Source organism: Fringilla coelebs (genome assembly GCF_963513975.1).
Source record: "Fringilla coelebs genome assembly, chromosome: 3".
Taxonomy (NCBI): domain Eukaryota; kingdom Metazoa; phylum Chordata; class Aves; order Passeriformes; family Fringillidae; genus Fringilla; species Fringilla coelebs.
In genome coordinates, this window is record NC_140030.1 from 15674855 (window position 1) to 15735802 (window position 60948).

A 60948-nucleotide genomic window follows, 5' to 3' on the forward strand; every position below is an offset into this window, starting at 1 on the left:
CAGGACAGTGTTCCAGGCAGTGTCATGGGGCACACAGAATATGTTTCCAGTTATCCAGTGGTTGCTTCCACCATCATAAGCATATGGTGCTTGCCTTGGTGGGTTTGTGGGAGTCTGATAGAGTCCATCTGCCAGGTGTCCCCATATTTGTATTTTAGCCATTGTCCTCCACACCAGAGGCTTTAACTGCTCGTCTTGGATAACTGAAGTGTATGTTTCACAACTGTGGATAGCCCTACAAGATTGTCCATGGTCAAGTCCATCCCTTGATCATCACCCCATCTACATGTTGCATTTCCTCCTTGATGGCCTCAGATGTCATGGGCTCACCAAGCAATAAATAATTCACTCTGGTGAATTATTCACTCTTGCCAATCCAGATCCACCTGAGCCACTTCAATCTTAGAAGCCTGATCCACCTGTTGGTTGTTCTGATGTTCCTTGGTGGCCCAAGTCTTGGGTACACGAGCACCCACGTGACATACCTTTACAACCAGGGTCTCCACCCAGGCTGCAGCATCTTGCCACAAGGCAGCAGCCCAGATGGGTTTACCTCTGCTCTGCTTCCACCACTGCAACCACCACCACAGGGCATTTGCCACCACCCATGAATCAGTACAAAGATAAAGCACTGGCTGTTTTTCTTGTTCAGCAGTGTCCAAAGTCAATGTTCACCTCTGCAAAGTAATTCAATTCACCTTCTCCTTCAGCAGTTTCTGTAATTTTTTGTAGGATACACCATACAGCCACTTTCCATCTTCAGTGCTTTCCTACAATACAGCAGGAATCAAACAGGGCATATTGTTTCTCATATACAATAGAGTCTCTTCAGCAAGTGTCATCTCCTCATCAGGTGGCATCCAGGAGTCTGCCCTCTTGCCAATTCCAGGAGTCTTGAAGGTAATCACAATGATGTTTCCTATTTAAGCACCCAGTGTGACCAGCAAGACCCACTGATTCCACACAGCATCAGCTATGTGACGTGTAGGAGACCCATCCTTTGCACATCCAGCCCAGGGAATCAGGATGCCAGGGGGAGCTGTGTTCAGTACCAATCACTTCCAAAGCAGCTGGAACCTCTTTGTAAGCTGCCAGTATCTCTTTTACAACTGCAACATAGTGGGCTTCAGATCCTCTGTACCCCTGACTCCAAAACCCTAGAGGCTGACCCAATTCTCCCCTGTGCTTTCTACCAGAGGTTCCAGGGAGGGCCATTTTCTTTGGCTGCTGTGTAGAGCACATTTTTTGTATCTTGTCCTGTCTGGACTGGCCCAAGGGCTGGGGCAGAGTTAATTTTCTGCATGAATTATCTCCTGTTTAATTTGTTCAAGGGCTTGCTGTTGTTCAGGGCCCCATTTGAAATCATTCTTCTTCTGGGTCACTTGACAGAGAAGGCTGACAATCAGACTGTAATTTGGAATGTGCATTCTCCAAAGCCCCACAATGCCTAAGAAAGCTTGTGTTTTTCTTACTAGTTGGTAGAAGTGTATCTGTTATTTTGTTAATCAAATCCATTGGGATCTGATGACATCCACCTTGCTATTTTATTCTTAAAAACTGGATCTGCTATACAGGCTCCTGGACCTTACTTTGTTTTATGGCAGCTTGCAGAGAGATCTGGACTATTTTCTTCCCTTTCTCAAAAACTTCTGCTGCTGTATTGCCCACAATGGTACCATCAATATATTGCAAGTGTTCTGGAACTGGATCAGTCCATGGCAAATGGTTCAAAGTTTTGCCATGTGGGTTGGGCACACTGACTCCATCTGGATCTGTGGGTGACTGTGCCCTTCTCATGTCATAAAAAACCCCCTCTGGTACAGCTAATTCCCTCAGGTACCAGATATGTCTCCCCACAGTAGCCCACCTGCCCAGGTGACAATATCTTTCCTGAAGGGATACTTTTCCTTCACACTTGATCGAGTTGCCTCCACAGGCTGAAGACTTGTGACATTTTTCCAATCACCTTGTCAATGCTCTCTTTCCCAGGAAATCATCCCAACTGCTTGACTTCCCTATCTCCTAATGCCAGGCTACCAGCCCCACTGGAACAGCCAGGTGATAATGTGCACACCTGGACAGCAGCTGAAACCTCTTCACATCCCTCAGGGACAGGGATTGAGTGGTTACCTCTTGTTCTGTCTCTTCCTCCATCCAGTGCTTCATCCTCCTTCACTAACTGAGGTGACTTTGGTGTCCATTTCTTCTTGTGTACAAGGAAACTGATAATGGTACAAGCTCATCCTCTGACTCAGCTGCATCATCCCTTGCTGGGGTCTGAGTGGTCACACTGCATGATGCCAGGGTCTGAGCAGCCACAAACAGCTGCTTAACCCTAAACAAGACCTGAACCACATTCCCAGTTCCTGGTCATTCACGGACCATGGTTTCAGCATCCCAATGATATTCAAAATTTCCAAAATGCCCATGCCTGGAGAAGAAGGGGAAGATTGTGTGTGCCTTCTACACAGGTTGGCTCTCCAAGGCAAAAGGTGTCACTATCAGCAGTTTCTAATAGCTGGTTCCCCAAGTACAGAGGTGATGACAGAGGGGCTGGGAGTATGAAAACCAGATCAGTTTCAAGGGCAGCAGTTCTGTGCTATCACATAATCCAGTGTTACAAAGTACAACAAAATGATAACCTTAGCCCAGCCCCCAGAGATGATACCATAACATAGGGGGAAAATACACAAGAAGTACATTGTTACATAACACAACAACTCATAGCAAGTAATTCAACACTGTGATCAACAACTAATAAACAGTCTGGTCAGATCTGTCATGGAGGAGAATCAGAAAGATAAAACTCATGTGCTGACACAAGAACAAGTTAATAATTGGACTATAGTAAAATATAACAACAACAACTGTAATTATTATTACAGGGAGATACCAAAAAGAGAGAGAGAGCAATAAAACCCAAGAGAAATAAGTGGTGCACAGCACAATTGCTCACCACCCACCGCCCAGGTCCTTCCCAACATCACTGCTCATCCCAGTTGTTATGCTGGGCATGACACTCTGTGGTATGGAATATCCTCCTGGCCAGTTCAGATCACCTTCCCTAGCCATGCTACTTCCCAGTTCCTGGGTACCTCCTCACTGGTGGGAATCTGAAAAGTCCTTGACGTGGGTGGGGTAAGCACTGCTCAGCAACAACTAGAACATCAGTATGTTACCACCATTATTCTATTCTACATCACAAACACAACACTGTGCCAGCTACTAGGAATAAAATTAACTCTATCCTAGCCAACACCAGGACACCACATTGCCTTATCTCATGGCCATTCTGATTAAGCTCAAAAGTGTATTAATAAAAGGAAGGCAATGAGGCAGCTGCAAACCTGCATAAAACACTGCAAGTATACTCACTGCACCATAAAAAAGTCTTTCATTCCTTTCTCCTCAGCAATGGGCACAGCTGTTAAGAGGCTATGAGCAGAATAAACAGACCAACAATAGATAGCAATACTGTACTTTTCTATTTCAAGCTCCCAGCAAGCCCTAGATCTTTCCTCAATGATTACCTCATAGTTTCATGGCTACCTTTTAGATAAAGATAAATGAAACTGCTCTGTCACTTCTTATTCATCCATTTCTCTCTATTCTGTCTTTCTGCAGCACCTCGTCTTCCTCCTTTTCCACTGAAGGGTATCTCCTGTGCTGCTCAAGAGACAGTGTCAGCACTGAGCAGCAGGAGATATTATGGCAGCTGCTTGTCAGGCTGCTCTTATCTCAGCCTCTTTCCTCTACTATTCCCCTTTTACCTGGCAACTGCATATTAGAAGCCTACTGGTTGAAATGGGCCTTAACCATCTAAAGCCCTGATGGCACCAAGCCTTTTTTTAATACCTACTTTCGTTGCAACATAAATTGAAACAAAAGGAAAAAAAAATTGGATTCAACCAACATCAGTCAGCTGGAGTAGACCAATGTCTGGAGAAATAACAGACTACATGTACAAACACATAGTACAGAAACTAATTAAATTGCCTGTTTCATAATGGCAACGTGCACTTTCTCTTACAATGACCAGTGAAGCATAACATCGTCAAGGGCCTTTTCTCATACAGTGCCTGCAGATATGTTCATGCCAAATCACCAAGGCTCACTCTGCCATTCTTACTCCAAGTGCTCCAAGAAACCTACAACAGCCACCTCGACATCCCTGTCAAATCCAATAACCTGTCAGCAAGGGCTTTCACACCTAAATTTAACAAAAGCCTCGACATTTGCTAAACCAGAGACAGCAAAAACCCATAAACTCAACATGCCACCTCACTACTCTGTGCACACACAGAGCACAGGCTGTGGCAAAGGGGCACCTGAGCAACTCTCTCTTTTCCAGCCAATTTAAAGTATTGCAGGGATGTGACACCCACGTGTTGGGCACATTTATTTTGTGTTCATGCTTTTCTTACCAGTGTCGATAGACAGTCCTTTGGTAACTCAGCCGGAGCCTCGGCGTGCATTGTGAAATCCCCAGAATCCGAGAAGGGCGTGAGGGGCCTTATCTTTAATATGTCACCTTTCTGTGATCTTTGCCCCCAGGAGCTCATACAAACAAGGGCTTCAACAGCTTCGATGTCGTTCTGCTCCAAGGTGCTGCAGGTGGACCTTTCGCTGTCATGGCGCTGCCGCTCTCGGATGGACTCATAGATGTCCACAATGTCAACCTGCGTGCAATTGGATTACGGCTGTTAGCACGAGTCAGAGTGCAAAACTGACACCACCCACACACTGGCTGCTCACAATGAAGGTCAACTGAAACAGATCCCATGCCCGTGGCAAGGCTTTTACCAACTGGCTCATCTCTCACTCTCCCCTGAGCAGCTCATCTCCACATTCCCTTTCTTAAAAAAAAAAGAAAAAAAAAAAAGGAAGACATGTGATTTTCCAGGAAAAGAACAGATAAGTGTGTGGCTCACATTTCCAAGCTTACTTTCCTGGATGACACTGCTCTGAACAAACACATCCCATGCTTGCATACAAGCATAAAAGAGGAAAATCCTGACTTTGAACCTTGTTTAGAGAAGGCTGTTTCCTGAACCCAAAAGACTATTCAGCACTAATCTCATTCTGGAAACATTTAGAAGATAAATTTCAGCTGCTGGTAAGATGCTTTAAGGTATGATCACTGACTTGGGAGTACTGCACATCACAAAAGATTTTTAATCTTATTTTTAACAGGGAAACCAGGATGGGGAAAAGATGGAAGGAAAACAGTTTTCAAAGTACAGTGGGAACTATTTGCATTGTACTTCAGAAGGGCCTGATGCTACATAGGGGCTAGGTATCTAAAATGTACTCTGAGTAAAATGAAGACAAATGTATCCATACTGATTAGTTTCCAATTGCAAACATCACAGAATATTTGTGTGTGCCTGTGTACACATGAAAAACACTTGACTTCTCTGCACAAGGACATCCAAGCTTCATGAAGCTCTCACAGTGCTTGCCAGTGGCTCCAAAAGCTACGCTAGGCTGATGGGTTAGTACTCACATCCCAGCTCAGTCTCAACTAGGCATCCAGGCTCCTCAGTCTTTAGACACACCAATGAAGCTGAAGGCTGAGATCCAGAAGTGTGGACCAAGCCTCTTGAGCCCACTGCAGTTACACAGAGTGTTTATGTACTGCAGGAAAAAGGTTTTAACTCTAAAGGCAACACCACACCAGGAGCATGGCCTCAAGCCCTAGAAGGAATTCTGCTCATCGGGTGACAGCACATACACTAAGTCAATGGGTTTTGTTAGTGAGTTAAGTAAGGTGGGATGCTCCTTATCCAACAGTGTCACCAAGATGTAAAGCTGTGTTTACACTCCAGGGATGCGCAGGCAAACATGCTAAGCATAATGGATCAAAAATATTGGTACTGCACTCACAGAGGATTTTCACCTAAAACCTCAGGTACAGGCATGGAGATGCCATGATTTGGGGGCTGGAAGGAGTAAAAGCAATTAACAAGTTGGAGAGAGACTTCTAAGAATTTCCACTGAAAAACAGTGAGAGGAAAACACGACGTGTGCCTGCAAGCCGGGACCTCAATCGCCAGTCACATGTGGCCACGCTAGGCGAGGCTCTGCACTGAGCAGACACTCTGCCAGTGCTCCTCCAAGCGCGCCTGCAAGCAGCCAAGCCCACAGGCTTATATTTTCCAACCCTACGTTTCAGGAGAGCAGCTTTCCCTAAAGAAACATAAAAAAACCCAAAAACGTGCCTCGCTTCCTCAAAAAAACACCCCGAAATCCAAAAAAAACCTCACAAAAAAAGCTCTTTCTGCAGACGAGCGCTGCAGCGCGGGCTCCCCGGCTGCTGCCAGGGAAATGGGCAACCGCGCCGGGCGCCTGTCCTCACATCACCCCGCCGGGAACGACGTGCGCGGGTGCGGGCAGGATGGGCACGGGCAGGGACGAGCGGGAGCGCGGGTGCGGGCAGGACGGGCACGGGCAGGGCGGGTCGCCTGCGGGAAGGATGGGGCAGGGGCAGGGAGCATGGTGGGCAGGCAGGGAGATGCGGGCAGTGCGGGTCGCTCCGGGGCAGGACCCATCCCGCGGGCAGTGCGGGCTGCAGGGGCAGCGAGCGGGCAGTGCCGTGGGGGCAGGCGGGTCCCACCGCGGGGCAGCGCCTCCCCCCGCCCGCAGGGGCCCCCACCCGCTCCCCGCCCCACGGCGGCTGCCCGCGGCCGGGCGGTGCCACCGAAAGGAGGATGGCGCGAAAGGAAGGAGGAGGAGGAGGAGAAGGGGGCGGAGGGCAGCTCCCACTCCGCCGCCGCCCCCGCACGGTCGCTGAGGGAGGGCCGCCCCCCTTCCCCGCAGGTGACCGGAGCAACACCCCCTCCTGAGGGCTCTGCCCTGTCACAGCCGCCCCGTACCCGCTGCCCAACCAAGCCGCTCGCCGCCGGGTGAGTAGCGGTCCCGGCCGAGGCGGGGACGGTCCCCGCGCTCTGCCCGCCACCGAGCACGTGCCCGGGCTGCACAGGCGCTGGCTATCCCCACCAACCCCGCTTCCCTCCGTCCCTCCGCGCGCCCCGTGCTCACCGCGGGCGCATCTCCCATGTCCGAGCAGGGCGAGCCGTGCATGGCGCGGCTCGGGCGGGCGGCGTTGGCAGCGGTGCTCCCGGGCAGCGGCAGCGGCGGGAGCAGCGGCGGGAGCGGCAGCGGCGCGCACACAGCGGCGGGAGCGGCACCCGGCAGCGCCGCCTCCTCCCGGCCCCGCCCGCCGGGAGCGGCGCGGCCGCGCGCTGGGGGAGCGCTCCGAGCGCAGCCTGCGCCAAACAGCGCGGGGGGGAGCGGTCCCAGCCAATCAGCGCCCCCCGCGGCCCGCGCCCGGCCAATGAGCGGCGGCGGGCGGCGTGATCGCGGCGTGCCGGCGGGAAGGGCGGCGCGTGGGCACGGCCGGCGGGAAGGCGGGGCGGGGGCGGGGCCGCCAGGGGCGGGGGAGCGCGCGCTGGAAACTGGGGGAAAGGTCGGGGGCGGGGGCGGCCGGGAATGCCCGCGGTGCGTGCGGCGCGGCACGAGCGCTCCCGCCAACCGCCGGCCGCCTGCGTGCGCGGGAGCACCGCGGCTTCCCGCCGCCAGCGTTCCCGTCTGGAAAAGCGCCCCTCTTCCCGCGGCTTCCCGCCACCCGCCGCCAGCGTTCCCGTCTGGGAAAAGCGCCCCTGTTCCCGCGGCTTCCCGCCCCCCGCCGCCAGCGTTCCCGCCTGGGAAAAGCGCCCCTGTTCCCGCGGCTTCCCGCCACCCGCCGCCGAGTCTCCCGTCGAGGTCCTTCCTGCCTGCCGCGTACGATAGGGAAGGGGTCAGGTGCCTGCCCGGCCATGGCACTCCTTTGCCGGATGAAGGATTAGGGATCACAAATAGCCCTAAACCCCCTCCCAAAATCCATGAAGGGTCAGTGTTATGGATGATTGGATCCGTTGGTGTTGGGAGGCCTCCCCTGGGCCAGCCCAGAATGTAGCTCTTAAAAGCCTTCAAGTCGGAACATATACTCTCTTTAAAAATGTGTGTTCTTCGGTTTTTCCTGTCCCCAGCCCTTGTTTTCATTTTCCAGTGGCAGCCGAAGTGTGTTGGCCCTGTGATTCCCAGCAGGATTTGTGGTTGTGCTGAGCAGCACCAAGTGCTGGCAGTGGTGGCACTGAGCACAGCTGGGGCAGCTCTGCATCTCACAACCTGCCATGGGACAGGAAAGACCTGTGTCCCCAGGGACAGGACAGACATGGCTCCTGCAGGCCTCCAATGGCAGCTGGCTTTGCCAGCACTATCCCAACCCACCCTGCCCGTTCCCTTATGCCTCCTTGATAAAGAATGAGGACAGCAAAAAGCATTTTGTCCTGCTGAATCGTCTCTATTTGTTCCTTCCCTGGTTTCTCAAGACATTATATCCTCAAGCGTCCACACAGAGAATCATCTTGAATCTCTGGGCACCTTCTGCTGTCAGCTTCATTTTGTCACTGGGGTTTATTTTTTCCGTTTCAACTCTTCCGAATCCTTGTCCTTCCCTGCTGTCCTTGCAGTTTCTAAAGCTTCACCACACTGTGCTCATCCCCGCTCTCCATTGCTGCACATTTCAGCTTTCCCAGCACTAGCCTGTCCCAGCCCATCAAACAACGAGTTACAGGGATCTCCCTGGCCGGCTCTGTGCAGTGCATAGGGTACCAGCAGGTTTCTCTCCATATTTGCATGAGACTTGCTGTGCTGGAGCCCTGGCCTCTGCTGTGGGGTGGTAAGGAAAATGCTGATAATTCAAACTGCACATCGAGTTCTAACATTAAAGAGTTTTGTTCACAGAAGGGAATCAGTTGTGTGACAGAGAATGGAAAAAGTTTGTGAAAATGCCGTCGGTGACTAAAAAGCACAGTTGAGGTGGCACAGTGGGGACACAGGGTTAGTGCCTCTCAATTGCATGGATCCTTTTCAAGAATAACCTCTAGAGAATTGTAAAACTAGGAAAATACTCTTCTATTTTGCATGTTTTCCAGTTCTGCTGTAGTTGGGAAGTGACTTGTGTTTTTCTTCTTGCTGCTTGTTGTAACACATGCAGCTCCTGCTCAAAGCACAGCCTTAGTCATTGACAGCAGAGACTTGTAATTGAGTCAGAGCATCTGAAGGCAGCACAGCAGCCTTGCCAGAGAAGAAGCAGTCACAGTGAAGTAGAGTGGAATCATTTCTCCTGACTCCCAACAGGGTGTTTCCCATGTCACACACCACAGACTCTGCCTACGTGTTCCGGGTTCCCCAGGAGTCCTGGCTACAGCTCGTGGATGCAAGACCAGTTAAAAGAAGTGATGTTATAGGTCTGTACTCCAACTTTTGCTTCAGGGAAAATGTGCTTGATTATGTTCTTCTTGCTGAGCTAAAAATGGCAACTAAAGTTTTTTAAATAAATCCGTGGAACTCTTACCAAAGTCACCTAGTTTGCCTTTCTCTGCTGCTGCCAGCTGAAGCAGTGTTAGATGAGGAAGGAACCTTCATGCTCACGTCGAATATCAGGAGTCTGAACCCCACAGAGCCTGAGCCCCCAGGCCTGGCAGCTTTAGAGCTTCTTCTTCTCTCCCAACTCCTACTTCTCCCTGCTTTCTTTCCCTTCCCAAGGCTGCATCAAGGTGAATAATAAAGCAGTTAACATTATCCTGCTTCTTTATACTTGTGCCTACACCCACTGATTTCCCCGTGGGTTTCAGCCAGCAGCACAGCTTCCTGAGCAACACACGAGCGGGTCCTTGGGATGATCCATGCTGGCTGCAGTTTCCCTCCTTGCAGGTAGTAACCTGGAGCAGAGCCCAGGTATCCTCAGTCCTCCATTCCAAAGAGCTCAGAGCAGCCTACCCACATCAGTGACTGCAGGGTGCCTGGCTGTGGCAAGGTGACTGTCCCTGCCTGGCTGTGCCACGGTGGTGTCCCTCCCAGCAGAGCCATCCTGCACCAGCCCCCTCCCTCCAGTGCTGCTGCTGTGGAATTCTCTGGATCGGGCTCTCCGAGGACCGTGTGGTTTTATAAAGGGCTGTTTAACTCAGATCCCTGGCAAACACTTCAGAGAAAAGCTTTCTTTGTTGGAGATACACGATGCCTTTGTTCCAAGGTAGGAAGGAGCAGATGTAAGGGCTGCAGTGGAGGGTTGAGAAAACTCTGCTCTGGTTATCTTATCCTTTTGGCTGGGATGACAAGAAGGAATCAAACATCCTGTGTGAATAGAATGGAAAATAATTAATACTGGAGACTGAAAACAACTAAAAGTCATGCAGGCGGCTCTCCCCCATTCCCTTTTTGTAGCTAATTATGCCATAAACCATTCAAAAGAGACTGAATGGAGAATATTGTGGGCTCAGACAGTTTTCCTAATATTTACCAGTAGTTAAAAATAGACCAAAGCAGTTGTCTGGGGTGCAGCTCTACAGTTACTGCATTTTGGCAGCAGCATCAGATCTGGCTGCATACAGCAGCAGGCTACTGTAGCAAACACACAGAGCCTAGCAAATGGCTAAATAAATATAGATATCTGGCTAAATAAATATAGATATCTATCTAAATAAATATAGATAATTACAATCAGAGCTCCCGTGCAAGGGCTGTGAGAAGATACATGGGAAGGGAAAGACTGCAATAGGATGCATGTGGTGAGAGGTGTAAGGGTGCATCTCTGTCCCCTCTCCCTCCTCTGCTGTGAAGGACAGAGCAGTCAGAGCTGCCACAGCCCCAGATCGTCCCAAACCACACTTGCTGGGCAGACAGCAGCAGGCAGAGGAGAAATGCCCCACCAGGGGGGAGCTCTGCCAGGTGGTGTCTGTCACCAGCTGATGGAAACGCGGCAGCAGCCCCTGGCCAAGGGCAGGAGCAGGACAAGAACCAGAGGGATTCACCCAGGGGAACAGCAGAGATACAGAAGGTATTTATAGTCAGAATTATATACAGGGTATCTCTGAGAAATAGCGGGGGGAAAGGGATATAAGAGATGCCTCTGAAGAATAGAGATGGGAAGAAGAAGAGAATAAAAGAAAGCAGGCAGATCAAGGAGTATTTCTTGGTGGAATAATTTCGGAATGTAAAAGTCATGATAAATCCCCGGGCTGTTACAGAGACCGCCGAGTGTGTGTGAGGGCTGTTCGGGAGCTGCCGCTTTGCCGTGGAGGGAGCGGGTCCCGCCGGGCTGGGGCTGCCGGGACAGGGACAGGGACAGGGACAGGGACACGCTCCCGGCGGAGCCAAGGGCAGCGCGGGGCAGCGCCTCAGAGCCAAGGGCAGTGCAGACGTGCTGTCCCCCCGCTCTGTCACGCTGCGTGTGGGCCAGCTGCCCGAGGGGACATCTGCTTTGTGCCGGGTATCGGATAGCGCAGCAAACCCCGCCGCCCGCCCGGCCGGCCGCCTACGTGTCCGCCAGCAGGACAGCCTGGGACGGCCTGGGACAGCCTGGGAGAGCAGCCTTCGCCCTAAGCCGGGACAAAACCACGGTCCTCACGTGCTGGCCCCAACTGGTTTGAGTCAAAAGTCAAATTCTTCCTCGCCTGCATCTTTCGTATTCGCTTTCAGGGGCAGATTGAGCTTCTGGTGCATGGGTAAGCGTCCAAGGAGCGGGGGGGGAGCGTCCAGCGCAGTGTAAGGAAACAGCCAGGTTACAACAAAAGGGAGGGCTTTAAGAGAAGAGTCACAAAAACTGTTTCCCACTCTATTTTGGACCCAGTGTGCTGATAGAGTAAACACATGCTGCCATTTTTTTTTCTTCACTCCCAAAAATATGTTTCTACACACCAAAAAAAAAAAAAAAAAAATTAACTGCATGAAAGACTTTGTGAGCCCTGGCAGTACGACAGGCAGAAATCACCTCTCAAACAGATTTGTTATGAGTATGTGAAACATAGTGTTTACCGAACTAAAAGAATCCAATCCACAAATGTTGATTACAGGTGTGGACGGTCCACAGGTCCACTGTAATAGAAATAAAAAAGTAAGTGACAGTGATAAGTGTGACATACTAGTGCACCATCTGCTTGCTTGAGTGTACCATCTGGGTTTTCTACTGCTGCTGCTATTTGTGCCCTGATCTTATTTTAGTGGCACCAGGAGATGGATTCAGAAACCAGCAAAAATTAAAATTACATGCAATTTATTTATTTAATTGTTGTTTTTGCTTAAGAGGATGTCTTCATTGTTTTCACTGTTCTCTTGACCTCAGCATTACTGTTAGCTAAGCCTGCACAGATTTCCTGACACACAGTATATTAAAGCATTAGCAGTGCTGATGGCTGTTCCCCTCTTTTGGTCATCTCAGGACTTGCTGGGGCAGGTATCAAGCCTATATGCAAACATGTGTTTCATCCTGAGTTGTCCTAACAGCCCTGCAGTGTTTTCAAGCAGCGCTCAGGTGCTGCAAGACATCCTGTGTGACCCGGACTGACTTCTGGACCCCTGGACATCGTTCCTAGGGGGGGATTGGTACCACAGGTGCAGCAGTGGCCTGGCATTGGCAATGGCTCCCCAGTACCAACATTGGCATCTCCCCTGGGGCATTGTCCACGGGCACCCAGCGTTGTGCAGCACCAAGTACGGAATGGTGCCAAGCCCAGGGAGGGCTCTGGGTGGTGGTAGGGATGTGGCTGCTAACCCATCAGCAGGTTTATTTACAAACTCCTCACCAACCACTCTGGCTACACCATCACCTTCTTCCAGCTTCCTTGGGCTGTGCTGTGCATCCTGCTCACTGACTCCTTCCTTTGCCTCCCCAGACACTCCCAGTGGGCAGAACAGCTGTGCTCCTACAGACACGTTGTCTCCAGCTGAGCCAGCCCTGATCCCTCATGAGTGACAGGGTTTCTGTTTCCCTCTCCAATGCCATGTTTGTCTCATTGGGTGTCACAGTGCCAAATGCTGGGGAGCCAGGGAAAAGCTGCAGCTGGCAGGACAGACACCAAATCCAGGGACAAGGACGCGTCCCTGGTAAATGACAGCCAAAGCAAAGGAGGGCATGAGCTGAGGAGATTGCTTGTAAGGGTAATTTCCCCCTTAGTGCTTGCACTCAAACTATGCTATCAATGATTTTATACCCTGAGCAACCTCCTGTATAAAATGCTGAAGTAACTATATATTGAGGGACACAGTTAAGTATAGAATTTTACTGCTGAAAAATACATTTTCCATTAATAGGTAAATAACTTTAAAAGCCACCTTCCAAGCTGTTTTGGGGGGAAATGTCAGTGGCAATTGAGTTGTTTAATAGCTTAAATCCCTGTTCTAATGTATGAAGGGAGGTATCTCACCCCAGCACTGGCCACATCCCATCCCTGCCCCAACTGAGGAACTGGAAAACTGCAATTGCTGTTGTTGTGATACTTCCTTGGCAGCACTGCTAGTCATACATGACTCAGTCAGCTCCATTCACTCTCTCAGCTGCAGAACAGACCCTGCCTGTTGTTTGGATCAAGTATCCAGCCAGCTTGATGCTTTTTCTCATAACTAGTGTTTGCCTGGACTTACTCACTGCAACTCCCCTTGTGCAGTGGGGACCCTAATAACTCCCTTCAAAAGCACTTTAAAGCACTTTCCCACTCAGTTTTACACTATTTACTTAAAAAGGACAAGGACTCCCAATTTTTTTCCCAGCATGGGTAAATCCTTACATCAGCCTTGGGTGTGCACTTCCCCATCACAACTACACTGCTTCAGGATGTTAAGAGGTGCAACAAGATGGTTGTTCCAATTCTGTGCTACAGCTCTTCTGATGCGTAGCTGTGCTATTTTCCCTTCCTGAGTGCAGGCAATACTGTTTGCACTCAGTTTCTTTCCCTTGGGCATCCTTCCACAGTGCCAGCAGAGCAGAGAATTGAACAGGCACCACGTCTTGCAGTGCTTTTCCAAGGGGTGGATGTTGTCCAGGGATGGCCACTTCTCTTCCCCATGGCTGCAGCTCACCTGAAGCAGTCCCAAATCACCACTTCATCTCTGATCTCTTGCTATTATTTCCTCCAGGAAAGTCAGCACGTACCTTCACAAGACAAAAGGCACAATCCCAAACACAGGAGGAGTTTCAGAACATCAGGAAATATTTCACTGTGAGGGTGACCCAGAAATGGGTTGCCCAGAAAGGCTGTGGAGTGTCTGTCCCTAGGGATATTGAAAAGCCCTCTGGACAGAGTGCTGGGCAGCTGACTGGGGTTGGCCCTGCTTGACCACAGGAGTAGGACCAGGTGCCCCCAGACATCCCTTTCAACCCCAGCCACGCACAGTGACCTGTGAAGAGCAGTCTGAGGCTGAACGTTCACAGTTCACAGTTCTGCTGGATGGGAAAGGCCCTGGACTGGGGAGAAACATTGCTTTTACCCCAAAACCTTCCCTACACACCCAGTAACTTCCAGCCTTACAGTCAAGCTGAGCCCTGGCCGCAGCTCCTTGTGCTCCACAAGCACCACCCCTCCTTTTCTCCGGAGCGACTGACCCAAGTAGGCTGAGCTGTGAATTCCCTGTGCCTGATGGTTCGGGCTTTCATTCAGTGCCTAACACAGATTTGCCTGGATGGCAGCTTATTTTTTGCCCCAGCTCAGGTCAAGTCCTCCTCCTCCCTTCATCAGGGCATGAAATCCCAGTGCTGCTGCAGCCAGCCGGGTCCCTGCTGGCCACATTTCCCCCTGCTATCCCTGCACTTTATGGCATTCACACGCTCTGTCACACTGGATTACATCTGCCCGAGTGCTGTCGTCAGGGAGCTCAACTATGGTTCATAAAAGCCTCAAAATGTACCTTTAGAGCAAAATAACATCAGGGTAATGGGTAGATGTAATGCAGCATGAAAAAAACCTTGAGGAGCAGAGAGAGGGGGTTTTCAAAGCAGAGTGATGGGGGGAAATTCCTTCAAGAAATTAAATATTGCACAATTTGATAATTTGATGGTGTTGAAGAGCATCATTAACCCCCTGCACTTAGGAGCTGAAAGATGGACCTGAAGGAAAAAAAAAAAGCATGAAGGAGAGTGATTTAGGATTAAAATCATCGTGATCATTTTTCTTTCTCTTGAGGTATCTTTCAAATTTTCTTTTCAGTCCTGGAGGACAGCTCAAAATTTTCCTTTGAAAAAAACAGTGGAAGTCAGGATGGGGTCTTGGGGGTGCTGCTGGCCATTAATGGGGCAGCATTGTGGTCTCTTGTCCTGCAGCATGTACAGAGGAGCAGGGACAAGCTGTGCCTCTACAGAGACCAGGTGGATTTGGGCCCTTCTCTCACCAAACCCTCACCCTTGCTGAGGCTGGGCAGCCCAAGGCATTGCAGCAGCCCAACAGGCAGAGCTCAGCTGGCCCCCAAGGCTAGGCTGGGGGTCACTCACAGGCAAATCTCTGGGCAGGACTGCCATGAGGTGCCAGCTCATTTGGGAACTGCCATGTAGCACAGCAGGGGGTGATTCAGGCAGCAGTGGATTTTTTTAGCTTGCCATCTCTGATTTTCTAACTGTCTCCTTTTGTCTCAGGCATTACCCTGACCTGAGGCTTTGCAGACAGCAAGTCTTGACCAGCCTCTTAGCCTGCAGCCTGGGCTCTTTTTTAAGCACGCAAAGCAGAGGCAAGTGGGAGGGCAGGGACTGGTTTAGGGCCCTTTAGGATATCCACAAGATGGGGGACCCAGCAGTGCTGCTCCCCAAAAGCCCTTGGTCAGCACTGGCTGACAGGCTCAAAGCATTTCAAGTGAGAAGCAGCTGTGGGAACACAACCTGCAAAGCTGACCACTGTGTGATCACTTTTCCTTTATTTACTTATTAATAGCTCACGTAATGATTTAGGAAAAAAAAATCAAGCAAGCCTTATCATGACAAGATTAGAAGCATCATTAAACCAAGCACTGGCAACAGCTCTTCCCTATGCCCCTGGCAGTGCTGCCTGGCAGAGCCAGTGCCAACCCCTGCACTCCTGTGCCCTTACCCCAGACACCTGTCACCCCCCGAGCAGGGCTCAGCATTGCTCCCTGTGGTCCCTGCAGACAGCAGCTGCTCCAGGCCTGTCCCTGCAGGCAGGACTGGGCTCTGTCTGGGCATGTTCCGATGGCTGGAGCAGGCAGGTTGGCTCAATCCAAACTCCTGGGCAGTGGCAGCAGGACAGTGCCCTGCTCAACCCAAACCAGCAAGCTCAGAAGTTGAAAGAGCAGATTCAACAAGTTGGCAGGGCCAGCACTGCCTGGCTGGGGCTCCATCCAGCTCTCCTCTCCTGCTGGACACTAAGGAATTTCCCAGGTGCTGAGCAACCCCAGGACTCCATTCGCTTTTCCCCATGTCACTCCACCCTCTCCAAATTTCAGTCCAATTCCCACTGTCTTTTTCAGCCTGCTGGCAGCAGCCGCTCCCACAGCAGCTCCACCGTCCCTCACTGCTATAATCCCTGAGCCCAGGGCTGTCTCTCCTGCAGCTATCAAATCCCCAAGACACCCAAACACTGCGTCCCCACTCACCAGAGCTGCTGCCCGGCTTTCCTCTGCCTGCTGCATGCTTCCCAAACTGCAGTGCTGGTGAGTGACCTGCAGGCCAGCTCCAAGCTCGGGATGCCACCTGGGGTGACCAGTTCTGCAGCAGGGACACACCAATTCAGTGCTGTTGACACTGGTCACCAGCTGCTATTGGCACATGCATCTGCAGCCTGCAGGGTGGCCGTGCTGGAGGCATGACAAAATAAATCCTGCTTGAGCCAGAGGGCACACCTCACCCAGAGCTGCATGCACAGGCACACGGATGGATGGGGCAGGGCAGCACTGCCCTGCAGGAATAGGAACCTGCAGGATGTGCCAAAAACACCACAACTCCCCCAACCACAGCAGCTACTGACACTAGCCAAGGGGGGGAAAAGCCAAATATTCCTTCTGCACCATTGTGAGCTATGCAAATGTTTCCAGTGGTATGGCAGGATAGTCCAAGGACAAGCAGCTAAACAAGTTCTGAGAACTCATATATTAGATCAATTCATCTAGTTGAGGTGTCATCTAAATATTGTCTAATATTAAATAATTCAATTGCAATAATGGCTCCAGTGATCTAAAATACAAACCAAATTGAGGAGCATCAAAGCTCCGTGCTCTTGCAAACCCTTGTTTGACAAAGTTCCATCAAGAAGCTGAAGACTGATGCAGAATTCAGCCTTCCCATACAAAAAGAGGTCAGATCTTAAAAGCCTAACTAAGTGTTTTCACTATTAGAGCCCCAAGTCATGCCCCAGGAAGAAGCACTGAGTTCCATGTAAGGCTCCCTGCCTTGGGAGCTCAGAGCTGCATCTTTGGAGGTTCACCTTCACTTCCTCTAAACTCACTTGAATAGAAAAGGGCTGAGGGGGGTCAGGAGGAGGGAGTGCTGGCACAGACATCCACACACTCCACGTGAAGGCTGAGGAAAATGGTGGTACCACATGGCCAGGGAAGAGGGGGAGCAGCTGTTTCTCAGCCAGCAGCAGATTCCATATCATGCTGAGGTTTGCTGTGGGATGGCCACACACCAACTGTGTGGTATGGGGGCAGAACCCTGCCCAGTCTTCCAGCAAGCACAGACTCAGGTGATGACACAGGGCACCCCCCCAGTCATGACACACTGCAGCATCTTCCTGCATCTGGGGCAAACCCTGTGAGCAGAGCCGGCACAAGAACTACAAATAATTAAGGAAATAAGTAGAAGTTTTCCTGGCCTTTTCCTAGCCCAGAAATCTTCTGCCACCCACGCTGCTCCCCACCCAGCCCCAGCATGTTGACACAAGCCCAGTGATTAGGACGATGCCAGCACAGGAGCTGCTCAAAGACAGCAACTGCTGCAGGGGCTGGGAGCCAGCTACAGCAAAAGCTTGTTGAGACATTTTCTGAGAGTGAAAAAGAGGAGGTGAACACCACTCCAGATACCATGGTGCTAGGATTATCCTGGAGTTGTTAGCGTGAATTTTATTTTCAGCTTGGGCGAGTCAATGCCCACAGCTTCACTAGTGGTCCTCCTGCACACCTGAACTTACCCATGGATGTTCTGCTCTCCTGCCAAAGGAAAAGGTCCTATGGAAGCAAATGCTGCAGCTTCCCCACACACTGAACTGAACGAGGTCAGCTGGAATAAAGCAGTGAATGAGAATGGAGCTGGCCATTTCTTATGTGGGAATAACAACAGCAAGGCTGGCACTGGGATTTTCTTTTGCAAGGAGAAACTAGGAAACAATCAGGGGTTTATAGATTCCATGTCAGAGGAAAATTGAAGGGATAAGAGCAGGTGAATTTGTTATATAGAAGACTCATCATTAGAAATGAACATATAAAATTTAATAGCTTGGTTTAAAATACATTTTCAATTAAAAAACAGCAGGCAAAACAAAAAAAAAATCAGTTTCATAAAACATACATGACATTGCTGCTACTGTTATAAGACCCGTGTCCCAGAATATCTTATAGTGGAAAACAATCGTCAGATTTAGTTCACATACTTCATTAAGCAGTAAAAAGAAATAACATTCATGTCAGTTTTACCTCTATGGAGATTCTAAATCTACTTCCCTGACCCTAGACCAAGTTTCCATAATAAAACTTCCACTTTCAATAAAAATGTGTAAATATATATATATATATGTATTCTATATATCAGGTTTTTTAAAAAAATTCCCTTGCCATAGTAGAAGGATTCCCGTGACTGCCGAGAGGAAGCCCGAGCAGGAGGCTGGTGCTGGCTGGGCACAGGTCCCGTGGCTGCTGTGCCAGAGGTGCATTCCTGTACAGGGGGGCAGCTGTTGGCCAAGTCTCTTCAGCATCGTGCTGCACATCAGCTTCTCCCCTTCGGCCTCGAGCCCACACAGCCACAGTCACAGATGCATCTCTTTGAGTTTGCTCGAGGGGGGCATGCAGTGCCCAGAGCATCACCAACCCTCTGCTGGGGCCCATCAACAAAAGAGGAGAAGGAAGGAGGGGGGAATAAAGGGGGGAATGGAATGAACCAGCTCAGGACTGATCGAAATACAAATTCCAAAATACTGTATTTTATATAAATCATTAAAAAAGAATGTGGGGAGGGACTTCAAGTCATCACCTGGACACACCACCAAGGGAGAATCAATTACACCTGTGACAGTCCAAGGATACCTTCGCTCAGCCTGGCTCTGAAGACCTTTGATGCCAAACCACTGCCTCTATGGGCAACCTGCTCCTCTCACTAGAGAAAACAGCCTCAACACCCAGCCTGAAATTCTGTGTTTTACAGCCACTACTCCCTGCACTTGCCATGGATAGGGAGGACATGTCCATGGGCTGGGAGGCTGCTCCCATCAATCATCCCATCTGGACATGACCCCTCACCAGCCAGACCATGCAGGCCTTCCTCCTCAGAAGCCATGAGCTTTGGCCAAAGGACCATGTGGTCGGTGCTCCAGTGGAGGCCTCGACGGTGCCAAGCAGAGCCAAAGGGGGGAGGTCTCCTATTCCTTGCAGGTCATGCTCCTGTTGACCAACTCAACGTGGCATTTGCCTTCCTCTTCCAAACAGCACCATGACAGAGCTAAACAATAGTAGGTTACAATTTGTTAACCATTAAGTAGAATCATTAATTATTAAGTAAAACCATAAGCTACTTTTCCAGACTATTTCTCCAGTCTTTCCAGGTTGACCTTCATGTCCTAGGTGAGGTATGTGCAGCTTTGTACTGTCTGAAAATGTGACAAACCTCTTTCAATACCCAGATCCCTAACTAAAGCTCTGACACCGGACCTGGCACTCACATTCATCTACTCACTATGTAACTGAGGTTTTTGCCTTAGTGCTGCCCTTTAAGTGCTCCTCTTTCACTTGCTATTAACCAAAGAGTGCCTTTCCTTCATAAGCACACACACACGATGAGTAAATAGCACAGGGCAGTACTCTTTGGAGATGTCTGGCACTCCCAGCTGGGGCTCAGGATGCCTGCTGTGCCCATTGGGTCTCTCCAGCTCAGCAGCACACCCACGGTATGTACAGACACCAAGAATGCATGACCTCCTTGGAGGCCCTGCTCCCTGCTAACACCTGGCCTGCTGAGCCATTTTGGCACCTTCCTCTCTCAAAAGCCTTGCCTGTGCACTTCCAGTTGTTGACATCCTAGGCCTTGCAAGCTGGCTCCTCTAGCCCATGGGTTCATCCAGCCTGAGCTGCTGGTGCAGGCAGCATCCACCTGAACCTTAAGTACACTGCTACAGAAAAAATCCTCCCTCCAGGAGAACTTCTTCCTGACCCCCAAACACGAGGCTACAAGAGAACTGCATCTGTCCAGCTTCTTCTGTGAACCAGCTCTCAAACTTGGTCCAGATCACCTCCCAGGACAGCAGTACCCAGCTGTTTCAGGACTTAGTGGCAGTTCATGACAGAAACTAGGACTTCCATCACCTGCCTGTGCATGAGGATTTAGGAGAGAGCTGGTATTTTCTTCCTTCTACATAGGAAGATCCATGTTTAACAAGCAGGTCTCTTGTGCCTTCTATGAATGTACAAATGTGTGCTCACCTTTGGTGCATGATAAGGGTTTGTCCATTGTTAAATATCTATGTTAAATATGATTTCTCTGTATATGGCATCCTTTTAGATGGGCTTCATTGCATATATTCACGGTATATACAGAACACCATATTTTATATATATTATATATTGCTTATATGTACACATTTACAAACCTTCAAAAATATATTGCACTTATATACAATATAGCTTCATCTGATGAGAGTTCACACAGTTACTAAGGCGAGTTCTTCATAAGCAAGGCAGTTTTACATTCCCCCCACATGACACAAGTGATTTCAACAGTCTGCCCTGGTCACAAGTAAACATTATAGACTTTTCTCCAACCTGCATGCAACTCCTACTAATATCAATCAGTAGTTTTGCAGCTCTCCCTAGCAGAAAACAGTCCAGTAAAATGGTATTAGCTGATAACAGGCTCAAACATGGTTACTAAAAAGATAAATAAGACATCACCAGTCTAAAAGGCCACCTTACAGGAGATTTCCCCTCCCATAGCTACTAGTGGTTTATACACTAGTAAAAATATATACATGCTCTCCACTTAATAGCCAATCTTTGCTTGCCCATTTCAAGTGCAAATAAGACCATGAGCAGGAACACACACAAATGTATTAAGCAAAACCACTGCTCTGCTCTCCAGAACAAGTCAAACACCTGGCTTTCTTCTGGAGGTGATTAGTGTTTTGCCCAACATACTGAATTATGGGAAAATGTTCACTTGAGACCTTTGTTTAAAATCCACAGTGATCTGTGATCTTAGATCTCAGTCAAAGTCAGCTTGTAAGATCCTCCAACCTCTTCAATCTGCAGCTGGAAGGTATCTTCATTAGAATAGTGTTTCACAATGTTATCATCCATGTTGACCAGAATTCTGGAAAAAAAAAACACATCAGGTAGTTTACAGTTCTAAATGCCAAAGGCACTCTCAAACCTAAAAAAGCCTGGACTATCCAAGGGTAACACAAGCTCCTGCTCATCTCTCTCTGACTCATTGCTTCCCACAGCAGATCCGGCTGTTCTGACCCAACCCTGCCATCAAGGCTGGCAGCCACACTTCTCAGGATCTGAATGGAAGGATTAAATCTGGCTCCTGGACCAGGGAGGGAGAGAGATCTTGGAACCAGCAGAATCCTTCTGAAGCTGCAGGCACCTGGGGTTCTGAATGGGTTTGCTTGTCAGTTATAAACTATCAGCACAAAACCCTACACAGCTTGCAGGGAGGAAACCACCCATGCTTGGCCACTTCTTTCTTTTGCCAGAAAGGTCAATACCTGTGTGTTTGTGTGCACACAAAGCTCTGCTTAGCAGTGGTTTAGAGATCACAGATTTTAAGCTTTTTGCAGCTGTTCTGGTGGGGTAATTCTGCTATGAAAGCACAACCCTGGAAGGGTGTAATTTTCTGGCTAGAAGGAGAAGGGGCTGAGACACCAAACTGACAACCACTTACAGACAACCCAAGAAAATTACTGAGAAATTAAAACAAAAGCAGACAATGTTCAGAAACTCAATTACTTATGCTACAAAATAAAAAGATTAAGTATGGCCTCCAGGAGAAACAGACACTTCACAACTAAGTTCTCTTCAATTTAGCCCACAAAAATACAACCAGGGTTCAGTAATTGTAGCCAAATGCAGATATAGTAAGCCCAGTCACCACTGGAACAATTTAACATGGGTTGAAGGAGGTTCTTCATCATTGGGAGTCTTTTAACAAACTGAACTCTTCTTCCTCTGACATGATCAACCCTGGTTCAAATAACAATTAGCTCAGAGAGGTTCAGTGACTTGTATTTACCCAGGAAGCCAGACTACATATTTCTATAGGGACTTCCTATAGTCTTCAGCTCTGTGGATGATGCTGAAATGTGTGTGTACTTGAGTACACACACACACACAACAGCAAATGGCATTCACATATCTGCAGTGCATGGAGGAATTATACAGCAGATCTGCCTGCAGGCTTGAAAAAGGTGTTCATTTCTTAGGCAGTTACTGCACAAGTACATACTCACCCTTTTTTACATTTTTTGAAGATTTTTCCTATTTTATCAAAAGGAACATCATACTTGTCAGATATCTAGAACAAAAGAAAGCAATGATTGGTGAAGCAAGGAGACTGCTGTCATTGTCTTTTGCTTCCTATTTTACAGAAAGGAACAACCACAACAAAAAGCCTGCAAATGAGGACAACTGCCTGCCCTATAAAGGCAACACTAAATCCCAAACTATAGTGTAAATCTACAGATCAGAACTCCTTCTCTGCATTTAGCTAACTTCTGTACAAAAAATTTAATCATGTTTGAATCTGAATACTTCTCATACAGTAGCCTCCTGCCCCTACTCTGAAAAGCCCACCCACTTAAAGCCCACTCTGCACCCTGACTCTCATTCTCTCTTGGCTCTGTGTTCTCTTAGCATACTGAAAACCATTTTTAAATTTGGTGTCAGAGGGATCAAGTGAAAACTAGTCATGACAGTGGCTGAAAAAAGAAAATAGCAACAGAGAGAGCACCTCTGCTGCTAAGGGCATGAGATGATCAAAAACATTCTCCTTCCCCAGCAGGGTGGCATCAGTGTAGAGCCACAGCCGCTGCCCATGGCGCTTCACCGCACAACCTCCAGAAAGTCGTGAGGTCAATAACTTAAGCCTGGTTACTCTGGCAAACTGCTCTATCACACCACCAGTAAGTACCAAACCAAGACACTGGTCTGACATGCAAATCTACAGGGAGTTTCTCCCAAGCTACAGCTGTGAGCACTTGCTTTAAGAAATCTGAATGTGTTCCTTGCTTTAAGAAATCTGAATGAAACAACAGAGGTGCAGCTTCACTTCACGACCATGGGGTAAGGGAGGTCTTCACATCCTTCAATCCCTCTCTCCATGAGGCCCCATCCTTCAGCTGGCAAAGCCTCACAGCCAGGATGAGATAAAGATTCTGGTTACAGAACTATCTCTACAACCAAAAGTTAATGGCCAGACCTGCCTGTACATCCCCAAAGCCCTCATTCCCTGAGCAGAGGCATTAGTAACAGAAAGAGACAAGTGCCAGTTCTGAGCTCATGCCAAATATTACACCATTCCTTGGACTTAAGCTCTGTACTTCCCTTGCTCTGCAGCAGCAGGGATAGTGGAAGGCTATTTTGGAAGTCAAGCAGCAGAGAGCAATTTCACACATGTGTGCACAGATATGTAAGTGTTCAGCAGCACACAGAAGCTGGGACTTGCAGTTCTGCATCACCAGCTTGTGAAAGGGCAGTGGAGGGCCCCAAACATGGTTTTGAAAGGCTGAAACAAACCCAAGCCACTGGATACATTCTGAAAATCACTCCATCTCCTAGAAAAAGTACCCTCTCGGGCAAGAAGAACATCCAATCATCAAGTTTGACAGACCTGGATCTTCAGGAAGGCTTCTTACACCCAGACCCCACAGATGTGGGGTAAGGTACTTAAAAAAAAAGCTTCCTGAATTCCCTTAACAATAAATTAAAGAATTATTTGCATTAATTTCCATATTATTGAAAGCAAATCTTCCTTATTCTTCTTATCCAGAAGGGCAGAAATGTGTGGAGGCAAGCTGTGACTGCAAGTCTGACTCCTGTGACTGGCCAGTGTGTCAGGACTGGGTAGCCAGGGCTTCTTCTCAAGGACTACAAAATAACCTCATTACTTACAGCTTCCATGAGGCCTTTCAGAGATGGTGTCTTCAACATCAGTGCATCAAAGACTTCCTCTGACTCTTTTCGGACATACAGCAACACTGGAAAGCAATTTGGAGAGGAATTAACTGTGCAATTGCTCCTCAGGAAAAATCTGTATCCCACAGTGGCTAAGCACAGGGGGACATGCACTGAGGACCTTGTGAAGAAATAGACATGCATATATTCAGTATACATTTAACACTGTAGCACAAACACACGCTGCTAGGTTAGCTCAAAACTTAACTTCTTGCACATAAAGCCACTATATGCTCAAGCATCTTTATTGTCAAAATACCTCTGTATTTTCTTTATTCTCTCTATTATTAGAAGAAAGGCCATATTTGAACCAAATAAAGGAGGAACACAAAGCACAAATCTTTGAGATTCTTGGGTTCCTCCATATCTTAGTCATTTGCCATAAGACTTTCCACAATCAAATGATTTGACAGATGCTATCACAGCAGGTGAAGCCATCCTGGCCAGCTCCTAATTTTTAAATAATTTATTTGTACAGTTCTGTGCTCTTCCTACGCTGTCTCATCTTTCTTCCTGCCCCTTGCTGTGTTTCAGTAACACTCTTACCACCAGAGCTGACATACAGTGCAGGCTTGGTCTCCTCTAGGAGGGGAATGAAAGAGCAGGAACCCCAATTAGGGGAGCATCCCTAGCGTTCTCAAGCTAGCACAGACTCATTGCACGTAACATCAGCCTCATTAAAAACTGCATTAAGGCTGAGGAATTAGCCAGGAGAGCAAGAAAGCTTGGACTTTAACAGCTTTGCTGTCTTTAATCCATCTTCTAATGACCAGGTATTGCAGCCTGGATTGTTTGCAAGGGTTCATCAGGCACAGCTCTGACACACCTGCAACATGGAACAATTACTGGCATTTCTAATGGAACAAGGTGAACTCAGGACAGCACAGCACCTTGATGCATTTCCCAATTTGCCTGTTAAAGGCAGCTTTAAAAAGGCAGGACTGTAGATTTGAAAAAGGAAGACAGGACACACAGTCTCAGTTACAGCACAGGTCAGATGAGAGTCAGCCAAAGGAGAGAGAACCTCATAGGGCTTGTTTTATGGCATACAGCAACATGAAAAAACAAAAAGTCTGATTCCCTTCTATAAAATTCATCCTTCCTTACTAGTTTATCCAGACTGCAGAAGTACAGCCCCATTATGGTCAGACTTGCTAGACTTAGCATTTGCTTCTTCATATGTTTAATACTTGAAGCTTTTTTGTGGTCCTTCCAAACACAACTATGATCAATCAGGAACACCACCTCCAATACCCCAAAGGGACCTCTCATCTCTTTCCACAACACCACAGCAACATGAAATTGCAAAGACTGAAACTCAGTTAAAAATCAGCTGAATATTCTCTTAGCTTGGCTTTAAGAGGTGAACATGCCATTTCCTGACACCATGAAAGATGCAACAGTTTAACACTCAGAACCAGTTCCTGGTGTTCACTGCTTGAAGTCCTGGAGGAGATTTCCTAAGTATTTTGTAGCAGATTACATGATGAATTCTCTGCCCCAGTCCATTAGGGATACTGGTAAGCTGCTCACCTCATCTTGGTGAGCAGCTCTCATCACCTCTTGCCTTAGAGGTTCAGAGCCCATTACTGTCTGAGTTAGCAGAAACACCCAGACATTCTCACAATATAAAATATTTGCAGAGCTGAACCATAGCTTGCTACAAGAACTGTCATTACTCAAAGCCAGAAAAATCAGTCTGAAGTATACATCAATATGAATTTAAAAAATTCTTTAATCTCAGATGCCTCTATCTTGATGTACAAATACTCCAAAAATTCAGTTTCTGAGAGAAGAAAATACCTCTTTTTGGCTCTTCTACTCTGGCCATCTTATTTGGAGTAGCAATAAAGTCCTCTTCACCAATATAAGCTCCTCTCTTCAGGTTGGAGCTGTCATTGACAGGACAAAAAGTTAGCAGTGGTACAATTACAGGGACTTATCCCTCTGTCTGAGGGCAAGGTGTCAGGAGGTTAAAGGGCAGGTCTTACCTTTCACCCTCTAGTTCTTCTGAAGCAACAGGAAGGACCTTTAAAAACAAAGGGGAGCTTTTGTGAATATTTCATACAGAACTAAAACTAATTTTCTCTTATAACCTTTCAATGCTAAATCAAATGACACTTTGGCTCCAAAAGCCAGTAGACATCTTCTTTACCTTTTTTCATAAAAAGTAATAAAGGATCTCAAATGAGAGACAGTAACAAAAAGAAGCTGACCAGCTTTCTTCCTGGACTGGTGTAGAATCTTCTGACAAAACTGAGCTCTAGGGCCTTTGTAGAAAAACATGCAGGAATATCAGCCTTATGGATACAAGTTTATTCTCAATCCTTTGCTAGGAATTCAGGCAATGCTCTTAAAAAGTAAGGTTTAGATTATGTTAGAGCATGGCAGAACTCCCAGCACAGCAAAGTTCCAGATTTTGAAACCTGGTTGCATGCTAATTTTTTCCCTTCCTGTTTCTTGTAAGGTGGAACTTTCCAGGAACACTGAGGCAGGGCGCTCTGGCAGTGGATCACACAGCTGACACACATGCCAGTTCCACAGGGTAGATTTTACCCTGCAGCAGGCATCTGGAGGAATCTGAGCTGTACAACAGCACACCAGGATCCCAAGGGATGCCACAAGAGAAAACTACCCGGCAGTTCATGCAATGGAAAAATTCTTTCAGGTTCACAGAAGCTGGACTTGATAGGAAAATTATTTGATGGTGAAACACCCCCAGTTAACTTCAGCCAATGTATCCTGGAGGGACATTTCTTGCCCGCATGAGACTCAGCCTGTATGTGATTACAGCACTGATGCATATGTACATACACACACAGCATCCCAGGCCTTTTGCAAAATCATCTCAGAGCCTCTTCATCCCCACAGCCATGAGCTTTACTCACGTGAGCCCCACGCTGCAGGTTTGCAAAGTGAACATCAGGGATGAACAGGACAGGCTGAGTGTCGAGGTCCATGAAGGGCTTGAAGATGGTGATGTCAGTACGTTTGTGTGAGGGAAGCATGGGCACTTTGACATCAGAAACTGCGGAAACAAAGATCAGGACAGAGGATACTGAAGGGCCCTAAATCATCTAAAAGGTACACACATTGCTGAACAAGGGTATTCTGCAGTCAGGTCAAAGCAAAAAGCTCCTGTGGTAAAGGAGTTTGAACTTTGGTTGTCTCCCTCTCAGCTGAGGGCCTGGGCCCTGAGGGTTTGTTTCACAGAGTAGTCAAAGCTTTCTCCGCCTTTCCAACTGAGCGACTCTACTTTGTTTAGGTATCAATGAAGATGGACAATAACGTGGCATCAGTCCAAGAGAGGAACTGAGGTCTTCCATGTACCAAGTCAGCCATCCAAACAGAAGGCAAAAATCAGTCCCTGCTCCACCTTCTCCCTCTCCAGTCCCTCAAAAGCTTGCTGGTGTTCCTATGCAGGGAGGATACAAAGAAGTCAAAGGGACAACTTGTGTGTTCCCAATTGGGAGTGTCTTAAAGAGACAGCAGCACAGTAGCACTATACTACAGAGCTAGTACAAACACTGGTTTGTGCAAGTTGCTATATTTAAAGTTACATTTTGATTCCACACTTCCAAGTTTCACATTCTAGTTCCTCACAATGTTCACCCTGGTCACCTCAGGATGCCAACCCCTAATCCATTCTCCCAGGATCACCAGGACCTGTCTCCCACAAAGCCCTTTGGCTCTCACAATGTACCATCTGATGTGACACAATCCACCAAGAGGACAGACTTCATACACAAGGAACCTCAGAGGAGAAAGTGAGGCAGAAGGTGCCTTAAACCACATTTCAGACACATTCATGTCAAACTATCACAGCTGAAGATTTTATTTTACCAAGTGGAAACATATCCATCTGAGGTCAAACCAACAGCAAACAAAATAAATGTTTTTCAAACAAAACCATTTCTCATGTCTTCGGTAGAAAATACACTATTTTCTCCTTGCAAAATGGATTTTTAAAAAAGATTTCTCAATTTCTGTAAAAATAACTATGCCCAAAAGCCACCAACTGTTTCAGCTGTTGAAGAGTTCATGTACACATGGCATTTGTGATCCTGGAGGTGAGTATAACAGCTTATGGCTTCAAGGAATCAAAAACTTCCCACATAAGAACTTAAAATCCAAAGATCATACTTTCTAGGAAAATATGGATCCCATCAGGCTAAGCCCAAGCCTGGAAAATTAACATTGGAAGGCAGCTTTTGTCAAATCGTAAGATCCTGGGAAATGTGTACTGAACCTGCCTTCCCTTTCCAGCCAGGATGCAAAGGGTTGCAGGCAGTAATCTTCTGGGAGCCGTTGGGGCTGCTGCGTTTCTGAAACGCTAACAGTGTGCTAAACCTGCCTCTTGTGACGTGCCTCGAAAGAAACCAAAAACCCAGCCCTTTCCACAACTTCCCTTGAGCAAATGGGTTCCCTTCAGCATTATCTTCTGAAGCTGCTCCAGCAGCCTGTACCTGCTGCGTCAGGAAAATCCTGCCCGGCGAGCTGAAGGCGCGCGCGGGCTGAACCAGTCGGGCTGTCCGCAGCACAGCAAGCGAGAGCACGCGCCTGCCCCGTGCCAGTGAACAGGGACACAGATCTTCCTCTAAGCAGCTCTGCTGCTGAATAACCAGCCATCCAAACACAGCATCTGTCATCTGCAGCAGCTAAAGGAAGATGCTCAGCAGGAAGAAACTCCTCATCCTTTAGGTACTATGACACGGAAGTCTCCACATACTTCACATATGCAGAAACTTTGAAATGACTTGCTAAGGACCACTTTGCTCTAGAAGAGTGAGCATAGGGCTGACAGGCTGGGGGCTCAGCCTCAAGGCTGCCACGGCCTTGCTGACGAGTTGCAAACATGTTTTTAATTTAAGTTCAAAGCTAAGTTTAGGATCAAGCTGAAAATATTTGGAACTGATCATTCTCACTGCCACCTGGACTGGGAGGGTCTCTAGCCCAAAAATCCCACCCTCACCTCACCACTTCAACTGCTACAACCCATCCTGACTGAATACACAGCAGGACCCTGTCTTGGACAGAAAAAACTATATAGAATGAAACCCTAAATGACCCAGTGTGTTGCAAAACACAATGAGTGTTCCATAAGAAATTGCTTAAAACAAACACTGATCCATAGAGGATAAAAATTAACTTGAGAGTTCTACTGCACAAGCTATTTGTAGCCAAAATGAAATCCAGTATTTAAAATACTGATAGAATAAGTTCTACTTACAGGCATTCAACTGAGTGCTGGGATCAGTGCACTTTCCTTTTCTTTTGCTTTGCTTTCGCTCTTCATCCCTGATCTTCCTCTCTGCTCCCTGTCAGAAAAAAGATTAAAGGAAAGCAATGGGTGAGTGAAGAAGAAGACAGGGAGGGAGAGAGAAAGAGAAGGTATTTTTAATTTTTTAGGTTTTTTTCAGCTGCAGAGGAGGAACACCAATTCTTCCAGATCTATGTTTGTGGAGGTCAGTTCCACAGTACCTGAGCTGCAGGTTTGCCAGAGTGTGTCAACTTTGAGATCTGCTTACTTTTAAGTCTATCATTTAATGAAATCCAACAACCTTATCCAAGATGCAAACACTTGCTGTTCTTTCAAGTCAGACTGAGATACAGTGACAAAAGATACCCACGTCTGTAACGATTGTATAAAGCATTAGATTAAAGTATAGTTGAAAGGTTTAAAACAATAAAGAATTGCAGGTTCCCCCAGTTTAGGAGATCCCTTGATTGTCATTTAAGTCACACCACATTTGGATCACCAAGTGCAAGATACCTCCTGCACATTTCACAAAGAGCCTGCAGCAGTTGCACCAGCCTCCACTGAGCTCAAGCTGCAGACATGCAGCTTTAAAGCAGGGATTATTTCTTCTCTTTTTATCAGGGCCAGACCATGGTGGAATCCACAGATTCCATAAATGGGTTCATGCCTGCACTGTTCCTGACCTTCCAAACCAAGCAGCAGAGGGGACAGTGTCATATTGCCATGTTTTCTGCAAGGTGCAAACAGATAGGATGGAGAAAGAAAAGGAAGAAAGCAGCACGGGAATAGTGTTCATTCCTCCAGCTCTGTCCAGACCTCACATGTGACTGTGGGTTAAGTAAGGGATGTCACATTGCCAGCTGCATGAAGTGATAAGCCTACAGGAGATCCCCAACACTCAGTCCTTGTGCTACCACCAGGTCACCAAAACCGGTATACACAAGTTCTTCCTGTCTCCCAATGCCCTCCTGCAAAGCAGGGCAAAAGGTAAGTTACCTGGCCACACCAAGCCATGATTTCTCATTCCCTCTCCCTCAAAGCTGCCAAAACACACCCACATCCTTGCATGGTACTGGAGGAAGACTTGATTAGCTACAGCAAATGAGGCGCCAAAACTCCTGTGGCCACTTGATTAGCTACAGCAAATGAGGTGTCAAAACTCCTGTGGCCATGGGGTGGGAATCTGTGCCTAATGGTGCATGGGAAAAGGGGAACAGCCCTCCTCATTTTCCAGTAAATCAATGCTCTATAGATCCCAGGCTGCCTATGCCTGCTGTAGCACTGGGCTTATCTGCACCAGCAATAAAAAGGAAAATTAGCCAAGATATTTGATACATTAACACATATCATCTTTTCTTCCATCCAATGAATGGGAAAAAAAGCAGCTTCAGGCAGCTGCAGTAAAAAAGAGGAAAAAAAATATACATGAAGACACAGGCATTGCCAGCTTTTCTTGACTCAATAAAGCTGATATAGCCCACTACAGTGAAGACATCCCACCTAAACCTCAGCACAGCTGGACCTGAACCCCTCTGTGTCCAGTGCAGTCACAACATCTCATCCTGACAGCAGGAAGACTAGATCAGATTCCACATCTGATTTTTACCTTTCATGTGGAAACAATAAAGTTGTGCTACTCAAACACTGCTACAGAAGAGCATCTGCTTCCTTGTGGAGAACATGCTGATTCATTAAGAGCACACATTTTGAGAAAACCTCTGCCCTCCCATTCCCTGCTTGAAAATCAACTTGATGCAGGCTACTGAGGCCCAGGTAAATACATCTCAAAACCCACATTAGAAAAAAAAAGTTATCAAGACATAACAGGCTTTTCTGCCCTGCCAGCAGAGCTCAGGGAGCAGTAGTTTCAAACTGAAAGAGAACAGTTTTATACTGGATATAAGGAGAAGGTTTTTTTTCTGATGAGGATGGCAAGGCACTGGAACAGGTTGGCCAGAGAAGCTGTGGATGCCCCATGCCTGGAAGTGTTCAGGGCCAGGCTGGATGGGGTTTTGAGTAAGCTGGCCTAATGGAATGTATCCATGACCATGGCAGAGATCTAGATTAGATGACCTTTAAAGGTGCTTTGCAACCCAAACTGTTCTGTGATCACAAAACTGAAAGAACAGCCCCGTGCTGCTGCCCATTCACATCAATGCTCCAGCAGCCTTGCACCCACTCTTTCCTTCCAACAGCATCTCACTCATTTGTTCCTACCATCCTATGAAAGCCTTCCCACAGCACTGCCCATGGCTACCAGAGTAACAGCAGATCCCCGAGGGCAACACAAGCTCTAGTCAATGAAACAGTGAAACCCTGTATTTAATTCTCCTCATGTGGATGCATAGCTGAGGTACCATTCAGAATAGAGGAGGTCTTCTTCCTCTGGGACAGGTCAGCCTCATCCGGGCTCAGCCCAAATATTGTTGGGCCAAGCCTGAAGGAAGCTTGTGCCATAACATTCTACAGGATGGCACCATTATACCCATACTGTCCTGGAACCACACAGGAGTAGATGAAAACCAAACATCCCAGGCACTGCAAGTACAGCCTTGACAAAGGAATAGAGGAGACATCTGTGTTGGTAGCCACAATTTCATAATTTTCTGCTGGTTTGCATTTTTTCCAACAGACCTCCACACTACAGACTTAGCCCTCCATGAAGAAAACATGGGTAACAAAATTTCTACTGGTTAGAGTGGTCACATGTGGACAAACACATTCAGGGATGTAACAGGGGTGGATATTATAGTAACAATGGTCCTATAAACATTCAAAAGCAGCTGGTTGATTACATACAGCTCAGTACAGGGCAGAAAACAGGTGCTCCTTCTGAAATGCCAATGCTCTTTCAGGAGCCTGAAGCACGCAGCCAGCATTAAGGTCCATGAGCACACGGGGTTTGTGTATGACATGATAGCATGCAGGCATGGATTCTCTGAGGGGATGTTTATTCCAAAAAGCAGCTTCCCCATGCCCAACAGAGCCAATGCCAGTCAGCTTAAGATGGCCAAGGCCCATCAGCAATGGTGGTAGTGCCTCTGGGCTTATGTATTTAAGAAAATGTTCTGCAGCAACAGTCAGGAGCTAAGTGAGAATATATGAAAGAAACAGCTGTGCAAATGCCAAGGTCAGTGCAGGAGGGGGAAGCCAGGCACTGGAGAGATTCTCCTGCAGTCCATGGTGAGGGAGCTGTGCCCCTGCAGCCCATAGAAGTCCATGGGGGAGCAGAGATCCACCCAAAGGAGGCAGTGATTCCGTGTGAAGTCTGTGCTGGAGCAGGGTTCTGGCAGGACCTGTGGCCCCATGGAGAAAGGAGCCCATCGTCAAGCAGGTTTGCAGGCAGAACCCGTGGCCCTGTGGGGCACCAACACAGGAGCAGCCTGCTCCTGAAGAACTGCACCCCATGGAAGGGACCCATGCTGAAGGTGTTTGTGAAGAACTGTAGTCTGTAGGAAGGGCTCATGTGGGAGAAGTTTGTGGAAACTGTCTCCCATGAGAGGCACCCCACGCTGAAGCCAGGGAAGAGTGAGGAGTCCTCCCCCTGAGGAGGAAGAAGCATCAGAGATGTGTGAAGAACTGACCACAGCCCCCATTCCCCTGCACTGCTGCAGGGGACAAGGGAGAGAATTAGAGAGTGAAGTTGAGCCTGAAAAGAAGGGAAGGGTGAAAGGAAGGTATTTTAGGATTCAGTTTTGTATTTTATTATCCTGCTCTGATTTTGATTTACATTTCTCCTTCCTTTTTTCACCTCCTCTTACAATTCAGGAACAATTTGCAAAGTATCTGGAGGAATAAATCAGGAGAGTAAGTCAAAGTCCCAAAGGGAAATAAAAAATGCCCTAGCATGACTATATTACTAGATTTTCTGAAATTTCTGCCATAGCTTGAAGGAAGCCATTGGAGTCTATATGCTGGCTACACACCTGCCTTTTTATTAACCTATTTGTCTTATTAGCAGTGGCACAAGCCTGTCAGTCATTTTAGCATTGTGTCAGTAATGGATTGGACAATTTAGAGTAAAAGATCCCCCCTACCCTGTATCAAGCCTGTTCTCTCTGTATTGTAGAGAAAAAAGATTGATAGCACACAGGACTCCCAGATTACTCTGGTGAAAAAACATTAGATGACACAGTTGCTTCAGTCTCATCTTGAAACAGGAAAAAGAAAACAGAAAAAGAAGGAAAAATAAAGGCCTGAAAAATCTCATGAGACCCAAGCCTCTCAGGCTTACTGGCAAGTCTTTAAGATGGCTCTGGAGAGCCTTTGCTAAGTCCCTGTAAATTCTCTGCAGAAAGTATCACAGCAGGAGCAGCTACAGGCAGCTCTCCCAGCTGTGAGGAATGCAGAGGGACCCATTTAAAAGCCTACTGATGGACAACAGAATGTGGCAGGGTGAGTTAATGGGATGCTACAGCAGGGGCACAGTGCAGAGGCACTGTATATTTTGGGAGGTAAGTGGAGATAAAGCAATGGTGCATGAGATGAATCTTTGTGTCACTGTCCTAGGGAACACCAGGCAAGACCACACAGTGTTCTGGCAAAGCCAGCACAGGACCAGAGAGGAGGGTTACAGACCTGCCTCAGCCCTGCAGCTGCACCGAGAGGCATTTGAGCTGTCACCTGAAAGAGTCTGCCCTATGAAGATGGAGTCTGGATGCAAAGAATAAGAGGCCCAAATCAAAATAGGAAGTCAACATGGTTCACAGCAATCAAAAGGACTGGGGAAGTCCAGGAAGCATTTATCCTGGCCTAGAACAATCTTGGTCACTCTGGAAATAGTAACATTACACATTACTTGCCCTGGACCTTCAAAGGACTGCTCAGGCAGGAACAGGTTATGAAAATTGGGAAACTGCCTTTCTTTGTAAACTCAGTTAAGCTTTTACAGCTACTTTCAGCTCAGCTTCTGCTGTTTCTTTCACAGCTTCTGTTGAATACTGGCTTTGGGATAGGCATAAATTCTGTGTGCTAAATTAGTTAGGCAGGGCAGTCAAACTACAGCACCCATCCAGCTTGTAAATGGGCTTTTTTATGCTGCTGTATCTCACAGTGGTACATCTTTTGTTCACAAGCTCTGCAAGTTATTGGTTTGGGGGTTTTTGTAACAAATGCAGTATTGAAAATGTGAAAAAATTTACAAGGATCCACACAACAGAACTTGGGCAAAAAGACAAGCCTGCACTTGCTCCAGTCAATGGCAATGATTTCTCCTGCTGAAGGCTCTTCCCAGTGTCAGTATGGCACTGACTGACCTTTCTCTAAAGTCAATGCTCAGCAACACAGCACTCCAGCATTTTGAGAGCAGCAAATTTAATTGAGGTCATCATAACATGTATGAGCCAAGTAGAAGGGGTTGAAATATTTTAAACACAGACAGGACTTTTCAGTGAGTCAAAATAGCACATGACACAATTAGGAAAAAAAAAAAAAAAAAAAAAAAAAGCTGCTAAGCTGTGGAGCAGCCTTTCCAAAACAGTCACTGGCACATTGATTCAACCTTACCTTGTCACAGAAGACTTTAATTTGGCAGTAGGCTCTGTGGACAGGTTTGTTACTCCTGTTATTGTAGCTGTAAGTGTCAATCTGAAGATTCAGGGGCAGGCCTTTAACTCCCTTCTGAGAGGAAAAATCTGTGCTGAGGCAGTTGACAGAAATGAAAACCTGCAGAAGAGGAAAGCAGCAGCTGTCAGTAGTGACACACAGACTCCTGGCTGACCACTGAGCAAGGGATACTTGGGGAATGCTGAGGCCCAAATGCTGGTCCTTGCCTCTACAAGCAGCACCTTCTTTCTTCTGAGACACCAGGTAAAATCCCCAAGAAGCAATATAACATTCTTAAGTCTTTACAAAAGCCACTGGAAGAGACAAAGCCACTTTGTCCAAAACAGATTTCAAGAGACCCTCCAAACTTTAGGAAGACTCCACCCATCTTTCCACCCAAGAACTCTCAAATGTCACCATCAAACTTTTAGCAAAAGGGATGTTCCTACAATCAATCCTCACTGCTCGGCGTTTATCAGCGTCTTGGTAAGAACACAACCATGTTCCAAAAAATTCACGTTACTCTGGCTAAGTTAAATCTTTCCATGAGTTTGACATGAGCAGAGTTTATGCTTGAAAATATTTGGTTGAGGTTTTTTTTCTAAAGGCTATTAAAAGCTTTTTAAAAAATATTAGGCAATATGTAATCTTTAAACACAGAAATAACACCATTATTCCAAAGAAGGTTTCTGGGCTTTACACTGAGCTGAACACTACCTTTGAATATTCCTTAGTAGGACCTTCAATACCTTGTTAACATTCAGCTGGAAAGGGTAAGAGAAACATTTCCATTATTCTTACGAAAAATTAATTACAGGGAAAATTAATTGCACGTTGGAACATATCTAATTTCATTTTCATAACTGCTTGAAAAAACAACAAAAAAACCCTCTCAAAAACACAAATCACACACAACCAGAGAACAAGTCCAATGCTGCTTAACAGAATAAAGAAATATCCTTAAGTGGATATGAGCAGATAGACCAGAGTACTTTGTATCTAGATAATGGGCTTGCAGTGTGCCAGGCTTTTCTGCAGACACAATGCCTATTACTGGCACATCTCAGAAGCTGTAAGGATTAATTACCAGGAATTTACAAGCCACCAAGACCTGCAACGGCTTCTCTCCTCTCTGCCTGAAGAATAAAGGCTGGGAATTCACTGCTTTAAAAAATAATCAAAGCCTTGGGAGCCAGAAGCACCTTCCCAGAGATTTTGCAGGAGGACCATGCCAGCCCCCGATGGCTCACTTAGGTGGTGCTTCCACCAGCGCCACTAGAGCAGCGAGCTGGTGCCACCTCCCGGAGCTGCAGAGGCTCACACAGGCTTGGGAAAGCTACAGGCTTTGGCTTTGCTAAGGGCTGCTTATCAACGTCCCCTTTCCACAGGCTCTGCAACGTCCTTTACCAGTTTTAACGATGATGGGAGATGGAAATGTAAGACCCTGACTCGGTGATAGTTTATAACCACTGATTTTTCCCTGTCATGTATAATACAGCTGTATAAAAAGCTGGGGCGGGGAGGAAAAATAGTGCAGGTGAGGGATTTCTCTTGCAATAACCTGTCTGAACATTGGGGATTCACATGCTGCTTCCTGCAGCCCCTGTGCCCTGAGAGGGCAGCGCAGTTGCTCAGCAAGCAGCCCCCCTATCCCTCCTGGGCACACACTATCCCAGAGATCCCAATTTCCATGTCCCCACCAAGGCCTGCTGTGCCAAGGGATACAGAATGAATGAAACACCACCCAACCCAGGCCAGCACAGCACGTCAGCAGAGCCCCAGCCCCTGACCCACACTGCTGCCTCTGTGGGGACTGAAGCCAGCAGCATGTGCAGGATGCCAGGGGAATTGGTGCTCAATGCCTGCTCACCCTCCAGCCTGTACCCCTGCATCCCAAACCCACGTTGTTCCAAGACAACTTTTTGTGAAAGTATTAAATATATCACAAATCACAGTCAGGAAAATTATTTTAAAAGAAGCTGTTTGCAGTCTTCCCCAGACTAACCCCAAGAATGGCTTTGCCCACTTTTATCCACCCTGCTTCCCCTTCTTGCTACCTTTGCCTTTAAAAGGATATTTTGCCTGCAGTGCTGCTACAGCCTGGGGGAAAGCTTCAAGGAGTTTGAAGAGCTGCTCTCACCAGCTTGGGAGTTTGGTAATCACATGCATGCACACCCTGAATAATTGCACTCCCTGAGCAGGGGTTTTGTTTTTTAAAAGACCCTCAACTCTGGTGTTTGCATATTTTTACATTTTAAATTTTAATTTTAAATTTACCTATAGTGAATATTCACTCAACCCATTTCTGTATGAAAAAATGACTACAATCTTTAAGAAAAACTTGCCCAAGCAGCCACATCAACAGGTCACCACTGTCTCAAAATTTCTGTGAAATTCCTCAAATGAGTTTCACACCACTGGACACCAAAAGATTCAGTGAGCAGCATCAGTCAGCAGTTCTCTAGCACATGGTGTAATTTCTCTTCAGAGACTTCAAGTTCATGTTTTCAGTTTTTATGGCTTACCAGCCACACAAAGCCCACTCGGCTGAAGGTAGAAGAGTTGGTCTCAACACAACAGACACATGTTATTACAGCAGAGCTACAGAGGTATCCCATGGGAATTTAGGACTGCCTGTCAGATGTCAAAGATTATCCTCCTACTTTAGAGTCTCCTCATTTGATTAGCTTTGGCTTTAAGCAGCTGACTTCATTTTCATGCCATTTAAATCTTCAGGACTCCAGGCAGGAGATGACAACTAAAACCTAATCACATCTCTGAAGCAACAGAGAGCTAGCCTGTCTTCTCCTGTTTGTATTAAACCATTTCAGCTCAAAAGGAGCATCTACTTCTACCTGCCCACCCTGTAACTCCTATTTTTGAGCAACTTCAGGTTGCCTCAAGCTTCACAAAACAAAATTTTAGCAAACAGCTTTTCCAGTTTGGGCTAAGACAGTTTCAGCCAGGTTCTTAGTGTACAGGAATATTTGACTTACATTAGAAATGAAATATAAGACCAAGTGACTGCATCAGCTATATCCCCACCCCAAAATTGCCAGAAGAAAGAAAAACGTAACCGCAGAAGTTGCTCTGCGTCTTCAGCCTGCTGAGCAAGATTCCTTTTCATGTCCAACCTATTTTTCTAAGGGCAGTTCCGCATTCTCAGCTATATTAAGATTTGTTGTTACTTTAAAAAAAAAAAACATTTTCATCTCACCTCCCAAGATTCAACATAGAGACAGTACTTAAAAATAGAGCACTGTCAAGCCTGGGCACTTACACACGAGTCAAGCCCTCAAAAGTTACGCAGATTTCCTTTAAAACTGAGATTTGTAAAGGGATTAGAAACCTGTTCTCGAGTTCTTTTGCTTGCTTGGCAGTTGAGCCTCTAGTCTATATTTGACTACATATATCTAGGCTATCACACAGCCAGGCTTTTCTCTCTAACCCAAGGCAGGCTTTATTCCCTTTTTTTTTCCCTTAATTTTTTCCATTTTTTTCTAACTCCTTTTAAAAAAAGCTGAGATACTTACTGAGGCAAATAGCTTCACAATGGTGGTATATCAGATAAAATCAAACAGCATGAAACCTGTGAGCTGCTACAAGCTGCTAACCTCCCACACCTGGCATTCACCCCAACACTCTAGAGCCTCCTATCCCCAGCACCATGCTGGGTTTCCTGCAGCCTTTGGGGCAGCCCAGCTGCACACAACAAAAGAGTGAAGGCAGAAGGATTAAAGCACCTCCTCTGGGATCATGCTGGAAGTTAGCGTGGGAAGAAGTCAGACCTCATGACTTCTCTGTCTGCTTTAACCATCCGACCCCTCATGCCCCTCCTCACCTAAGGTGGGAGGAACACACCGTGCCTACATTCAAATCCACAAGAAACAATCTTCCATTTTAATAATGCAGACAAAAAAATTAATCCGACAGCTCTGCTGTGTGCCCTCAAGGAAGGGCAGCAGAGACAGCCAAGTTCTTTCCACACAGCACCTTTTTTTAACAAGATCTGCCTTTCAAACAAACCAGGAAAAACAGACATAATTAAAGGGCAATCAAAGCGCTGCAGGAACCTCTCTGTCAGCGAGATGAAAGATGCCTTTTTTAAATGAAGGCTTGCATACCCAGATCTCTTCTCCTCAGTTTATCTTGGACGCCCTACTCTTCTGTCACACAAAAAGCACTAGCAATTCTGATGAGTCCAAAGGCTACATATGTAGCAGCTTTAGATGAAATGTCATCTTGCGCAGGCTCATCTGCCCAGCTGGAAAGCAGCAGTGTAGGTTCTCACCCATGGCAGCCGGGGCTGCCACAGGCAATGGGGAGCAACTTGTGTTAGCACACCATGAACTCTGACCAGTCAGAGCAAACACAGGCAGGCTCACACTATCCTGCAAAGTCCTGTACATCCTTCTGGATAAGGACCTACACATATAGGCTTGGGACTTTTACAGGCTGATCACCTTGCTCCACATTTATTTTGTTTCAAGAGAAGGCAGGTAAATGGTATTATCTCCTCCTATTTATGATCCTTTATATTTCTGTGTCCAAAGGATTAAGACATTACTCAACAATCCAAGTCCACTGGATATTTCTTTCTCTATTGAGAATTCAGATAAAAACCTTAGCTCTTACCTCACACTAGTACACAGAAGCCCCTCATTTTAACCACAGAACAGTTTGGGTTGGAAGGGACCTTAAAGATCATCAAGTCCAGCCCCTCATGTTATGGGCAGGGACACATTTCACCAGACCAGAAGGCTCAAAATCCCAACCAACCTGGCCTTAAGCACTTCCAGGAACGAGGCATCCACAGCTTCTCTGGGCAGCCTGTTACCGTGCACCCTTAGCACCCCTCACAGTGAAGAATTTCCTAATACCTAATTGGAATCTGTCAGTTTGAAGCCATTCACCCTTGCTCTGTATCACTGTAAGCCCCTGTAAAAAAGTGCCCCTCCAGCATTCTTTTAGGCCTCCTTTTGGTACTGGAAGATGTTCTAAGGTCTCTCCAGAGCCATCTCTTCTTCAGGCTGTACAACCCCAACTCTTCAGTCAGTCTTCACAGGCAACATTCCAGGCTACGTTATATTCAGTCTATGTTATATTCAACTTAAAACTGTCAGGATGTTTTTGATCTTGGATGACTGTGTTTGTACAGAATACAGAGTTTGGAGCCCACAACACAACAACCAGAGACAGGTTAAACTACAATGAGCTTCTTTCCAGGGAATGCAGCCGCTTTTCTTGGCCTTGGCTAAATAGTTTCAATGTTATGCTCAAAATACAGTAGGCAAAGGGATTCCAGTGGATCTAGAGATCATTTTCCTGACACAAAGACAGTGTATCCCCCTCCCATAAAGAACAGAAGCTCAAAGTTTGTAATTTCAATGCTGATAGCTGAAATCATATGGTTTCTCTAAAGGCTTGGACAAATATAAATGGCAAAGAGAAAAAAAACCCAGAGCATTTTCAAAAGATTTGTCCCCATGTTTCCTCTATGCTGCAAGCTGGTTGGATGGAAAACATCTCCTGTTCAAAAGCCTTATGAAGTACAGGAGCAGAGTTCCAAGCCCTTCTCAGAGACAGAGCTGTCAACCTGGATACTGCCTAGTGTCAATGTAGCTACGTGGCTTCCAAGACTGGCTCTGGGTGAGAGCCAAGCAGCTTGAGTGCAGGCAGGGCAAGCACAGGTCTGCCTGCACACATCCACGAAGGCATGTCCTAAGAAAGCAGCGCTGGGAAGACTCTTCTGTATTTAAAAGAAAAAAACCCCAAACCCACACTTTGGTAAGATCACCTGAGAGGTGGCTAATCTTACTGCTCTCACATTCGTTTCTTCACCTCCCACACGCACCACAGGTTTTGCATCACTAGGAGGTGAGCCAGGAAAGAGATAAAAAAATTGGGCAATTCATGCACCTGTGGGCTCCTGAGCCACCTCCTGCCTTTGGGATCGAATGCTCCAAAAAAGGCTTGTCTGGCAGATGGGTGATAGGGCTGCATCCGCTCCAGCTCCGCTCAGGCAGACCCAGCACCATCCTGCTTGCAGCCCAGGAGAGTGAGTTTGCATTCAAACCTACCAATCCCAGTTTGGGTGACTTACACAGAGGCCATCATGGGTCCCACACCATGTCAAGGAATGACAACCGGGAAATACGATCCACCTCCAGATAAAGAACATCCTCCTAGCAAGTTTACTCCACCAACAAAACAAAAAGGAATGGTAATGAAAGGAAAATGCATATTCCTGCTCATAAAGAGCAATGCTGATTGTTATTCCTACCTGTTCTGAGGCAAGGAAATATAGGAATGTCTCTGCTCACAACACCTGGGAAACATGGGGATAATGGTTCCCAGTCCTACTGATGCTTCCTCCCACCCCATGCTTTGATAAGATAAAGCTGTGGGCCAGGTTTTGTTAGGTTGGTTGGAAAGAAAGTAAAAAGAGCAGTTTGGCAAAAACAGTGACAACATGTTGAAAAAAACCCAAACAAGAAATAAACAACAAAAAAACCCCACCAAAAACCCCCCACATCAACAACACAAGTCTCCAAGAACAATGACAAAAGCTGAAACACAACAACAAAACACAAAAAAGAGAATTAAGTCTATAAAGGCACAAAAATGACTGAAAGGAAAGAGTTGCCATCAGACAAAAAAGTAATAGAGAAAAGGGAAAAGAAAACCAAAAAAACACCTCCTAGTTTCCTCTATAGAAAAGCTAATGTCAAGAGATTTTCCCTTCAGCTTTGGGAAAACACCTGTCAGCTCCTACTTGGAAGATCAGACAATGGCAGAGGCTTGGGACATGAAGTGCAGATAAAATACTGGGTTGAAAACTTGCTTCTAGTTGGCAATGCTTAAAATCAAGGGCAGCATATGCTTGTTTTCCAGAAAACCCAGGACAGGGTAGGGAGAGGTCAGCTTTAAGAGGCAAGTAAGCAATACTTGCTATGACTTTCCTATGTCACTGCTCCAAAGGCTGTGTGTACCTGCCTCAAAGTATTTGTGGTCTGCAGCCTTGGCTTCACACCAATCTCTTTCCTTTAAGTATGTTTGACTCATCACATTTCACAGTTTCATTTCCAACTAGTCAAACCTGTACCTCCTCAATGCTGCTGAAGGTGGCAACACCTTCTTTAATGAGGCATATGACTGCTGCTTCATTACAATGGCATCCATATAAATGGATGCAATATTCATCAATCAAAAAAGTTTAAATTCTTCCTATAGTGAACACCAAGGGAGGATTATGTTAGAATAAACTCTTAAAATAAATCAGTAGTGTACCACCCAGTCTCACTTCAAGTTGTAGCAAGAGATCCACCCTCTCCAAAAACTGAATTCCTCTAAACAAAATAATCTTGCCAACACATGGGAGGATCTGCCAAAAAGACCACCCTTATTGCCTAATTTTCTATTTCAATAGGCTATCCCAAATTAGATGCAAATTACCACAATATTAGGACCATTCCATTCTTCTTGGACAAAAAAAAAAGTAATATAAAAGTACTGTTTAATTGCTCTGTCATTCAGGGCATCAATTAAGAGACACTACAGCATCTTCCCTTTGGTGAAAAAGCAGCAAAAAGTTCTGTCATGATATTCTTGAGCGCAAAATGCCTTTTACACACTCTCCATGTATTCCCTTTAAGTAGAATGAGTCTTTTCACACAGCATCTGGCTTACAATGACTTTTTTTTTTGTTTTGTTTTTGGGAGGGAAGGAGTAGGAGGACAATAGAACCCTTAATGTGCAGTGACATCATTTTTGGCTACAGTCCCATTACCCAGCCTATAGCAAGGCAGACCAAAGACCTCCACGGGGGCCCTTCACTGGGAGCTGCTGGAAGCAATGCTGCTTTTCAGACGGGGCCCCTTGGGAACCACAGAAAGGGTGCCCTAGCACAAGGGCAGGACCCCTGCCCTGTCAGAGCTACAGAAACAGGCAGGGAGGCTCTTGCAGTCACTGCGCAGACAACAATTCACCCTGTTCAGACAAGAGGCCCCAACCCTCCTGCTCCACAGGGCAAGAGCTCAGACAGGATTTGAGCAAAGCAGGATCCAGCAAAGCCAGTTAACCCTGGGGAAACCAATCTGTCCAGATTGTTCAACTGCCACTGACCTGAGAACAGGCCATGTCCCCAGGCCAGAGTTAAGGGACAGAATTTGCTTCACAGCCTAACGGGTAACATAGCAGAGATAACAGGACAACAGCCAACATTAGGAAGAGCAGTATGAAATGTGCATTTAACTGCACGCATAGTGGCAATCTTCACTACAAGACCTTTACTGGGTTCCAACCAAGAAAAGGAGAGCCTGCCATGTTGTACAGTGGGAAGAGATGGATCCCAGCCTCAAAAACTCATGACCTGAAACTACAACCATTTATTCTGACTGACATGGGGGACAAAGACACAAAAAAAGCTGCAAGGACTCCTATTCCCTACTTCTATCATCCCCACATTTCAAAGACAGCCAAGCCTGCTCAGTCAACAAGAAGGGGCAGATACCTCCAGAGAAAGCTGCATCCCAGCTCTAGACACCCTGTCCCTAATGAAGTCATAGACGCAAAAGATGACGAGCTTGTGTTCAGACATCTAAAAGCTTCTTTGCAGGAGAAGAACCCCACCTTGACTGTCTGCCCACGGCAGACATCCATCATGGGGTGGGAAACTGTTTGAAGTCTCCACAAGCCTCAGGGTAACTCAGCTACACATCTCATCAGACTCATCGGATCATGCTTCCACTCAAGCAGGATGGCTCCTGATTGAGGAGCTACACCGGCTTCCTTAAACACCCCATTCAACAACCCACCAGTTCATCAACTAATTTTACCTCTTCCCTTTTCTGCTCACAAAGCATGACTATCTCCCCATTCAACCATTCCCTTACCCTGCTCTGTCAGGTGATGGGATTAGATCTCATTTCCAGTATCTGACAAGACATCTGAAAGCCCACCTGAATCACTGCTTCCCCACCCTGCAGTGTCTCCTGACAATCTTTCTAATCCTGATCTCACTCTCCTTCCAATCTCAACAGTACCACTTCAGGGCAGGTTGTCTCTTTCAAAGTCTGGCCTTCCTCCCCACCCCTTGTTCCTTCACTGTCTCAGAGCAAGGAGGCTTTGCTTGCTGGGCCCTTTTCCAGCTTGAACACACTTTTGCAAAGGTCAGAGAATACTTAAACCAGCCTCTGCTGTGAAGTGGCTGCTTCCAGCAGCTCCTGTGATGTCCCAAAACAACAGAAGAGGGCAGAGAGGAGCTGCCAGAGAGAAGCACATTTGCTCTGAAATCCGAGGACACGGTCTGTTCCCAGAGTGGGCAGCATCTGTCATGCATGAAATACCCCTGGTTTCTACACCCAAGGGCTCACTAACAGCACAGCAAGGCAGGCAGCTGTGGGACAATTCCAGCTGTGCAGAGCCAGGCCTGTCCAACGTGTCCAGCAACCAGAGCCCTGGCCTTGCTCTCCACTCTCCCAGCACAATGCAACTGGGAAATGGTAAATTCCTTTCTACAGAAGGAGCACATGACTTGTATTGTAGGAAAAGAGCGTTTCTTCACCAGAAAGGTGCAGTTTACTAAACCCCCTTAGTGCCCCAAGGGTACTGGCAAAGCACTCTCAGGCAGGTGACACCCTCCTGAACAGACACAGTGGCAGAGGTGCAATATTCCTGTACATCCCCACAAGAAGGTAAGTACATGGTCCCAGAGATGCAACTCCTTGTGATAATATGCTATTTCTGCCTTAAATCTGATACACACCCTGTGTGTCCAAATGAATAACTACATCAGAAATCCCAGACACAGAGCCTCATCACCTCCCATTTGACATGGCTGCACAGGATCAAATCCTTTCCACAGCAAACTGGAAGCAAAAGCATGAGGGAAACGAGAGGAGCAGCAAGCCCAGAAGAATCACCTGGCTCTAGTCCACGTAACTCCAGGGCTCAGGAAGCAAATTTCTAATGATCAAGGCTTGCTGGCTGGTTAAACATACTGTCTATGCAGCACTTCTGCTGTTATTAAATACGAACACTGCATTTATTACTGTGAAGGAATTTCTGTAACATCAGAAACTCAGCTCTATCTATTCCTGGCTTTCTTCGTATACTTTAAGACTGCTGTCAGGGTTTGGGGGGAAGGGAGGGAAAGGAAAAGAGAGAGCAAGAGCATACAAGGTAAATGAACCATGCAATAAAAATTGTTGAAATTGGCTCAGACATCTCCTGATAAGATCATAGAAGTAGAGAAAGAACAGCAGCTCTTCTGGTGAGAAATTCAGTCACTGAGAAAACACATCCACTCGGGGAAAAAATGAAGTTAAACAGACACTTTAGCACATGGAGCTCTTGTTAAAAATGCCAATTCTTTAAATACTGAAGTCAAGGGTATTTTTGTCTTAATACGATTCTGATCCCGAGAGTCAAGGCTTGCACATTTGGTATCAACAGTCCCCTCTGAAAGTTCATATAAACCAGCACTCTCAGTATATGGATCACACACACTGTGAATCTTGAGGCAAATTTGCCTCTAGCTAAAAAACTAGTCTGTCTCACAGCTCCCAACACCACTTCATCCCATGAAGTTCAGCCCTGAGGTGAAATATCACCATGAGGGTCCTCAGATCTCTTCAAGATGCTATTGGGAATTTCATTATAGACTGAAACTATTCTTTCAGGGGTCTGTACAGTAACTCAGCAATAGCCACCTGGTAAGAAGGGATGGCTTTCCTTGGGGCAGCCACAAAGTTCTCAGCACCAGCTGTGAGCCCTGCTCCTGAGTTACTGGCCCATCCCCACTGCTGCAGAGTGCCTCAGTCAGCAGAGAGGCAGCTGCAGAAAGTGCTTCCAGCTCCTTGAGGACTTGCATTGTTCCGTCTGCATGATCCACCCCTGTGTGCAAATCCTAAGCCTTTGCATACCTTGTAGACACCGACTCCCTGTGTTTTTTAAATGTTTGACTGGCTATGGCAGCAGGGTAATACTTACTGATTCCTTTTGACAGCTCTTCTATTTGTTCACAAAGTGAGGTGCTTCATGTTTTAGAAATCATGTTCAGCCTTTCAGCATCCTCCAGCAGATAAGGCCCTCCCTGCCAGCCCTCTCAACCCGACTGAAGCCAAATCTGATGAAAAGGGAATCCTGGCACCCAACACCAGCCTCAAATGTCCCACACATTGCAAAGCAGCACTTTCCGCAGCAGCACACACACAGCTCCTCACTGCTGTCTGCTAAGCACCCCAAACTTCTCCCACAGAGCTGAAACCTGACAGCAGTCCCCATACAACATTTTCTCCACAGCCCTTGTGCAGGACAGAGCACAGTTTGTGGTGACAGCAAGCTCTGTGCAGTGACAGCAGCCCTTGCTCCTCCTGCAGAGCAGGAGCACACACAGCTCCAGAGAAGGAGCTGTGTTCTTTGCTGAGAATTCCCACGTCCCTCCAAGCCAGGCTCTCCCTAGAGGTGGCACACTGCAGCCATCAGTGTTTTTCCCCATGATGCCGGTGACTACTGATACTGCTTGCTGGTACCAGTTACTAGTACTGCCAAGGAAACAGCCAGACTCCAAAAATGAACAGAAACCACTCCCAATTTTTAAAGAAAACCCAGGCAATAATGAAATTATCAAAAGAAAATTCCTTCGCTTTGACTCCAGCAACTAACCAGTGAGAAATGCCTTTAGAATGGAGTTGGCTCCACACTTTGACCTGTTTCCTTGAACCTAGAAAATACACAAGCCTTTTCCAGCAGCCAGAGTGGCTCAAACAGCTGCAGTTAGCTACCAGCTAGAGAAGCTTCCTGTACCTACACACCTACAAAAGCACCCACAGTTCTGAGGAAAGATCAAACCAGAGTTCACCAGGAGGCTGTTCTAGTTTGAAATAGGTCACTGGGTGTTGGGATCTGCGGTTTAGGCAACGCGTGCTTTGGGAGCTCAGAGGCGCAGCTGCTCCCTCTCTGGTGGAAGGCACGGCCATGGCCGGAGCCCCAGCTCCCCCTGTCTCCCCGGGAGGCCACAGCTCAGAGGCCATAGCTGCTCCCTCTCTGGTGGAAGGCACGGCCATGGCCGGAGCCCCAGCTCCCCCCGCCTCCCCGGGAGGCCGCGCTCGGTGCCAGGCCCGGCTCCGCTCCCTCACACCTCCCTCACACCTCCTCTGCTCTGAAACGCTCCGTGCTTCCTTCTGTCAGTACTTGTCTCTCAGGCAGGCACTTCTGCCAAGAACCCTAAAGCAGTTGCAAAGCTCTCCCAGTTGCACATGCAAACCCTCTTAAGAAATAGCCAGAAGGTTTTGCCTAATGTAGGAGCGTAAACAAACTTGTTACACGCTAATCACCAGGTAGGCCACACACCCTTCCCTTCCCTTCCCCCAGCCCCTGAATCTGCTCAAAGGACAGGAAATACAATCGTGGTCACATACCTTTGCTTCCTCGTTGATGTCCCAGGTGAAGGATATGGCATTGTATGCAATCTCCTCAATGTTGCTGATGGTGTTGAAGCTCTCCTTGTAGTCAGCTGTTAGACAGAAGGGTTCATGAGGGAGAGGAAGAGGAGATATTACCTAAATCCTTAATCACATGAAGCAGCCAGAAACTGTAACTCTTCAGCAGCCCCTTGGGGGCAAAAAAAAAGCTGAACTGTACCTTAGGAATGGATTTTTAAAGAGGCTGGAAATGGTTCTCACACACAAAAAACCCTCAGCAAACAAAAGAAAGGAGCAAAATGGGATTTGCAAAAATTCTCAACCAGAACTGCAGTGATAAAGGCAGATCCCAAATATGAGGTGTTCTGTGATATGTGCGGGAAACTCTACCCTGTATGGCAAGGACATAAGCTCTCAATAAAACTCCTTCAATAACAAACAAAGATTTGCATGCGCGTCTGCTTTAAGTGCCAAGTGATTAATCCCTGCTTTGATTCACAGAAGGAAGGGACGAGCAGTACAGCCCAGCCTTCAGCCAGAGAAGGCTGGAACCCAGCCAGCCCCAGCCTTGTCTGGAGGCAAGTGGAAATTTGCAGTGTTTTCTTTTTTTACGTGTACCAAAGACGAGTTGTGAGCAAAGCTGTGGGAAGGAGGATCAGTGGTCTTGAGGTATTCCTACAAGGATCTTGTCCTTTCAAGAAACACAGTATTTAGGACAGCCACTGGGACTACAAGCTGTGACTTAGCTACAAGCATCAGGATATTCTAAGAAAACCTGTTGTCTGGAGGGGACTGTTGGATGTCCCAGTACAAAACCCTAAACCCCACCAATCAAAATCTTCAAAAAAATCAGCCTCTTTAATGAGTTCTAAAAACTACAGCATTAGCTCCAATCACAAACCGTCTCTGGGCTTTCAGCAAAGCTATGGAGGGCAGAGAGAGGGATCCAGAAGTTCCTTAAAATAACAAAGCTTTGGCAGAAAACGAAACCTTGCCAAGGAATTAGGTCTTAAGTTTGACATCAGCAACGAGAGTGTTCCTTACCTATGTCAATGCATCTTTGTTTGGCTGTGTGCTGTCTTGAGTGCCAGTATTTCCAGTGCCTGAGCTGATCTTCCCTTGTTTTGTCTTCAGCAAACACAACCATAATGACACTCTGAAAGGAGAGAGGGAAAGGTTTAAAAAAAACCAAACAAAAACATGAAAGAGAAATAGAGAAAAGGCCAGAGAGTACATTTGGTTTGGAGCTTTAGGCTTTTCCACTTGAGGCACTACAGCATACCTGGAACACCGCTGCCAAACAGGAAGGCAGACAATAGCACTTTCTGGGTCATAAACAGAGATGAGAAGAACTGCTCTCCTAACTAGAATTCAAGGATCTCATTCCAGGTGTTGCATCACCTTTACACAAGTGCTGACACCAGTTCTTAACAGTCTGAGCCAGGATGGGTTGGCCTGGCAGTAGGTGGACAGCAAAGGAACGAACACTGACGTAAGAGCACAGCTAAGCTGGCCTTTGTGCTGATGCTCTGGTCTAGATTGCTGCACTTTAAGGTTACCATGGTGCACACCCTCCTTCCCAAGAAACCACAAGTGCTGCCACTCACTCGGACTTTACTGATGGGGTGATGGATTCCTTCAGTGCTGCTGACTTCTTTCAGCGTGATTGGGTAAAATTGACCTTTATTCAGGTAAGTCATTGTGCTGTCCCCAGGCTTCTGTCGGAGGGACTTGGAGGCTTCCAGAGTGTATTCAAAGTTATTCCTATAGAGTGAAGAGGGTAGTGATTGCTAAGGCATTTTCCTGGAAAGCTGATTAAACGTTCCACATTTAATTTGGAGAAATTCCAAAGTCTTTAGCTGACTCATTAAGTCATCAACAGGCAAAGAAGTTGGAAAACAGGATGAGCCCCTTTTTCAACCATTTCCTTCATGAATGAACATTTAAGAGAAGTTCTTGGCAAGCTAAATCCTAAGACACATCAGCAGGCAAGACTAGAAGGTCCCTATTCAGGCTGAGAGCAGCAAGCTGCCCTCAACCAACCGAAAAGTATCTATTAACAATTTAATTAAATTCACAAGCTAATAAGCCACTCAGTGGCCATCACCCTCTTGGTCAACTGCAACTATTAAACAACTTGCTCCCTCCTCCCGAGTTCAGGTGAGTTTTATTTCTCCTGTTTTTGCTGTAGATTTGCAGCAGACTGAGAGCAAGACAGGCACACCAGGGAGGGGGGCACAGCTCAAAAAAAACTCACAGACCACTCCCAGACAGTACTGCCCTTTCCCATAGGACACAGATTTCGTGCAAGGACCATAACTGACAATGGGTGGTCCTCCAGGTAGTTTTCCTTAAAGTATTTGTTTTCTTTAAAGATACAATTGTATCTTTGCAGCTACAATTTTCAACTGTGAAATTCAAAAAAGCAGACGTAATTGTGGATTTGAGATCCACAGGCCTCCCCAAAATCCAACTGAGATTCAGTGCAAATTGGCATAAGTTGTACTGCTTGCTCATGGACAACTAAGAGAATAGGAGGATATGGGCAAATAGGAGCCTTAAATCATTACCCAGAAATGCTGTCAAAAACATAATCTTCTGAATTCATATTGGCCATTCGGAGATTCAGTTCAGTAGGAAAGAAAACCTGGAGTAGACAAAACAACAATTAACACTGCAGCAAAAAGAAAAGTCAATACTAAATAGATGCTCCTTACCACGGAACTTCTGTCAGGCAAATTGTTCACCAGATAACAACTGATTTTTGGTTTCAACACACAGGACACTTGAAGAGTGTTTTAATCCAAAACTTTTGGGTGTCAACTAAGCACAACATCTTGTACGCCTTCCAAGTCAGCTTAAGGCAAAATTTTAATGCTTTCACAAATCTCAAAGGGCATAGCTACACAGCTCCTTGAGGTTTGGCTTAAAAATCAAAACGTGGTTACACTGCTATTTTCAGTTGCTATCATAAAACAAAACCCACAGATTTTCTCACTCAAGGGCTCTACATAATCCAACTCTTTTCTATGGACACACACCACACCTAGAAACTGGCAGTAAGGAAGCTTACATACAGTCACTGCAGTTTGGTACCTGCAAAGGCACCACAGAGTGCTGAACTCTTGCAAAACCTGGCTCTATGGATCGAGATAACTATTTCCACACTCTGCAAGCCAAAGCCTCTGTCACTAGTCAGATTAGTCATTCACTTTTGATAATGATTGCATGTTGTGAAGGTTTTATTTACTAAGTTTTAATTATGCACTTTTCTGGGAAATCCTTCTATTTCTAAGCCACTGGACAGATTTCTGGCTCATGCAACAAGAACAGCTAAAGACAGAAGTGGATCTCTCCATCCAGATCAAGACACACACACAGAGCAGCTGCCTCTCCTGGTACCTCTTGCACACCCTCCTTGAAAGTCTCCGAGAAGGTGGAGTCTGGCGTTCGCCTCTGGGAGTTCTGAGGCTGGGTGTTGGAACTGAACTGGTCGGGATTGAGGTTCCTGTCGAAGACCACCACGCGCTCGGGCGGCTCGGGGTGGTACACGCTCGGCGGGATGCCCACGGCAAAGCCGTGCGGCTGCGTCTCCGTTTTGATGGAATGCGTGGGCATCGTGGCAATTGAAACGGTCACCGTTGTGTCAGGGGTCGTGAGGTGGCCTCGCTTGTCCATGCCCATCTGGGGGGTATGTGGAAGTACAATATTGAAAGGCACATTTTTCAGAACCTGGACCCTGTTTTCTCCAGCAGAAATGAGTGACTGTTCTGTCACGTTTGGGATGCTGTTCCTTAAAAGGACAAAAAGAAATCAGGCATAAATTTTACAGCTTATTTTCTCATTAAACAAGAGCTAGAAAAGCTTTTCAACCTTTTGGACAAGGAGAGCTGACACAAACTCTGCTTGTGCAGAACAGCTCAATCCTAACCTGAAAAGCTGAGAAACTCATTAGAAACACCAATAACTCCTCTCCCACTGTTACTCATCCCACCTTAGAGATTAATTACCCTGAAGCAAAGGGTGAAGGTTCACAGCCCAGATCCTCACTGCTTGGAAAACAGCAGACCAAACTAAGCACTTCCCACCACACACTGGCACACACAGGCTCCACAAAGCTGCTCTTTGGCAGAGGGAGAAGGACTGACAGCAAGGTTGCTGCTCCTCTGCCCCAGGACTGTGCACCACCTGGGAAGCACTAATAGGGAAATTACACCCCTTGTTGCATGCACAACCCCCCAAGAAAATCCGCACCAAGACTCCTGGGAGTGGTTTGCACCAAGACTCCTGGGAGTGGTTTGCATAACTTGCCACTCTCTGCCCCACCATACTTATTTCTACCAGGACAACACTGAGATCTGTGGCTGAGCTGACCTCATGGCTAGCAACCACAAAGTCAGCCTGCCCTCTCTTTCTCCCTCCCCAACTGGTCCTGCCCCCCGCTTTATACCAATTCAGACATTGCCTTGCCTCCTCGGTGAGCCAGTTCAGCTTGCCTGGCTGGCAGAAAACTAGCCACATTTTCTTTCCCTGTTTGGTGATGGATCAGTGTGAGACCCAATCTGGTTCAAGAAGAGCAGTGGGAACACATGGCTGGGAACTAGCCTGCTCTTCTTGGCAACAAGTCACTCAATCAGCTCAGTCAGACCACAAAACCTCACCTCAGGTCCTTAAAGCATTCCAGTCTGTCCAAAGGAAGAGGATAGTAGGAGTGGAAACTGGCTTCAGTGAACCTCCCATTTGTTATATTCACCTAATCAGTATCATCTGCTTGGGAGGCATGAGGGAGGGAAGGCAGGTAGGGGAAGTGAGATAGACCTTCCAGAGGATACAAAGGAAGTCCTCAGACAATACAAAACCAAATCACAAGCACTTTGAAAAGCTTTGCAACTGGCCCATGCATGACACAGCAATGCTGCTGGTACCTGAGAATAAAAATCAGCAGAGAGCAACTGAAGTAACTGCATGAAAAATGGAAAAAGTCACCAGTGACTGCAGCCTGGGGGGACGCCTGCACCTAATGTTAGAGAGCAGCTTTTGCAGGCTGACTATATGACATCAGCACACCAAACGCAGATAGATGGCATTGAGCAGCAGTTTGAGCCTCAGCTCTCCACACCATGGTTCAATCCCCATCCTGTTCCTGGGGCAACACAGGAACAGAGTAAAAGCTAACAATTTCTCTCTTCCAGAACATCACCAGAGTGCAACAAGTTACTTTCCTTCAGCAGCTTTGATGGTCAAGGAGGGAAGGGAGGAAATAGAGAAGCAGTAATAAAAAATAATACCTTTTGCTATGATCTTGTTCAGGATGTTCTACCTCAGGCTTGGCTGTTGAAGATCTCCTCTCCCTTGGAACCTGAGAAATATAAGACATACTACAATTCAATTCTTCCTCCCATACAAAAAAATTAGCTCCTTAAAATTTGGTCAAATTAAGGAAGCCTTGCTTTGGATGCCAGGCCAGCCCCAGGAGATACCTCACAGATCCCTATGTAGCCAACTCAGTCACCTGTGTCAGCCCTGAGCTCTTGCCAGCACCAGGTAGTGAGAACACCAGTGCAGAAAATGATCCATGCGTGGCTGGAGCACCAGTCCTGGGGTGAGCAGGACCAAGAGGAGATTTCCCAAGGTTTCCTGGCAGTGCAGGTTCTCTCCTCTGCAGAGAGGAGTTTAGATTGCTGGATGAGTTCAAAGCTTGTGAAAGGATACTGTTCCACAGCCACTTCCCCAAGGACACGGGCTCTCTAGACCATTCCCTCTAAGACCAGTTGAGGCTCTCCTTTCTCCTCTGTGATCTGGGAATTTGGGGAGCATCATGTCCAATAAACATACTGAGATACTACAGCTCATATTTGTGTATGGCCACACAAAACACACTGGCCAAAACTATATTAAACCTTCTGTAAACAAAAAGTAACCAGCATTCTGGATTTAAGACAGCTCACTATTGCTTCTTGTATTTTATGCCACAGACAGGATGTGCCCTGAAAACACAACATTAATCAAACAAGTCACCTTGCTCACATATGTGCCATTTTCCTGGCTGCACTGCAAGGCCAAGGCACACAGGAGAAGGTGAACTCTTGGAGCTGTGATGGCTCAGTTCCTTGTATGGAGCACATAACCAGCACTCCAGCAACCCAAACAGCTCTTGCAGCTGCTGGCACAAGCCTGTGTGCTCAGGTCCCCTCAGCCACACTGCAAGTCCACACAAGCTCTCCTGCCAACCTACACATAAGGCCTAGGACTTTTGTCACCCTCATCATGCTTACTGAATGAGCAAAGCAAACATCTTCTGGTGTATGTACAGAGGAGTGAACTCCCACCACGCTCCTTCACCAAAGCCTGTTCAGATCCTGCATCCATTTGCCAGCCTGGGTCCAGGGTGGGGAACCACTTCAGCACGAAGGCGAGGGCTGAGGGCACACTGGCACCAGCAGCATTCTTCTCTACACAGCCCTGACTGGAAACTAAGTCCTCATTCTTACACATAACCTGGAATCCCCAGAAACATCAGAACTGTTTGATTTCCTACAGTAACCAGCAAAATTTGGAGAACCTCTAGATGGAGACTGCTGGGAGGCCAACACTAATTAGTCACTGAAAAAGAAGAGTTTTCCAAGCTGCATTTGGCCAACACTCCCAAAAGAATTTTTATCCAAAATTTTTTTCCTATAAGACCTTATTAACCATAGTTGAGCAAGCTCAGTAGTTAAATGGAAGGAAACAAAAGGTTTTTGGTTTTACTGTTTTGTTTTTTTTATAGGAAGGTGATCTCATCAGCCGCCTATAATATGCAGAGGGGGGCGTGTTAGAAATGCCTCAATGTCATCCCTCTTTAACATTACTCCATAACAGCCCTCAATAAATCTTTCAACCTCCAGCCATTCTGCTTTACCCAAGTGTGCAGCCTACCTATTCTTCCACCATTTTTTTCTGTACACCCACTGATACCCAAACATAAGAGGAAACCCTGAATTAGGCATTAATGTACAGCAAATCCCTTCTGCTTTGCCGAGCATGAAGGATCAACATCAACATTCTTTTTGTAATCTACAGGTTTAGAAATCAAAATTGATCTTGTGGATTAAAATTGTTCTGGTGAAAGCATGTTGTTGTTTGGGTTTTTTTCCAAAAGCATAGTAAGCACAAGCACAAAGCAGAAAGGCAGTTTTCTCACAAAACTAGCTGAATAACATCCACATCAGTGAGTCTGTGGCATTTTGTCATGTGTGTGCGGAGTGTTAATCTCCATATTAAGCATTACAAGAATATTTCGGTATGTAAGACATATTCAACTCTTAAAAGGGTGGGAAAGGGTTTTGTCTGCACCAGCCAATCTCTCCTAGTGCTTGAAGAACACAACTGAGGCTGGCAACTGTACTCACTACTGTTAAAAGACACAAGCCAAAGTGCCAAGCAGGAGAGCCAAGTCAGCCTCCTGGCCTTCCTGCATGCTCAGCAAAGAAAAAACAGGCATCTCCACCCAGTGAGCCAGGCCACCATAACACAGGCGTCCCAACACAAGCAGGACCCCTCCCTGCCTGGAAATGCCTGCTGGTCGCCACTGCCCTGGCTAGAGATAACTACCCTAGCTTATACTTTTGGTATTCAGAAAACAGAGCTCAGCAAAATGCACCCCATGCAGACCAGAATGTTCTCTGACTGCTCAGTTCAGCTGTGAGCACCTAGGAAGGCAGAGGTCTCCAAGAAGACCATGAACACTGGGCAAGACAATCACTGCTATCAAAGGATTAACAGACTACAGCAGGTGAAGCTCACTGAGGGTTAGAGGGATGCAGACAGCAACTCTTTCAGGTGGACATTTCAGCCCCAGGCACCACCAAAAACCTGTAACTGTATCTTCGTATCAGCGGAGCCTAAAGTAACACAACAAAGCCCCGGCAAAAGCCAAAGGTCCACCAGAATAGGGATCATGTGAGCAAAAGGAGTTTCTTTCTCCATGTATATTTATATTCAGGCAGGGATATGGTCCTGAAGTGTCACTCTTAATGGCTATTTCTATGACACATTGCCTCTTGCAGAACCTGGGGCCAACAGAAAAAGTGCTACTCAAGTTGAAAAGTAGCAAAGTGCTACTTAAGTTTTACATCAAGATCTAGGGGATCCTATTTTACAGAGCTAAAAATAAAACAAATTTTCAGAAAGACAGACATAGGGTCTTTTCAATTTAAAACCCACACTGCTTAAAGTCCTTGTGATCTGTTCACAGCTTCTGTAAAATCCTCTAGCAAATGACACCTTTTCCACAGGTGGAACACGAGCTCTGCTGGCTACCAGAGCAAACCCAGGCCAATCTACCTTGTAGTAATCATAGAGCAGTCCGAGGGCAGCTGCACTGTCTTCATCCCCATTGATGCTCATCATAGCTTTGGTAGCTGCTGTGAGGGGATTTTCAAGAAAAGTTTTCCAGGCCTCATCTTCATTGGTGTAAGGACGTCTCTGAGAGTAGAGAGAGTCATTCTGAAGAACCAACACGGGTCTTTTACTTGAATCATAAAAAAAGAAGAAATAAAAAAAAAGCCACCTGTTAGAACACATGAGAAACATTCCAAAAGTTCTTCAAAATTAGCTGCCCCAGTTTCATGTGGTTCATATTCTGATTCAGTGTACTGCAAGGATTAGTCAATACAAAAAGCCCAGAAACTTAATTCTGATCTCACTCATGCTCAGAGTAAATCAGGATTAAATTTGTCCAAACTCAGATAGATTACACCAGCCTCTACAAAAAGACAAAGCCATGTAAGAGCACAACTGACCTGCTCATGCTCTGAATCCAACCCAGAAAGAGCTACACACTTTCTGGCCAACCAACTGCAAAGCCTCCAGCACATCCCAGGTAAAACTGCCAAGGTACAACCTGATCCAATTCCCAAGTGGAACTAGAAAACGTGCATTAATGAAACATCTCTTTTCTCCAGTGCTTTCAAGTGTCTTCATTCTCAGATCTAAAAACACCACCTAGAAGCTACTGATAAGTTATGGATGACATAGGGAAATTGGTAAAGGGGAGTTCAAATCAATCTGGCAGTGTTTTTTTCTGACAAGAGGGGAAAAAAACCAACTTACTGCCTAGTAATTGAAATAATCCAGCACACTAGTTTGAAACTCACTCAGATGAGTGAAGAAAAAGGAAAAAGATGAGTTATTCCCATTGTGCTACAGTATATATATAAAAAAATTATATTTACTCTGAATATTTGGAGATTGCTGGGAACCAACAAACTCCAAAATAACTTGGACATTCTGTCTGCAGACAAAAGCAAGATGTGTAGAAAATGATGCCTTGCCAGCCTAGACAATATTTTTTTGGTTCTACTGGTGAACCATATGCTTCATCTTTTAAGTCAGCTCAAGCTAATTTTTAAATCTGACTTTTAAACCAGTTCAATTTTCTTCCCAGTGCAAGTTTAACATTAGTTTACTGCAGATGGGCTGGGGGAGAAGGGGAGGCTTTTTTACTTTCCTTAATAATCCCAAACTTGACATTTTCAGTGAATTTGCCATAGTTAAAATAGAAAAGTAGTTATTTAAAAACAACAAACTCCACAAAAAAACCCCCACCACCTTCACATCCTTTTCCTAGTAGAGAAGCCTTCTTTTCATCTATTTACCCAGATGCATTCAGAGACTAAAATATACTACAAATACAAAAAGTTGTGAAATAGAAAGTTGTGAAATACTCTAATCACTATAATCAGCTTAGCAGTATCCTACATTTATCACCACCTTCTACCAAAAAGATTGCAAAGCAAATTATGTATTCGATGCTTTATCAGTTACACAAGTCACCCTGCCGAGCTGCCATCGGACAGCTTGGCTGAGCTGAAGGCACTGAAAGCAAGTGGGAGTTTCCAGGACTTGTAAGAGCACTTTGTGGCTATAAATCAGTATTATGTAGTTGAAAGAAGAGCAAACAAAAATGACAAAAGAGACAAGTTCTTGCACCAAGCCCTTTCTTTAGGTCTTCATACATATTTGTGTACACACCATCACAGACACCCGAACACACAGGACAGCTACGTTCCATCAGTGAGATGACCCACAGAAGACAAAGCACAATTTTCTTTAGGGACATAGTACAAGCTCCTGTTCTTATACAGTAGGATAAAGGAATGCTCAAATATCCATAGCAAATGGAAAACTCACAGAGGAAAAGGCAACTGAAGTAACCTGGGTGCAGATCCCTTGATCCTTCCCCACCAAGCTGAAGGGCTAAATCAGCCTTGATGAACTCACAAGACCACTACACTGATTCCTTCCAGCAACACAATACTCACATGAGAAGGGAAAATCATCAGAAAACCAAAAATACTGAGAACAAAAGCCTCAACTAACCAGAAGCCTAGTGAATGCAAGACCTATATATTTTTGTGTGATTTCTTTGTCATTGAAACACCGAAATTCAATGCACATTGCCCTAAAGGTAACCCACCCACCCACCCACCTAAAAAAGCACAGAAAAAGTTATCTGCAGAATTATCAAGAAAAGCAGTGTTTGGCAGGAACTCCCTACTTCAGGAGAACCATAGCTTCTTTCAGGAAAATGAGAACATATTGATAAGAAAAGGCAAACACATATTTTTTTCCTAAGTTTTAGAAGATAACTGGCAGGCAGATCTGCTCACACAGTAGTAGAAGTCCAGCAGAGGCAGAAAATTAAGCTTCATACAGCAGTTCTAATAATTTCCCAATTTTACTTTCCACCTGACCACAGTGGAAGCAGAGAAATACTACAAAAAGCCGATTCTCTGCCTGCGAGGCTTCCCCAGCCTGAGATGTTCTGTGTTCAGACCACAGAAACTATTCCTTCTTCCTTCACTGATCCAGGACCAGCCGTCCTGTCCCTCTTAACCTGTGACATCCAGAGCTGTGCAGCCATACTGTGCCTGCTCCTGCACAGAGCACACCTCTAATGCTGAGGCAGCACCCAGGATTTCTGTCACTGGCATCTGCGTGCCAGAAAAGCAAAGCGCATGCACCCAAATTGCTACGACCTCATCTACTGTCACTGAAAATAACGCCTATGAAAAATCCTAGTCAGAGACATGAGTTAAACGACCTGCTGCATTAGAGTCCTCTTCCTAGAAAGTAGCGTGTTGAAACAAAAAGTTTGGTTTAAAATCCTACACATTCTCTAGGAAAGCAGTGAATTTGAGTCACCATCATTCAAAGTAGAGAAATTTTTAAATCGGTTCTTGAAAGCAAATCACTTCAGAGCTACCCCATTTTCTGGCACTTAGGTGCCACGGCACGGTAGTGTCCACGGCCACTACCAGCAGATGGACACGGTGACAAGTGCAGCAACAGACCCGAGTCCTTCAACACAGCCTGGGATCCGCTTGAAGGCGTCGTCTCGTATTCAACACCATGAAGTTACAGAATACACACACCTCGAGCTCAGTTTAACTCTTTCAGGACCCAACTTCGGTTACTCCGGGGTCGCCGCAGCCGAGCTCGCCGGGAGCCGCCCTTACCTGCCGAAGTCCACCTTGCCGGAGGGATGAGCCTCGTAGAAATCCATGGGGGCCGCTGCGGCCGCCGGGCAGCGGCGCGGGGGCTCAGCCCGGCTCCTTCGGCCCGGCAGCTCCTCCCGACGGCGCGGCCGCCGCCGCCGCCCGCATTTAAGGCGCGGCCCGGCGGGGCGGGGGGCGGCCCCACGCCTCGCTGCGGGTGTCGGGTTTCAAAGCCGGCCCAGCCCCGGCGCTCGCCCCGCGGGGCGGGGTGGCCGCCGGGGTCGCCCCGCTGCGCCGCCGGCTCCCCCCCGGGGCTCAGCCCCCGCTCCCCCCGCCATTCGCGCCGCCCCGCCGCAGCCTCCGGGTACTCCTCCGAGAGAGAGGAGCGAGGGGGGCGGACCCGCGAGAGTGGCTGCTCCGGCCCGGCCCCCGGGCGGCGAGCCCCTCTCGCCGCAGCCCCCCGGCGGGGCGGCAGCACCGGTCCGACCGGACGCGGTACTTCTTCCCCCGCCCGGCTCACTCACTTGTCGTAGTCCTGTGTCATGTCTGGCGGAGGCAGCGGGCGGCAGGACTGGCCGGGCGGGTCGGGAGGAGCAGCGCCGCACACCCGCCGCTCCGACGGGTTTTGTCGGCTCCTCTCGCCCGCTCAGGTGCTCCCGCAGCCGCAGGTGGACGCGCGCCGCGCCGCGCCCCCCATTGGCTGCCGCGGGCCGAGGGGCGGGGCCGCCGCGGCCCCATTGGTCAGGCGCACTCGGGGGCGGGGCCGGCGGTGTGAGGGCTCCGCGGGCCGGGGCGGCGGCGGGACAGAGCTCCGAGCACGCCGGTATCCCTCCCGCGCTAAAAGTGCGATCCCCTTCTCCCTCTCTCCCTCCCATGTAACTTTATTTCTTTTTCATGTACTACACCCACTTTTAGAAAAATCTAAACTCGCCACAATCATATGAATTGTCTTTACTATAGTCTTAAGCTGTGCCACGGAAGGTTTACGTTGGACATTAGGAAGAATTTCTGTGCAGAATGAGCGATTAGGCATTGAAATGGGGTGCCCCGGGAGGTGGTGGCCTCCTTGTCCTGATGGTTTTTAAGGAAAGACAAGATGTGGCACTCAGTGTTCGGGTCTAGCTGACAGGATGGTGTTTGGTCATAGGTTGGACTCGGTACAACGTGGTCAGTGCTGAAACTGCATCAAAATGCTCCAGTGTAACACAAACAGCAGATTTATTCCAACTGGCATGCATGAAGTTAAATCAGAAAGATCTTGAGTTTCTCCTTGAGAAATAGGGGTGGGAGGTTGCTTGTCTAAGTAACAAGCTGAATCAAACCCATATAGCAACAGCGCTATCTATCATATGTCAAGATGCTTTAGATAGCTACTGTAATTTAAAAGTATGCTCACTAATAAGAAGTCTCTCCTTCTAGGTCAAAATCTCTTCCCTATTTGTACAGGATATACTCCAATGCAAAATTGTAGAAGAACAATTCAACCAACCAACCGAAGGAAATATGAAACTGAAGACAAACTTTAACTAAGGGTCTAATCCTGGAAGTTGCTTAATATCCTCTGACTGGATTACAGTTAGTGTTCTAAAAACAAAATGCTTTGTTTGGATCTGCAAACTGACATTAGGATAGCAAAAGATAAATACCAATACTGAAGTAGGACCCTGCTCTACAAAGTGAAATGAATTGATGTAAATTCTTCTTTATGACATGCAGTAAAAAGTGTTCTATATTTTGAACCAATCTTTAAAATGTATTTCAAGATTACATAGAAGAAATTTCTTATCTGATCTCACATATGAAAAAAATACTGTCATCTGATTAAGAGGCTGAAAAGTTACATTTTTCCAAACAAGTATAACTTGCTTTGTTTCCGATACAAATTACAAAACCAGCTCAAAATCCCAAGTACTGGGAAGACTGCTGACTTTCTCAGGTGCCATTCACTCCTCATGCTCCCTGCTTCTGTTCATAGAATTCTGGGATGTGCAGGTGCAACAGCTGCTTTTTGGCACAGGGGCACACTTTTCATTAACAATAAAAT

At 46.8% G+C, this 60948-nt stretch overlaps 2 protein-coding genes across 4 annotated transcripts in view; both read right to left on the bottom strand.

Moving 5' to 3' along the window:
• KLF11 (KLF transcription factor 11) overlaps window positions 1-7083 on the bottom strand; it is a gene marked incomplete at both ends in the record, with an annotated part of 11921 nt that extends 4838 nt beyond the window's left edge. Inside the window, 2 exons of the mRNA XM_084202599.1 lie at window positions 4425-4679; window positions 7042-7083. Coding sequence (XP_084058725.1) covers window positions 4425-4679; window positions 7042-7083 — 297 coding nt within the window. The remainder of the gene's footprint in view (window positions 1-4424; window positions 4680-7041) is intronic.
• A 14133-nt stretch (window positions 7084-21216) lies between these two features.
• GRHL1 (grainyhead like transcription factor 1) lies at window positions 21217-59448 on the bottom strand (the record flags this gene model as incomplete). Of its 3 annotated transcripts, none has more annotated exons than XM_084202743.1 (16): window positions 21217-21331; window positions 22473-22537; window positions 24133-24218; window positions 25999-26087; window positions 26187-26224; window positions 27084-27223; window positions 29426-29513; window positions 34961-35119; window positions 47422-47516; window positions 48469-48580; window positions 49032-49188; window positions 49995-50071; window positions 50827-51217; window positions 52713-52783; window positions 55750-55936; window positions 59429-59448. In XM_084202743.1, the coding sequence occupies 16 exons, from the start codon at window positions 59446-59448 to the stop codon at window positions 21217-21219; spliced, it is 1890 nt and encodes a 629-aa protein (XP_084058869.1). The 3 variants fall into 3 exon arrangements, with proteins under 3 accessions (XP_084058869.1, XP_084058868.1, XP_084058867.1); XM_084202742.1 differs by lacking the exon at window positions 59429-59448 and adding an exon at window positions 58926-58972; XM_084202741.1 differs by lacking the exon at window positions 59429-59448 and having other exon boundaries at window positions 55750-56163.
• Window positions 59449-60948: the final 1500 nt, after the last annotated feature.